Source organism: Prionailurus viverrinus, chromosome B1 (assembly GCF_022837055.1).
Source record: "Prionailurus viverrinus isolate Anna chromosome B1, UM_Priviv_1.0, whole genome shotgun sequence".
Taxonomy (NCBI): Eukaryota; Metazoa; Chordata; class Mammalia; order Carnivora; family Felidae; genus Prionailurus; species Prionailurus viverrinus.
The window spans coordinates 164,581,386-164,651,117 of NC_062564.1; the positions used below are offsets into that span (position 1 = coordinate 164,581,386).

Below are 69,732 nucleotides of genomic sequence, written 5' to 3' on the forward strand. Positions count from 1 at the left end.
CAAAGAGACATTGGCATTGGAGACTCCTGTCTGAAATGAGAAGGGACGGCACGCCCTGAAAGCACTTTTGTGAAGAAAGGGAAAGGCCAAACCTCCATGAGTCGAGGACGTAAGTGGTTGTTATGGACTGAATGCTTGTGTCCTGCCCAAATTCATATATTGAAACCATAACCCCAAATAGGAAGGTATTAGGAGGTAGGGCCTCTGGGAGATGAATGGATCCTATGAATGGAATTAGTGTCCTTACAAAAAGAGACCACAGGGGCACCTGGGTGGCTCAGTCCTTTAAGCATCGGACTCTTGATTTTGACTGGGGAGGTGATCTCCCAGTTTCATGAGTTTGAGCCTCGCATTGGGATCCGAGCTGAACAGTGTGGAGGCTGCTTAGGACTCTCTCTCTCTGTCTCTCTCTCTCTGCCCCTCCCCCACTTGTGCTCTCTCTGTCTTTCTCAAAACACATAAATTAAAACTTTAAAAATTACGTTAGGAGCACCTGGGTGGCTCAGTTGGTTAAGTGTCCCGACTTCGGCTCAGGTCTTGACATCACGGTTTATGGGTTCAAGCCCCACTTTGGGCTCTGTGCTGACAGCGCAGAGCCTGGAGCCTGCTTCAGATTCTCTCTCTGTCTCTCTCTCTCTGCCCCTCCCCTGCTCACACTTTCTCTCTCTGTCTCAAAAATGAACATTAAAAAAAATAAATTAAAATAATAATAGTAGTAGTAATAGTAAGTATGTTAAAAGAGACCCAGAGAGCTCCCTCACCCCTCTATGTGAGGTTACAGTGAGAAGAACATGGCCATCCATGAACCAGGAAAGTGGCCCCACCAAACACGGAATCTTCTGACATCTTGATCTTGGACATCTGTGAGAAATGAATGTTTGTTATTTAAGTGATAACACCTATTATATCATTATAATTATTCTTTAAAAAAATTTTTTTAATGTTTACTTATTTTTGAGAGGGAGACAGACAGACAGACTGCAAGCAGGGAAGGGGCAGAGAGGGAGACACAGAATCCGAAGCAGGCTCCAGGCTCTGAGCCGTCCACATAGAGCCCGACGCGGGGCTCGAACCCACGAACCACGAGATCACGACCCGAGTCGAGGTCGGATGCTTAGCCAACAGAGCCAGCCAGGTGCCCCACATTATAATTATTCTTAAAATGATTCCCTGGGTAAACAAGTGGGAAACACTGGATTACTAAAAAAAAATAAATAGATTTCTTTACTGGGAAACTCCTCAGAGCTTTTACTCACTAATATGCATTGCAGCTTTCTGAGAGAGGGATATGGTTTACACCGTTTCTCAATAATTATCTGACCATGGAACACCTCGCTGAGAATCATGTCATGGGGCTTGTGTTCCATGGAATACACTTTGGACAGTATTATTCCGGCAACATCCTGAAGCAGTACTGGAGAAATGGAACTTCGTTGAGAGTTCACACCTCCCTGGCAGAACTTAAGAAGTGGAGTAAGGAGAGAAAGGCTGGATTATGCAGCACCCCCAACCCAGGAAGATAAAAAGAGGTCCGCCTCACCCAGAGGAGTCTCCCACACCTGGGGTCAAGAGAAGACAGACATTTGGATGTCAGTTACACCCTGGGGCAGGGGTGGACTCCATACTTGCCTTCAACAGCTAATGGTGTTTGGGCGTTCTTCCCTTGGAATATTTGAAATACTGAGTCAATGAAGAGGATTCTAAATATTTTCGTAGGGCTAAGACTGTAAATTCAGCTACAAAACTGGAAACTCTTCAAACCTATTTCTCCACGATGTGGGTGTTTGGGATTGTTAAAAATGCTTTCCCGGTAAATTATGCACTGCTTATCCACAGAAGTAAACAGCAGCCCGAAGCCCTTGGCCCATGACTTGTATGAACATTTCTCCTCAAATGTCCCTGCATGTCTGCAGCCCAGTGCAGCACGCCGTGTGTCCCGTATTTACTCCCAGGGCAGCCGCCACTCTTATTTCCGCCTGCAAAGGTTATGAGTCATGTGTGGGTGTCTTGGGGCTTCGTAAATTGTGGTAAATTGAGTCAAATTTTCTTTTTCCGATGTAATTGAGCAACAAAAATCACTGCTCCTGATAACAAAAAATTAGAGCCTGTTGACACGCTCACAGGGCATGTGACAGATTTATAGGTCCCTTTCCCAAGATCTTCCATATTTTCGGGTCCGTGTTTCTCCAGCGCAGATTTGGTTGCCAACCTGAGTGCCTCTTGCATTCCTTGGTCTCTCTGGATGAAAAGCATGGGCTCTGGTCAAGTTAACTTTCCGATTCAAACCTCCAAGGAAACGAAAGAAAATGTGCCAGTGATATGGTCAACGAAATCTGGGAAAAGATCCTAAGGGGCATGGATAAGGAGTGACCACAAAGGGGTGGGTAAGAAGAAAACATCCATTATCTTGAGTTTGATAGATTGTCTTGGGGGGGGGGGGGCAGGAAATGGTTCCAATTATTCTTCTCCCTGTATCCATGCCCTTTGCGATGGGATTGCATTGCCATATTGCAGCACCTGCCATCAAAGGGTGCAGTCCGTTTCCCCAGGCCTTGGATCTGGGCTGGCCTTGTAACTTGCTCCGGCCAGTAGCACATAGAAGAAACGTCGGTGTGCAAGTCCTTGCATACTTCCCTTCACTTTGACCCTGACTTCACCATGTGTACAAGCCTGAGTTGGCCTGCTGGAGGATGAGAAAACACGTGGCCTGTGGTCAGTCAGCCCAGTTGTACCGGCTGTGACCCAGCTGGTACCTGTGGTACTTGGTTCAAGGGCCCCTTGTGACCAAGTCTAGCCAAGAGGAGCTTATTCATCTGGGGCTGACTGTACATGCATGAGCGAGCCCCGCTGAGCTCAGCCAGCCCTGGCCCAAATCATCAGAACCTCCCGGCTACCCCATCAACTTGTGAGCAGTCGAGTTAGTTACGCGGACTTCAACCACTAAGGTTTGGAGTGACTTGGTATGCGGCAGTAATTCACCGGTGCAAGCGTAATTAGCATAGTCTCTTCATCGTCAGAAATCATAAACCATCTTAACATTTTCTTCCACATGATCGCACATCCTACCCCCAGTCTCTGCCATTATTAACATTTTGCGTTAGTGTGCTATCTTGTTACAGTCAATGAGCTAATATAGGTAGATTGTCATCCGCTAAAGTCCATTGTCACATGACGGTTCACTGTGGTGCACATTCTACCTGTTTGACAAATGTATGATGTTAGGCATCTACCAACGCAGTGTCATACTGAATGGTTTCACTGCCCTAAAAATCCCTTTGACTCTACCTATTTGTCCCTCCTTCCCTCCTCCTGAACCCCCGGAAACCACTCACCTTTTTGCCATCTCCATAGTTTTGTCTTTTCCAGCATGTCATGTAGTTGGAATCGTAAGCATGCATCCTTTTCCAATTGGCTTATTTTAACATTTTCTGTGTGTCTCGTACCGTGCTACTTTTTCTAAATTAACTCATTTAACACTGCAGGGTGCTGTTTTTTTGCTGATTGTATAGCTGAAAGAACGGCACTCATACACACTAAGTTAATTGGTCCAAGGACACACAGCTAATAAGCGCTAGAGTCTGAGAAACTCAGGCGTGAAGAGTAAGAATGCTGAACTACCACAGGAAAGGTTGCAAGTGGCGACCCAGAGGACGCATTCAGCCTACAGCTTTGCTTCATTTGGGGCTCACCTACTGTTGTATTTTTGTTTTATTTTTTTTAATGTTTATTTATTTTGAGACAGGGAAAGAGAGCAAGGGGAGAGGCAGAGAGAGAGGGAGAGAGAATCCCAAGTGGGTTCTTGAGTGCCACTCAGGTCTCCATCTCACGAACTATGAGATCGTGGCCTTGGGTGGAAATCAAGAGCCAGATACTTAACCAGCTGAGCCACTGGGGTACCAGAAAATTTTAGCTTTTCTTTTAAAAATTGTAGGGTGTGGCAATTGTAGGCCTGCCTTCTCGCACAGCAAGTGTGTTAGACGGTTGTGTTAGTCACAGAGCAACTGGGCTGCTGTAATGATATACCATCGACTGGGTGGTTTAAACAACAGACTACTTCTCACATTCTAAAGGCTGGAAGTCTGAGATCAAGGTGCCAGCGGGCTTAGTTCTTAGTGAGAACTCTCTTCCCGGCTTGCAGATGGCAGCCACCTTCTCCCAGTGTCCTCACATGGGAGAACAAGGGACCTTTGATCTCCTTCCACCTCTTATAAGGACACCACCGAGCACACCGTGGGGATGTCACTGTCCTGTCCTTACCTAATCCTCATCACCTTCTAAAAGCCCCAACTCCAAATATCATCACATTGGAGGTTAAAGCTTCAACATATGAATGAGGGGGTGGGGCACAGTTAGTGAATAACAGCAATAATTGGCTAAAACTAAATAGCAGCTGCTTCGTTAGGGCATGAAATTGTACTTCTCTAGAGTATTCACCTCTCCCTATTGTATTGGACCTTGTCGTATTTGCTTATTTACATTATCGGTCGGACCCCACTACTATTTAAGTTTTCACTCTACTCTCCCCAAGAGATACTATTGACCCTGGCTGGGAATCTTGCAGGGTCTTGGGCCTTGGAATAAAATGGTAAGTAAGATATCTTGTTGCGTCAGGACAGAGCTGAACACCTGGGAAGTCCTGAGGTAGAGTATGAAGAATTTTAAGCAGATATGTTGGACTTCATTAATATAAAAAACTAGGGGCGCCTGAATGGTTCCGTTGGTTAAGCATCCGTCTGACTTGATTTCACCTCAGGTCATGATTCCAGGGTTGTGTGATTGAGCCCCACATGAGGCTCCACCCTGAGCATGAAGTCCACTTGAGATTCTCTCTCTCTCTCTCTCTCTCTCCCCCTCTGCCCCTCTCCCCTGCTCATACTCTCTCTCTGTAAAATAAAAAAAAAAATCTTAAGAAAAATAAAAAACAAAATTTAAAACTTCTGCTCTGCAAAAGACCCATCAAGAGAATGAGAAGACAAGCCAGCCACAGACTAAGAGAAAACATTTGCAAAAGATACATCTGATAAAGGACTACTATCCAAAATATACAACTAACCTCTTACCACTCAACAAGAAGAAAACAAGCCACCTGATTTTTAAAATGGGGCAAAGGTCTTAACAGACACCTCACCAAAGAAAACATATAGGTGGCAAATAAGCACACAAAAAGATGTTCCTCATCACATCGTCAGAGAAAACGCAAATTAAAACAACAATGGGATACCACCTATCAGCCAAAGTCCAGTCCTCAAGGTGAATGGATAAACTATAGTACATACAGGCATGGAATATTATTCAGTGCTAAAAAGAAATGAGCCATCAAGCCATGAAAAGCCATGGAAGCCATTGGCCTTTTGGAAGCCATCGGACTTTTACTGAGCTTTACTTTTAAAATAAATGCATATTACTAAGTGAAAGAAGCCAATATGAAAAGGCTTCACCTGCCGTATGATTCGAACCATATGACATTCTGAAAAAGACAACACAGTGGAGACAATAAAAAGACCAATATTGGCCAAGGGTAGGAGATGGAGAGATGAATGGGCAGAGCACAGAAGAGTTTTAGGGCAATGAAAATACACTGTATGACATTATAATGATGGATATAGGTCATTACACATTTGTCCAAACCTACAGAATGTACAACACCAAGAATGAACCCTAAGGAAAAGTATGGACTTCAGGTGATTGTGGTGTTTCATTATAGCTTCATCCTTGGTATATATATATATATATATACCATTCTGGTGACTGATGTTGATAATGGGGAAGATACAGGAAATCAGAGCCAGAGATGACAGTGAATTGCAGAATCTTGGGTAGATATTGAACTTTATTTGAGGTCTTTCTTTGGAGGCCTAGGCCAGTGTCACCAAGATCATAAGGGTCCAGGAGACCCCAGATGATATCCAAACCTTTGTGTTTAATCAAGAATTTCCCGCTGAAATCTCCCATCTGGTTCCATTTGCCTGCCCCAGGCAAATGCAAACCACAGGTATTTGACCCTAAATGAGGGACAGGGTGTCCAGACAGCATGAATGTGTAAGCCATGGTGTGTGTATTTTCCCAGCAGTCTCTGCAATTAGAGAACTTCATGATTCAAGATTTGCATAAGTAGTTTTATGACAGAAAAAGGAATCTGTCTGAGGTTTCCCAATGAGGTATAAATAACAACAATCTTTAACTTGCATTGAACTTTTACTGAGCTTTACTTTTAAAATTATATCTTTGGAGTACAAGACATTGTGTCATCTTGACCTGGTGGAAATTTTTTTAGTTGTTTTTATTTTTAATGTTTATTTATTTTTGAGAGAGAGAGTGTGTGTGTGTGGCAGTGAGCAGGGGAGGGGCTGAGTGAGAGGGAGACACAGAATTCAAAGCAGGCTCCAAGCTCTGGGTTGTTAGCACAGAGCCCAACGTGGGGTTCGAACCCACAAACTGTGAGATAATAACCTGAGCCAAATTCAGATGCTTAACTGACTGAGCCACCCAAGCGCCCCAGACCTGGTGGAAATTTTTATCTCCAGCTCTTGACACTATGTCAAGAAACATTTTAATTAGAATGATGGCAATATCGATGAATTTTCATAAATCATTTTTCAGAGCAAATACAATTAAGCCACCATATTAGTTAGGAATTATATTCAGTTGTGAGTAAACTGAGACCTGAAAAAAAAAAGTATATTGATCACATGAGACTTTATTCTCCCATGTAAAAGAAGTCTGGAGATAGGTTCTCCAGCACAATATTGTGACTCCATGAAGTCATCAAGATCCCTGCCTCTCCCACTGTCCTACTCCCCCGTCCTCAGCCTGTGACTTCCATCTTTAAGGACCCATTCCAGAGAAGGCTGCTGGAAATCCTACAGTGACAGGAAGAAAAAAGGAAGAGGAAGGTCTAGTTACCTCCTCTTAATGAGTCTTTTCAGAAATCCCACCCACCAGCTCTGCTTACACATCATTGGGCAGATCACAGACACAGGGCTACACTAGCAGCAAGGAAAACTGGGAAATGTAGTTTTTCAGCAGAGTACCTCACTCAGACTTCCCCTGAGAAAGTGGGGAAAACGGGTATGGAAGGCCACATTTAATATAACCACAGCAGTTTAATTTTTTGATTAACTTTCTATTCTGTGCAATTCAAAACTTCTATTTTTTTTCCATTATTCATTTTACTAAAATTATTCAATTTTATTTAATTTTCACCCCTATCATTTTCCTCAAAGGTAACCGCTATTAAACATTTCTTGTGTATCCTTCCACAAAAAGCTAAATGGATATGATATTTATTTCTTAGCTAATCTGGGAGAAAATAGAGACTAATTTGGTAAAAGAGAACATGAGCAAAGTGAAGAGAAGACTGCAGGAGAGACCCGCGGAAGGAGTTTGACACAAGGAAGCCCAAGCAGACAGGAAGAGTGAGTAAAAGAAAAGCATGCTCCGTCAGCCCAGAAGGATTACAAGGTGAGGCAGGTGAGACCGTGGTTGGGGAGACAGAAGGTCAGAAATGTGCCCATCCCCCTCCTTCCAATGGGAGAGAAGGCATAGTAGGTAAGTCAGGAGGACCTCTTGTTTTGCAGGCCATTTAGACCTAACTAGAGACTGCTCTGTAAGGCAACCCAACACCTCTGATGGCCCCAGAGACAACATGTAGAATGCTCAGGCAGAGGGGGGATTCGCTTTGCCATTCTGAGCTACCCTTGTTTTCTGTGTTTCATGAATGCTAGGTTGACCAGCTGGTCTGCCATCATGCCCACCTTCTTGGGGGAAACAGATACACCCACTGCCCCTACTACAGGCTAGACAACCTGGGCCAAGAACGAGATGGACCCATGAGAAGGACTCCCCAAAAGATGATAGGGATGAGGGAAGACAGGGAAGATCCTCTAGACCCTGACCTATCTGAGAAAGACTAGGCTACATATGTAGAACCCACAAACATCAGCAGAGATGCCAGCAGAACATTAAAGGACAGGGCTAGGCCATACCTCAGGGTTAGACATAAGCCACACATGCCAAAAGTCTAGCACAAGATCACAAGATTCCTTTCCTACAAGACCATATGTTTGTGGAAGCTTATCTCCCATACACTTGGGTGCCATCTTGGAGAACAGTAGAGGAAAGAAGGGAGAGATCTGAAATACCAGGAGGCTATTCCCTGAGACACCGGATTGAACATGCATCACTTTAAATCGTGGAATCAGACCAAGTTTTAAATTGGATTGGGCCAGATCAACTCCCATTCCCCAAAGGAATTAGAGATAAGAGGAGTTCCTGAGGCAGAACTTACCAGTTATATTCAACTACATAAACTTTCTTTGCATGTCAGATTAAGGAGAGGCCATGGATGACTTCACCATAACTTTAAAATTCTTTCATAATCTGAGGGTCAACATGCTCTGCTTCCTTCCATAACTGTTGGCTTGTGTGAGTCTCACTTGAGGTAGGTCTGGAGACATTGTTACCTCCATTGACAAATAATGAAAGACAAAGGATATGGGTCATCAAATAGGAAGTAGCAGGACTGGAGGAAAGGACCCAATGTCTCCAGCTGCTTCTCTTTCCACTGGGCAAATGAATGTGAGGCTCCAGCTTTGCCACCAAAGACAGGGAAAAAAACAACAACATTTTTTCAGGGACAATGGACAAATCATGGGCACTGCTCTCTAGATATACTGAAGTTCCTCACTCCAGATGAGGAGTACGAATTTGGACAGAGAAGGTCGCACACACCAAGGCCTGGGAGAAACAACCAGCTGCCCTCTGTCTCAGTGTTCTATTCTCCCCAGGCATCCACAAACTCTGTTAAAGCTCCAGACCCTGTTCCTCACTTCATGTTGTGCCAAGAACAATTTATTTGCAGCTTCCCCAGCTCTCGTGAGACCTCACTGTACCTCTGTTGATCTGATCTAATTAAAATCAAATCTTGAAAAAGCTCACACACAGGGCTTGACTTATAATAGCGTTCATTGTTCTATAACGGGCTTGACTTATAATAACGTTCATGCTAATTTACTGGAAAACCATCCATAAGCCCCACTGAACCCACTGATTGAAGACTCAACCATATGATCATCCAAAAATCCATCTCTCACTTCCTACACTAGTTATATAGCCAGGTTCAGGTTCACAGGAAGCTCCAAGATCCATGCAACTTTTCCAGGGCCCAAAGATTTGAGCTGTGTTTCCTTTAAGAGGCACTGGAAATCTAGCATTGAAATGATGTTTCTAAATCACATTCTCTCACTCTGTGGGTTCCAGCTGCTCAGGTTTCATGAGGATGACTTCTCAGGGCCTTCGGATCTTATTTCACATCAAGCTAAGTCTGGTCTTGATTAAAGTTGCAGCAAGGAAAGCATATGGCCATCAGACATGCAGAGGCTGCGTAATAAGCCCCTGCAGGTTCATACTGGAGAAGGTAAGAGCCCATAAACCGTCCGCCGTGCACTGAGGTTGGGCTTCCAATGAAACACGAGCTTGCACATTCCCTGTGTTTATATATTTGAGTTAATTGAGTTCTTAATTATTAAAAGTGATTCCAGCCAGGCAAGGGATTTCGTGAACCAGGTATTAAAATAACACATCATTGAGGCAAATGTTCTCCAAGGTTCCCTTAACACAGTAAGTTTGGAGACTCTTTGCTGTCATATATTTTAACAGGAAAGGAGGGGTGGAGCTGAGACCATTCGAATTTCACTAAGCTTTTGCATCTGCAGAGTGGAAGGGATAATGCCTTTAGCTTTTGAATTCTGTTAGGACCAGACAAAACACTTCCATTTGCTGCAAGAACCGGCTATACAAAGAGGAAAATGGAGTTTGTCTTCCCATCATCAAAGCTCCAGGCCAGATCAGACCAGACCAGAAATTACACTGGTCACTTCTTTTTTTAATTTATTTTTTATTTTTTTTAATCTTTATTTTTGAGAGAGAGAGAGAGAGCATGAGCGGGAGAGGGGCAGAGATTGAGGGAGACACAGAATCCGAAGCAGGCTCCAGGCTCTGAGCTGTCAGCACAGAGCCCGACGCGGGACTCGAATCCACGAACCGCGAGATCATGACCCAAGCCAAAGTGGGACACTTAACTGACTGAGCCGAAGCGGGACGCTTAACCGACTGAGCCAGCCAGGCGCCCCACACACTGGTCACTTCTATAGACATAGCATGGGGTGAATTTTTGCAGAGAGATCTCATTACAGAAGGAATAGGTACATGGGTTTTGTCCTTAATGCTGAGGAGCTCTTTAGGCGGTAGGGGAAAAGATTTCCAGGTAAAGTTCCTATGCATCATAAATGTTTCGCTTTTTTATTATAATAGCGGAGAATATTTCAAACTAGAAGGATAGTATTGCAGCAGGGAACTCCTGTTTTTAAGATGTCTGCTTCCTTTCCTGTTAAAACAACGTGCTATTCAGTCCTCTTTCCTATGCATAATTTATAACCACTACTTTTCAAAAATGTTAATTCTTTCTAAAGACACAGCAGTGATGTGTTTTCACCACAGCCCAGAGGAGAACCAGGTTTGACCTGGTAACCCGTATGCTCTACAGCGGGTTTTCCTTGGCTAACAGTGTCCTACCCTCACTGGAGGCTTTTCACAAGTAAAATCCCAGGATTCCTAGAAGTGTCCACAATGACACATGCCTGGGGACCGAAGGCCAGAAAACTGAAAGCCTGGGAACCAGGGAAAGGAGCCCCATCTCTCTGGGAGGAAGGAATAGGGCTGGAGGGAGACATGCAGAGAGGTGAGATGCCCAGCATCTTCAGCAAGAGAAAGCTTAACTTTTACAGCTGCACGTCTGATGTTCCATGGAAATTTGGGTTCTCCACACACTTAGCACCTGCTCTACATTGCTTCAAATTTAGTTCTCATATAAGCATCCCATTTTAGCCATCAAAAAAGAGTCTCAGGGTGCCTGTAGCTCAGTGGGTTAAGCATCCAGCTCTTGATTTGGGCTCAGGTCATGACCTCACGGTTTGGGAGTTCGAGCCCCGCCTCGGGCTTTGCGCCGACAGTGAGGAGCCTGCTTGGGATTCTCTCTCTCATCTTCTCTCTCTGCCCCTCCTCCCGTGCACGCACATGCTCTGTCCCTCTCAAAAGAAATGATCTTTTTCGTTTAATGCACAATTCCAGGGAACGCTGTTCTCACTATAGTCTAATCGGGGCCCCTCAGTGCGACTGCCAGTCCATAAGCTGTTGATCATAGGTCCACCATGAAATAAAGAGCTTGCATCAGAATTTAATCAACTGTGTCCCTAAGCACACTAGTTAAGGCAATTTTTTTTTTTTAATCGCAAGACTTTGTCAATGAAGGAATCAGCGCGTTGATTTACATTCTGCTCCAAGTTCTTTGAAGAGGGACACTTGAAGTAGCAGCGATCCGAATGAGGGGCTCCTTCGGATTGTGAGAAGCAGAATCTGTAGCACCGAATATGGACCGTCTGTCTTCACCTCTCCTGCCTTCCTGAGAGACGCGTCTCCACCAGCAAAACTAGCAGAAAGATCTCTTCAACCTCCCCTTTAATCCTCACCCCCTTTTCCTTACATCTTCAACACCTGAAAGATTTCCTTTCCCTTTTCTGGATTGGCCATGAGATAAAGGCTCTATGACACTGTTCGTGTTAAGAGAGAAAAGTTGGGGTGCCTGGGTGGCTCAGTCGGTTGAGTGTCCGACTTCGGCTCAGGTCATGTTCTCGTAGTGTGTGAGTTCGAGCCCCGCATCGGGCTGACTGCTCAGAGCCTGGAGCCTGCTTCAGATTCTGTGTCTCCTGCGCTCTCTCTGCCCCTTCTTTGCTCATGCTCTGTCTCTGTCTCAAAAATAAATAAAAACATTAAAAAAAATTTTTTTTAAAGAGAAAGGTACCTTCCCCAGGAGGACTTCTGCAATCCTGATAGTCCCACACAATATCTATTTGTTAAAATTAAATACAAATAACGTGGATGCTCTACCACACCCAGGAAGAGTTTCCTTTCTCCCTCAGCCACCCAGTGACACTATCTTATGACTGTTGTATCTCTGAGGATGCCAGAAAAACTGGGGACTGAGGCCCTTTCCCAAAAGTCTCAATCCCCTTAAGAGGTGGGTTAAAGCCTCAGTGCAAAGGGGGCAGTAGGAAGTGTTTCGTAAATTTTTGCTTGGAGACTATTTTAACTTAAACTTAGGTGTGTGGTCGTTGGCAGGAGGGACATTTAACTATCAATTCACTGACTGTAAAGACATAAATTTAAAGATCGATGTTTCTGAAAAATTATCTTGTTAAAAAGTAACATAGAAAAAATATAGTTCAATCAGGCTTAGAGGAGCCAAAATGGAAATCTTCACTTTTTTTTAAACTTTTTATTTTAATGTTTATTTATTTTTGAGAGACAGGGAGACAGAGCATGAGCAGGGGAGGTGCAGAGAGAGAGGGAAGCACAGAATGGAAGCAGGCTCCAGGCTTTGAGCTGTCAGCACAGAGCCCAATGTGGGGCTCAAACCCATGAACCGTGAGATCACGACCTGAGCCGAAGTTGGGACGCTTAACCAACTGAGCCACCCTGGTGCCTGGAAATCTTCATTTTTGACAGGAAACATTTCTGCTTCTGAGAGGTGATTTTAAAGAAAAGAAAATAGTTATTAATGTTATAAATTTTTCTTGCTTTTGTACAGAATTGTGGCTTTCTCAAACATCCTGGCAATATTATCCCTGACATTTCTTAAAAGTGTTTCTTAGCCATATTATTCCATCTTAGTTTTATTTTAGTGAAAACTAAAATATTTTCTTGGAATAACCGTAAGAGTTTCTGAAACTGAGCTCCATACCCAAGACCTGGGGATTTGGAACCTTGGGAAATGCTAATAATTTGAAAAATCTTGGAAATCTTAGAAGATTATTAAAAAAGCCATCAAGTTCTCCTCTTCCCAGTTTAAGGGCAAAGACCTTTGTTCAAAACATTTATTAATAAACTGAATTATGTCTCAGTAAGAACTCTAAGTTGACAAGATGATGGTGTTAGATTGCATAAGAGGATTTTAAAATTAACACACACAAAAATTTTGTTCTGTCAGAGGAATTGCTTCCCAAGACTTGGGTATTAAATGCAAAATCCTTTATTAAGTATAATGATATAGTTATTTAACACTCACATTTTCTATCACACCCTATATTTAATGCCTGGCCATCCTCCATTAATTTAAGTTATTCTCCAAATTTGTGGAGAGCAGTAAAACTAGTAATTAAGTTATATATTTTATCTAAGGAATTTGCCAGGTCAGGTCTCATCTCACTTCTTAAGCAACATTGCCATCTCGTGGCTAAATCCATAACATTTCCCAGGGAAAAACACCAAGCCTAAATAAACCAAAGAGACCCAGAAAGCACCAAAGCCTAGAATTGATTTATGTCCCCAGAATTTCCTCCAACAGTGGATCAACTTGGTTAGGAAGGGAGAAATCATCTCAAGAAATTCTACAACTTTAGTGTCCAATAATCAATGTTGTTTTGTCTTACATTACCACCTTTGGCTACTCAACGAAGAAAAGCTGAAATCAGACAATAAAAACATTAAGAAAAAAATCTATCGTTTCCACCAAAGCATCTCTATTAGAACTATTAGCCCATGCGTTTCAAATCCTGGCACATTCAAACTGGGGTTACATTTGGCCCCTCTGTATCCGTATATCTTTTCTGGAGCTAATTTAGACCTTGCTTTTCAACTTAGACCCTGCCTCGATGAGAGATTCCATCGGGCTCTAAAAGGAAAAGAAGAAAACATGCTTTAGTTTTCATGAATGCAAGCTGAAACAGGTTTACTCCCAATCTTCTTTTGGGGTCATTTGGTACCTTGCAAAGTGAACAGAAAGAGCCAAATTTCTCTCCTCTAGTCAATGTTTGGGAAAATCCCGGAGGAGGTAGGCCACCTGTGAGGTCTAACACTTAGATGTCAGTTTCACTCCATTTTAGATTTTTCACTAGAGACTCATATGAACAATCATAAAGATGTTCCTAAGTCTGAATCATCCAGGTGACTAGCTCCATTTGGCAGACAACCATGACTAGGCAAACTATGGCCGATGGGGACTCATTATTCTAACCATGACTCTCTCAGTTAAACACAGAGAACATGGATCTACGGGGTTGAAGGGAGTAACTTATGAGTTTAGGAAGAAATACATATTCTGACAGGTCAGCAAAGAAGCTATCCAAACAGGAAACACAAGGGAGGACGATTTAACCTGTAGGGAAGAAAAATAAAATTGCTATTGTTTTGCATCCTTTTCTTTTATTGAAAATCTAATTGTATAGCCCACAATTGACCATATTTTATATGTATATATGCAGATAAAGAATGAATGTGCTAGGGGCGGCTGGTTGGCTCAGTCGTTTAAGTGTCCTACTTCAGCTCAGGTCATGATCTCACAGTTCGTGGGTTCGAGCCCTGCATCAGGGCTCTGTGATGACAGCTCAGAGCCTGGAGCCTGTTTCAGATTCTGTGTCCCCCCACCCCTTGCTCCTCCCCTGTTCCCACTCTGTCTCTCTCTGTGTCTCAAAAATAAACATTAAAAAATTTTTTTAAAGAATGACTGTGCTAAATTTCCATAATTACCTATTACTAGAATATAACAAATAACGTAAAATTCTCAGAGGCTTTTAAATTAATACATTATTTTCCATTTAAAAAGTTAAGGGCAGCATAATATATGCAATAAATTATTTCTGCAATATTTTGCTTATGGATCATTAAAGCCAGATATAGACTACTTGTCTGCTGATATTAGAAATACAGATGCCCCTGATATTCTGATTCAGTACGATTGGAGTGGAGCCCAATAATCTGTCTCCTGATGAACATGCCCAGTGGTTTTCTTCATCGAACAAATTTGGCAAATACTAGTCAACATTTTTATTGAAGTGACCTAAGACACAAGTATGTCCACAGCTCAGGCTTATGGGAAGTTTAAGTATAATTTTAAGAACTGTCATCCCAAATATTCAAAATTTTAGAAAATAATTACTTGACATTTTCATAGAATTAATGCATTATATGAATGCATTATATGCATCTTTATTTGGAATGTTTAAGTATAATTTTAAGAACTGTCATCCCAAATATTCAAAATTTGAGAAAATAATTACTTGACATTTTCATAGAATTAATTATATGAATGCATTATATGCATCTTTATTTGGAATGCTGTTCAGTGTTTTAATTTTGAAGAATATTCATTTGTCTCTTTCACTGATTCATAATGGCATTAAAGTTTAACTGCCTGTTTTTAAGAAGCGTAAATGAATGTGCATTAGGGATGTTAGCTAGGAAAACTGAAACCCTGAAAAAGAGTGAAAGTAAGAGAGAATAAGAGACAAAACACAAATGAAGAAGCAAAGGTCTAACGTGGTCAGGGTTTAAGGAAAACCACAAATGCTAGAAAAACCACCCTGATATAGATGTTGGGTTCAAGGGAATTCTATTTTAGGATGCAATTCATAGAAGGGTGAAGAAAATAAGACTAAGGGAAAGGAGCAACAGAGGTATAATGGACAGAGATTTTCATTTCAGGCCTCTTATTTGGGAACTAATTTTTTGGGGGGAAAGTCATAACAGGTGATAAAACCAAGATTCTTCCTCTTACTGTAAAAGTTGATAAAGCCTAACCCCCAATGGTCAGTGGCATCTGTAATTCAAAAAGAATAAATAGGTCCTAAGGAGGCATTTCCTGAAATGGGTCTTGTAGAACAATACCTTTATAAGAGCTCCATGAGGGGCGCCTGGGTGGCTCAGTCAGTTGAGCATCTGACTTCGGCTAAGGTCATGATCTTGCGGTCCGTGAGTTCGAGCCCCACGTTGGGCTCTGTGCTGACAGCTCAGAGCCTGGAGCCAGTTTCGGATTCTGTGTCTCCCTCTCTCTGACCCTCCCCCACTCATGCTCTGTCTCTCTCTGTCAATAATAAATAAACACTGAAAAGAAAAAATTATAAGAGCTCCATGAAAGAAAGGTCCCATGGTGAAATAAATGTGGAGAGTGCTGCACGTGACATTCTCCCTGAAGTGTCCCACAAGCAGCAGAGAACGAAGGGCTCTTCAGGGTCTGGCAGAAAAGATTTGTTCAACTCACTTTTAACTCATTTTTCCAAACTGATAGGGCCACAGGATATTTTTTTTCACCCCACATCTTATTAGTATCCCACAGACTCAGTGCAAAGAGGGTGCGTTCCACTTGACAAAACCTGGATTTGAACTCTTCTCCAACATTTACTGGGATTAGGTTACTTAATGACCTAGGGCCTTAGCTTCTCCATCTGTAAAATAGGCTTAATAACACCAAGTGCTTAGCACAACGTCTGGCTAATAGTAAATGTCAGATGAAGTATTGTTATTAGTATTCCAGAGGATTTTCTGGGAAAACAAAGGCCTCCTTTAGCTCTCTGTCGAATTATTGATATAAAGTATAAATATTAAATTACGCCATCACTCTTAAAACATCTGGAAAAAAATTATTTTTCCAATCAAAGAAAACCAGAAAGTTTTTTTTTTTTTTTTAATTTTTCCTCCCCTCCCCTCTTTTTATTTTCAGCCAGGCGATTTCAAATCAAACCAAGAAAAGTCAGAGGTCAGTGATATCACATCAAGGCAAGTGATTTGTAGCAAAAGGCTATAGTATGGATACAAATGGGTCTTAGATCAAAGGTAACCATTGTCTTAGTCCGTTTACGATGCAATAACAAAAATACCACATGGTGGGTACCTTACAAAACAAACACGTATTTCTTGCAGTTCTGGAGGCTGGCAAGTCCATGATTAAAGTGCCAGCAGATTTGGTCCCCAGTGAGGACCCACTTCATCCTTCATCGATAGCCATGTTCTTGCTGTGTCCTTACATGGCAGAAGGGGTGAGGGAACTCTCTGGGATCTCTTTATAAGGGCACCAATCCTATTCATGACGGCTTCATCCAAATGACCTATCACCTCCCAAAGGCCCCACCTCCAAATACCATCATTTTGGGGATTAGGTTTCAACATATGATCTTGGGGGGGGATACAAATATCCAGTCTGTAGCAACCATTTCTAAGATGAAGCTGCCTTTGGAAAGACAGAACCCTCACTGGCCAGTAAGACTCACACCAAATACAGCAGTAGAGTAGGTGAAACCTGGTTTCCATGCCTTCGACCACCCCATACAAAGGGAAAACCCCTCTCATTCCATAACCTGCCAATACCAGTCACAGACTCAGTGCCCTCGTCATCCCTTGTCTCTCCCTCTATCCACATGACTGTCAAGAAAGAATCAAACACCTCATTTGTGCTCTTGGGTTACTGCTCCCAGTCACTGGCATTCTAGCCTCCTTCAAGGACCTAAGTCTGAGGAAAGCTCTAAAATGTAAATGTCAAGAATGTGCCAAGAAAGTGCAAGTGAGTAGAGAGGCCTTCCTGAGAGGGTTCTGGAAATGACTTCTGTGGAAAATAGATTCTTCAATCTTGACAATGTATCTTGTCTGGTTCTCATTCATGCTTCCTTTCTAAGCATGAGTACAAAGTCCTTTATGCCCTACTTGCCACATGATGTAAGCTGCACATGTATTTTCTCAGAGCATTCTCCTCATATGTTACATTATGCTGGGGAAACCTCCCTTAATGAACTATCAGTGGGTACCAAGTCTAGGCTTCTAGGTGACAGTGCCATGGAAGACTGATGCAACCCACCATCACCACAATGGACTCAAGATGACCTCCCCAAAAGACTGATGCAACCCACCATCACCACAGTGGACTCAAGATGACCTCCCAAAGAAGACTGATGCAACCCACCATCACCACAGTGGACTCAAGATGACCTCCCAAAGAAGACTGATGCAACCCACTATCATCACAATGGATTTAAGATTATTTCCCAAAGAAAACTGATGCAACCCACCATCACCATCATGGACTTAAGATTATCTCCCAAGCAAAAGATCATTACCAGTCACTGCCCATCTTTGAGAGGGACCACAGACCCATCCCATAGGTACATGCTGCCAACGAGGGCTGAGCACATTCTCTTCACAACCAAACGTCTGGTTCACCATTGTATTCTCAGGGCCTAACACAGTGCCTGGAACATCATTTAACCAACATCAGCAAAGTCTTCTTAAATGAATGATGTTTCCATTCTCGCTTCAACTTGTGACTCACCCAGCTGAGCCAATCCTAAACTGTGTTATTCTGAGGACATAGCTCCGAAACTTGTTCCCTTGTCTAAAAAGATGGAACTCAGTAGAAGGGAAATGTAATGCTCCAGCCCCAGTATTCCAAGGGCAGATATCAATTGCTAAAGGTTCTGATTCATCAAATGACACTCAAGATCTTCTGATAACTGTCCAATTACTAAAGATCTCTTCTAAAATATATTTCACATCACATTTCAATACATTAGTTTGTTTGCGTCACTACAAGTTTGGCTTATACTCTACTGAAATAAAGCTATAACACACCTATGTGTCATATTCTTTTGTTTCCCACCCAATAGAAAATTAAGTTAGCTGCCCAATTTTGATATACTAATTGCCAGTGGTACTATGGAAAGTGTAATATTCATGCTGGCACCCAGTGGGCAACGTTTCAAGCATAAAATGTCCCGTTACATTTCATTTTGAAGTAAGAAAATTAGTTCCTGCTTTATTTTCAAGGCCCCTGTTCACTCACTGTATTAAAACCAACACACTTCACTGCTTTGGTATTTCAATGGCAAACCCCGAATGTCACTTACCCATATGGTTCCTGGGCTCACATTTCAATGACCTAATGCAGTTTGTAATACTAGTTTTCTTAAAAGCTCCATAATGTTTTGCCCTTAATTATAGGTATGATATTATCCAAAGTCATACCACTAAGAAATCTCTTACTCAACTCAAACTTTATAGAACACTGTTGGCCGCAATCTAGCTCATGAAGGACGTGGGGTGCCTAGAAATGAATTAGACTGGTCTGCAAATTGCCCTGTTGCTTAGGAATATAGCAGGTGGAACACACGGCTGTGGTCATGGGAAGTGTTAGAATTAACTCATAAGTGTTAGAGTAACTCATAAGATGAGTTTGAGTTATTCCCCCTCCCCACACTCATTTTATTATTAATGATCCTGGGAATCATAGGTTTAGTAGATATTTGTTGAAAGATTGAGTACTTTACCTGTGAATGACATAACTAAGTTACACCAAGTTATATCCTCTTATGCAGTTCACCACTTTTCTCCTACTTCCTTGCAATAACTTTCTTATATATGGGCATTTGCCCTCCCAATTAACGTATTTGAATTCTTCAATGGATACGCTGTGCTGATCTCATTTTCTTCTCTGTCTTCCATCAGTATCTGCTCTCTGTGACAAGAAAATCACCAAAGAGTGCAACTGCACACTACATTGAACTCCACAAGGGCCAGAACCCTGTCCGCCACTCTGTCCCTAGTAATAGGTACTGAATATTCATGAGTGTGAGTGAAAAAACCAATAAACGAAAGAACTAATGTAATAGCCATGGCAGAACAAAACAAGACAGGATAGAATGTTATTCTGAAAGAAAAGGCATTGGAAGAAGGCAGCATGGCGTATCGGGGCACAGCTTCCTTACCTGTAAGTTGAACACATGACTAAATTTGCTGGAGGGGCAAATCAAGTAAGTGCAAGCTCCATTAAAATGGCCAAGCACTACTCAGAGACAGAATCTTGAATATGATGACACGGGATTGTGAATCGTATTAACTAAAACTGGCAATTAAGCTACAACGTAAAATTGCAGCTTTCACAGGGTCAACCCCAGAGCAGGAGCGGAGTCCATTATCTACTAAATGAATCTGTGACCCTGGTTCCGACCTTACGGAATGGAGATGGGCAAAGGATATCGCTGAACATGGGGATCTGGAAAGAAAGCATTTACAGATACAGAAGCACTCTTTTTCTTGATTTTATTATTTAGATGCTAAACCAATAGTATAGACATGGACATTTACCAGTTACAAAGTAAGAGCTTTTCACATTTCAAAGTTACTAAGGTTAAGGTGAATGCCCAGATGAGAGTATAGGTCGGCCTCCTCTGGCTTTGTAGATCCTTCCCCAAAGTTATTCCTGACTCTTCACTACTACTCCCTGTGTGGTTACAGTTCACATCAGAGACTTGAGAGATGACAAGTGGCCAGACAGGGTACAGAGCAAATCAACTAAGCTACATGTGAACATTTTGCAAATCAGCGTACGCGTTCCCCCATTCAACACCTAAAAATGCATTCTCATTACTTAGTGAGATTTTAGAAATGATCTTTAACACACAACACAAAGTAATAGTTGCATGGTTTCAATGTAACCAACTTTTCCAGGAATGCACTTACTATGTGGATCAAGGTATAACTAAGTTTCTCGTCTAAAACTTTACCAAGAGTTGTCCACCATTTTAGAATATCATATCCAACACTGCTGTGGTGTGAGCACACACTGACCTAGAATTTGTAGCTCATGACTCTACACAGGTGTAGGCATCTGATGACTTATCTTCTAGAATGGCAATGCAAATGCCTGTTTACTGAAATACTTATCATTAAAAACTGCTTTCCCTTTGTTCTGCTTTGTATTAGTTAGGACACTACACTCATTGTTTAAAAGTCTGTATGCATTTGGATCATAACGACTTTGAATTTTATCTCAGAATGATCAGAATATTTGTCATAAAGGGGCACTGAATCTAGGAGGGTTGAGAACCATTGATCTCTTCAACCTCCTCACTCTACAATCAAACTGAGGCTCAGAGAGGTGAAGTAACTTGCTCAAGGTCACAAAGGCAAACTGATAACCAAGTCAGAACTGGAGCTACCTGGATACCAACTTCTCCTTGCCTCAATGTGATGACTACATAAAAATACACAGAGGGAGAAAAATTAACCTCACAGTTCTGAATGAGTGGGTGATCTTTGGACCCAAGAGACAGAGGTAGAGAAGGTCTCTCCCATCATCTCTAGCTACCAGCAAAAGGGACAAGATGCTTCAGAGAAGGTTTTTTTGCTTTGTTTCTGTTGGTTTTGGTTTTTGTTTTGTTTTGGTTTTTTTCACCTAAAAAGCATTAGGTGCCGGTTTAGGCACTGGATTTATGCAGAGACTGAGCTGTGGCCAATTCAGAGTTTCTCTCTAAAAGGCACACAGTAAAAGCAGTCATTTGTGAAGCCCGTGTTTAAGGCCACAGGCAAGTGGGGCAGCAGGGAGAAGCAGAAAGAACATCACTTATCTTGGGAAAGCTACATTCCAGTAGTACATTGAACTCGAATTTTTCAACAGTCCTTCACAGGGAGGAAAGCGAGGTATGTTCGCTCCATTCAAAGTCAATAAATGGTACCCCTAGTTTTAAGCCTTGAGTTTAGGCATGTTTAGTCAGATGCAGTTCCTAGGGGGTCTGAATTTGCAACCAACCAGGTGGAGTAGGTAGAACACACGTCCCAGCGAGCTTCTGTACTGAACATGTACGTTAAACTGTATAAAGCATTCCCGCGAGATAAACATGAGGTCATTGCCACTTATCTCAAAACTGGCTTCTGGCCCAATCATTGCTCCACATTTATGAAGCAAGAACATTCTCTCATTGATGCTGGCACCCAGCTAACCCAAACCGGGTATCCTCATAGCAGGAAGCAAGAATAGCAGGAGAAGCATAGAGAAGCAAGCCGGGGAACTCTATTCTCCGAAATCATCACCATCTACATGTAGCCTGGAGCCGCTGCTACCTACTCCAAGTTCCCCAGCCTGCGATGAGGGCTATCTTCCAAACAAAAGGTCATTAGAACACCCAGTAGTGTTTTCGATTCAAAGCTATACCAGCCACTATAATATTTACGATCTGTTTATAAGCTAAACTGATTCTGTCAGCTCAGGTCAGGCTCAGCGTTTGTATAGTTGCTGCAAAAGAGCCTAGCATTTGAGAAGGCAATCCCTAAACCTCTGCGATGGCCTTTGCTTCAAATGAATATGATCCTAAACACCTATGCAATGGTTTTTATCAAATGAATGGAATTTGTGTCTATAAAATAATTATGCAATATATCGGAAAGTTACAAACACGCTAAGCCGAAACACTTAACTCTCTGTGTGGAGTGATACACAGAATTGCCTTTTCACATTATCTTAAGTGAGTTCTGAGGCAGACACAGGAGACAGAGGCACGGGGGAAGTTGGCTGTTGCAGACGTCCTGTGGCAAGGTAACATGTCTGGTGGTTTTAAAACCCTAGGGAGAAAAACAAACAGTTCGTGATTATGGACACTTTCTCAGAATATCTCTTGGAAGGATCTAAATGAAACTGGGGTGGTCAATCTGGGGTTACATCAATAAAACCTCTCGATTGGGAGTTCCTTCTGTGTCACCCATGGGACCTGCTCGGGCACCATCAACGAGAGGGCCCAGAAATGAAAAGGACGAAGTGGGGGGGTTCAAAGATGTTCCCTAGGAGGCAAAACATTCATTTTGCAGCACAACGCTGAGTACCAAAAAGAGCATTGAAAAGCACAAAACTTGTGCCATCTAAACCATCCCACTTACTCGGCAATCCACATCTTATTGGAGAAGGACTCCGGCTTCGAGATACCTGGAAAATACAAAGAGTAATGTTAATTACACGGTAGACAGAGCTCAAAGAATGAATCTTTTTCACAATTTTCTTCCTAAAACCAGCTAGGTAGTTGTTCTGAGGTACTTTAGAACGATGATGTCACCCCTAAGGTTGAGCAATGCGATTCCTCTTATATTTCCTGAAGTAACAGGCACTTGATTTGGCTTAAACTGTGTCACTGATTGAAATCTGGGCTCAGTTGCCTAGTCTGTTTGTTTGTTGTTTTAATGGCTGTGGAAGACTGGGAGATTGGATGCTCAGTGGCCATGGAATGGCCATGCTGAATTCAGCGCTTTCCAGAAAATAATAGTTAGTGGCATTATAATTAATTAAAATTAAAATGACAGAATACTCTCTGACAGATCTTTATATGAATCGTGTCATGTGTCCAAAACCCTGCCCCATTAAGGAAGGTCCCTGGGGAGCCAGAAAAGAATCATTTTTCCAAAACTCACCTTTGCTTTCACTAAGCAAAAGCCAACACCTCTACCTACAAACCTGTTATGGCTCAGAGATAACAGACTACAAGCAACATTCTTGTTCTGAACTTTCACAAACTTTAGATAAATAAACACTAACAAAGATGACAGCTGTTCTGGACGCATCAAGACCTCGAATAAGCCAAAAACTAGACCACTCTAAACATTTGTATTATATTTTGCAGGTGTATCCAGTCATTGTAAGGAGAGGAGGGTGCAGAGACAGAAAGGGGGCAGCAGTTCCACCGTTAAGAATATATTTTAGGGGCTCCTGAGTGGCTCAGTCGGTTAAGCCTCTGACTTCAGCTCAGGTCGTGATCTCACAGTTTGTGGGTTCAAACCCCGCGTTGGGCTCTGGGCTGACAGCTCGGAGCCTGGAGCCTGCTTCGGATTCTGTGTCTCCCTCTCTCTCTGGCCCTCCCCAGGTCATGCTCTGTCTGTCTCTCTCTCTCTCTCAAAAATAATAAAAGCATTTTTAAAAATTAAAAAAGAAAAGAATATCTTTTAGGGATGCCTAGCTGGCGTAGTCAGTAGAGCATGCAACTCTTGATCTCAGGGTCGTGAGTTCAAGCACCACATTGGGCATGGAGCCTATTTAAAAAAATAAAAGAAGAAGAATATATTTTATTCTCATCTAAAGTTTAATTACTTGCTTCTCCTTGGGCACAAAGCAGGAAAGAGAAAGAAGGTGTATGAAACATGTAAAAGGGCTTTATTAGAGGGACATTGCCCACCAATAAGTCTTCTAGTGAGAATCCAGAGGAAAACTCTGCCATGGCTATAAGCACTATAGGTGTCTAATATTGCCTTCTTGGATAAGCCATGCCCTCTTAGAATAAGGGGATTGTGATTCTTCCAGGATAAAACTCTCAAGATTTCCTTTTCATTTATCAGTCCACTAAATGCACTATCCTTTTGCTTTTACCTACTATAAATACTTACTCATGAATATGGATAAGTAAGTGATATTAAAATCTCCAAAAGCAGAAGATCTGTATCAGATACATGCCTTTTCCATTCTCAGGCCATTTCCCTTTTCTGGATATCTCTCCTCAATGTCCCAGCGCATTAAAATTCCAACCATTTTAACCAGTCAGATCCCCATGATCCCCTTCCTCACTATCAAGGACAGAAAGCCTTCCTACCTTCTCTCATGGCTCTAGTCCTTCATGCCTCTTGCATGGCCTGTGGCATAAACCACACTCAGTCACTCTGTTCAAATCATATCGATCTTCCTATATTGAAACCCATTCAGGGGCGCCTGGGTGGCGCAGTCGGTTGAGCGTCCGACTTCAGCCAGGTCACGATCTTGCGGTCCGTGAGTTCGAGCCCCGCGTCGGGCTCTGGGCTGATGGCTCAGAGCCTGGAGCCTGTTTCCGATTCTGTGTCTCCTTCTCTCTCTGCCCCTCCCCTGTTCATGCTCTGTCTCTCTCTGTCCCAAAAATAAATAAACGTTGAAACCCATTCAGGGAAGAGACCGTGTTTTCATCATTTTTGTGTCCCCCTCCAAATCTAGCATCCATCAGAAACAGAGGAGTATTTGATAAAGAGCATGCTGAAGTAACAGATGCTCACTAAACTCAGAAAAGTAGATCTTATTAATGGAGTGGGATGGCAGTTATTTTGGGTTTTGTGTTACGGAGGGAGTTGTGGAAGCTTATAGCTAGAGATGCATTGCTAGAGATTTCAGAGAAGTGGAGTTCTGCCAGAGCTGGTTCTCCTTCTCCACCACTCTCCCTAAAACAAGACTGAACAAATACTTAAAGAATTTCTATTTGAAGAAACAGCAAATTGTTAGCCTATCTGGTGTTCACATGACGTGGTCCAGCCCTATAGTCAAAAGGCATTGACTTAATATTATTTGTTGAATAAGTTAACAGTGATACATCACAACAATGTTTTTCGTTTTCAGAAATGTTTTTGCTGTTATTTTTTTTAAAAATTTTTCTAATGTTTATTTATTTTTAAGAGAGAGAGAAACAAAGTGTGAGCAGGAGAGGGTCAGAGAGAGAGGGAGACACAGAATCTGTAGTGGGCTCCAGGCTCTAAGCTATCAGTACAGAGCTCGATGCGGGGCTTGAACTCACAGTGAGATCAGACCTGAGCCCAAGTCAGACGCTCAACCGACTGAGCCACCCAGGCACCCCTGCTGTTTTTTTTTTTTAACATTTATTTATTTTTGAGACAGAGAGAGACACAGCATGAACGGGGGAGGGGCAGAGAGAGAGGGAGACACAGAATCGGAAGCAGGCTCCAGGCTCTGAGCCATCAGCCCAGAGCCTGACGCGGGGCTCGAACTCGCGGACCGCGAGATCGTGACCTCAGCCGAAGTCGGACGCTTAACCGACTGAGCCACCCAGGCGCCCCTGTTTTCTTAAAAAGAGGTACTAGTAATCCCCCCAAGAACTAATACTCAAGGAGACTAATGTTATTCTTCCTACTTTGAAGTTTGGTGGAAAATTAATACCTGCAGTGCCCTTCATACAGTTTTGAAATCTAGACCATTTGAGCAATTTCTCCAAACTCATGCAATCTGTTTAAGAGAAATCAAGGACCTGTGCCCAGATCACTCCCATCTTCTGTTCAGAAGACTTTATCTATTAGCTCACTTTCATTCCAAAGCAAAAATAAAACTATGAAATAAGTGAAGACTCTTATTCTTTGAAGTAATTAAGAAAAAAACTGCCTCTACTTCCTTCTTTCTAGAATGATAAACGCCTTAGCCCAAGGTAGCATAAAAATTAGTTTGGGATTATCGCAACGAGTTTTCTTTCTACCTATAGGCATACAATCACCTCTGGCATCGGTGACTTTTGAGGAAAAAAAAGTGTCAACCATTAAGATGCTTTGTGTAAAAATGGTTAGATACGCACCGTGCTTAAACCAATATGGCTACGGGGGCAGATGGGACTTAAACTCCTGCTTCGACATCGACTTACAGGTCGCACTGAATTCCACTAAAAACAGAAATAGTCAATAGTTTGTGAAAACTTACATGGCCTAAAACGAATGTCTACCCCACAGAATGAGAGGTTCTGCTGTTATGATTACACTTGCCCATTACTGGGCAGCAATCAGCATGGGATACACTCTTCATTCCTTACAGCTACCCAATATTTGACAATAACTTGAGAGTATTTCTCAGATAAATTCCATTACAATGAACTTCGCAATATTCAAATTCTTGGTGCTAGAATTTTGTTTTGATGAGTAAATTGTTAGACCTGCATTCAAGCTTGCAAGTGTTGGGAGAATGTAAACCCCACGTGGGCAAGGATTTGGGCCTCTTTTGTTCACTGCTGAATCCCCAGCACCTGAACACCGTGCTTGGGTCATAAATAACTATTGAAAAAATAAATATTGTTGAATGAGATGAATTCATGAATGAGGGAGGAAGGTATGGAAGGAATGAACCACCACTGCTGCCCATCTATTAACTAAATCCTTTTCCTTTATTCCAAGCCCTTCCTTTTAGGATCTTCATATTTTGTTTTAGGAGTTTAAGCTGGGAAGGGAAGGAAGTTGAAATGCCTGTTTGATGTAGAATACACGAATAGCGGCTATTTCCTCTCCCTCCTTTTCTAAGGAGGAATCTCCAGTTGGAATCACTGGGGAGAATCTCCAGTTGGAATTTATTAACAAACGGTGATTGTTGTAGGAGCAACGAACACGTTCTGTGAGGTCGTTCATCACAGACCTGTGTGGTTGTTGTCAGATCAACACCCCCCCCCCCATTTCATAGCACAAAATATTTTGTTGAGATACCATTCACTATAGTAGAATGTTTAAGCTGCAAACACCCTTAAGTTCTCTTAAAATATTCCACTCTTGTTCGCCAATGTATGTGTGAAAAGCTGCTATGAAGCCCTTCCCTATTCTCTTGTTCAAAGAGAACAGGAACTGAGACCACCCTGACGGTGGCTTTGCACTGGACTGAGGAGCTTCTCTTCACAATCCACTTAACTCTCTCTAGGAAGGGCAGGGTTAAAACTCCACATGGGAACTATACAGAATACCCAAGCCCCTGTGGCCACCCAACACTCACCACAACACACACTCACACACTTGCACACCTACTACTCCATTTTGAAGGCTGCCCAATTATTTACCATGTTAAAGACATCTTACAACCAATGTATATAGGAAGCAACCCTCCAAAACCGATTGCCTGCTCTCTCCCCATCTCCTCTGCCTTCTTGTTTCCATCCCTCCCCCTTCCCTACACATCATACCAAGGAGAGAAAACAGAGTACATTCGTCATTTCCCAAAATGGATCTCTGTCAGTGTAACTTTGGCCAACTGTTTCCTGAAAGTTCATTGATCACTTCCAAATGCTTAGAATGAGAGAGGGCCTCCAATAAGATGAGCTCAAAGAGCTTTGCCCCTATAATAGCATAATATTTCTAAGGAGGAGGCAAATAGGATGAGTTCCATCTTATAAAGAAAGCAACAAAGAAATTGCTGCCAGAAAATTATGAGGAATCATGGAAGAAACAAAGAAAAGTATCTCTTCTTTCCTAGCCAGTCCCTTTCCTCTCCTTTGTATGAAACCTTATCAAGCAACTCTTTATGAACTTCTTCTATAGAATCTCTGGGTTTATAAATGTTCTCGAACTTGTGAATCAAACACTTGGGATGAATTGTCACTATGCAAGGCCACCGTACAAAGGCCCCTCTCTTGGTGACAGCTTCTCCCTTCATAATGACACAGTCATTCTCCATGAGAGCAGGCCACACGTGATAGAAGACCAAGGGAGCAGTGAAATCGGAGTCATAGCTGCGACGGTACCTGTTTTAAACACACAAAAGAACAAGAAAGAGAAGTTAAGCAATGATGTAGCATCACTGGAGAAATGAACATTGGTGTAAATTTTTGTTTGTTATCACGCTTAGTCGAGGTAAATATGGATACCGATTCTGTTATTGAAGAGATGGTTGCGGGCTTTCAGAATAGGAACCGGTGATAACAAGCACCCAACCATGGACTCACATAGAACAAGTCATGTCAGACTGAACTTATTCCTTCCCTTCTCAGGATTGTAAGAGCTACAGTACAGGAAAACGCTAGAGATGGAGACCATCTGAAATCCGGTAGGCATCCTACAACATTTCTCATGGTGTCTTCGTGGGCAAAATAAGAGAAATATAGGTGGATGATTGACTTAAGGAGGTGAATTACAAAGTGGTCCATATCCAAAGTAAGATAATTAATGAGTCAATGAGAACTTGAATGAAGGTGCTCTCTCTCAATCCCTTGATAAATAACATGTTCCATCAATGATTGCACGAAGTATAGAAAAATCACTCAAAGGTTAAGGACGGGTAGGAAAGAAGAAACAAATGACAGTATAAAAAATTAGCTCAACAGGCAGGAACAATAAGCTGAATCCAATAAGATACCATGTAATGTGGATACGTATGAGGTCCTGAATTGACCCTAAGAAGTGTATCATTGCACAGATAGGAGAAACGAAAGACTTAACCACAGTACAAGTAAAAATAACATGTTTCTGGGGGGGCGCCTGGGTGGCTCAGTCAGTTAAGCGTCTGGCTCTTGGTTTCAGCTCAGCTCACGATCTCGCAGTTTCATGAGTTCGAGCCCCACCTCTGCTCAGCTCAATGTTGTAGGATCTCCATCTCTAGAATTTTCCTGTACTGTAACTCTTACAATCCTGAGAAGGGAAGGAATAAGTTCAGTCGGACATGACTTGTTCTATGTGAGTCCATGGTCGGGTGCTTGTTATCACCGGTTCCTATTCTGAAAGCCCGCAACCATCTCTTCAATAACAGAATCGGTATCCATAATTTACCTTGACTAAGCGTAATAAAAAATAAAAATGTACACCAATGTTCTGCGCTGGCACTATGAAGTCTCTTGGGATTTCTCTCTCTCCCTCTCTCTGCCCTTCTCCCACTCGTACTGTCTCTGTCTCTCTCAAAATAAATAAACTTAAAAAAAAAAACAGAAAAGAAAAAAAAATGAGTACAAATTAGCGGAATTAATAGAGAATAAGGGTACTGGTCCCTCCAGGCTGCTGAGCTCAAAACAGGGGACTACTTTCAGTGTGGACACTCGACAAGGAATATTCAGAAGAGCATGGAGCATAGGCCAAAGACACCCATCTATTTGTCAAGAAGTCTCAAACCCCCTTTATATGGAAAAGCCCAAAGCCATGAGGCCAGAAGAAGGAAGACTTGAGCAATTGCTTTCGAATATGTGAAAGATTGCCAGGGTTTAAAAAAGAAAAAAAAAAAAAAAAAAAGATTACACTTGTTCTCTGAAGTACGTGAAGTAGAACCAAATCCTCAGGCATTGTTAGGAACTCCAGTTCTAGCTTTAGAGCTTTCCAGAGGTATCAGCGTGCCCCAAGGGGCAACATGTTCCCTCTGATGAAAAGCATAGAAGCCGGAGGCCCGCAAGGTCTGTGAAGTGTGCAGATTACACAAAGTAAAGTGGATGAATATTTCTGCATGGTTCAACGCATTCTCCAAAGGAGAAAAGAAGAAAGAAAGAGGGATGACGATAATATGTTCCGTAAGGAAATCAAAAAGGTCAACTACAGTGTGACGTCCTAATTCCAGCTCTTCCAAGAGTGGACACGAGTTGGGAGCAATGATCTGAAAGAAACTAGAAACAGGGCGATGGCAGGAAAATATGGCAAGCGAGAAGGTGATTGGAAACGCCATCACTGTGATTTGGAGAGGCAAAGGAAAGGTATGCAGTCTCTGTCGTTAACAAGCTTGTAGGGATATTGGGCCACCACCACCCTATGACTCTACGGGCTGAACAAAGACCCAAGAGCTAACATTTCCTGTGTGCTGACTACAGACGAAGCAGTGTCCTAAGTACTTTATCTGAATGAGCTCAACTAACCTTCTCCAGCCCTAGGAAACAGGTATTATTACTTCTCCCATTTGACAGAGAGGGCACTAAGGAACAGAAAAATTAAGTACCATGCCCCGGATTATATAGCTAATTGGTGGTAGAACTGGGATTTGAACCCAGGCAGCTTGATGTCAGAGCCTCAGACCTCAAGCCTCAGAGTGTTCTTAACCAGGAGCTTGGCCTCCTCCCAATAGTCCCCAGCCATATCACTGGATCCCAGAAAATTTCAGTAAAATGTTTTAAGTTCATTTAATTTCTTCTGATTTATAAAAAATACTTATCATGTGGAAGTTGATAGAAATCTAATGGTCCCGGGGCGCCTGGGTGGCTCTGTCGGTTAAGCATCCGACTTCGGCTCAGGTCATGATCTCACAGTTCATGAGTTCAAGCCCCACGTCAGGCTCTCTGCTGACAGCTCAGAGCCCGGAGCCTGCTTTGGATTCTGTGTCTTCCTCTCTCTCTGCTTCTCCCCTACTCACACTTTGTCTCTCTCTCAAAAATAAATGAACATTAAAAAAAAAAAAAAGAAATCTAATGGTCCCAGAAAGTCTACAGTAGTCATTCTCAAATGCTAGTGTGCATAAGGAACACATATAGGTGTTTGTTAAATGTCAGATTCCTGAGCCCCATCCCAGACGTACTGCATAAAATACCATGAAGTATAATCCAGGAATCTGCCTTTTTAACAAGATCTGAGTAATTCTGACACGAGTGACCCATAGGCCATACTTTGAGAAACGTGGCCTAAATAATTCAGTAGAAACAAATAAAAAGTAATACACACTTGTATTTATAGAGCACCCTTTTTAAAAGTGTTCCAGACAGGCTTCGGGTACTCATTAGTTCTGCCCAAGACCAATACCTTCAATGGAAATCATAATATCACCTCTGAATCATGTTTGACTGAGAAAGAAAATAAACCCCAGGAGAAGGCTCTGCCCTGTAGTACGGAGAAGTATACAGCAGGACCTGGAAGTCAGGTCACATCTGTTGAGTTCCCCACCCAGAGTTCTTTGCCCTAAATTGTTTCCAGGAAATACAGATTGATTTTTTTTTTTAAATCCCTTAGCTTCTGTTTCTTATGTCTCTTACTTGCAATCATTAAAAATTTCTCCATCAGCCCCAAATGCAATATCTAGGGGTGGGTCTAAAGTCTGCATTGCAAAAGCAATGCAACATATCTCCTGGATGAAGTCACTGAGGAGGCAAAAGTCAACTTCAGGAGGAAATGAAATCTTGGGATTGACATTCATGGCTCGGATCACGTCCTGAAAAACAAAGAGATGGCATTGCCTTGTTACCAACCTGTGACAAGAAGCTCCATCATCCGAAAGAGGTTATGACTGGTGGGGGGTGGGAAAGAGCTCGTAAACTACAAAAGCTGTACATGTGTTAAAGGAGAAAGGCTCACTGCTAGAGACGGAGGAAAGATGATGCAGAGGACCTACAAAAGGGCCAAGAGAATCCCCTCCCTCCCCCCCCCCCAAAAAAAAGAAAACACCCTTTGAGGCTTTTATTTATTATTTCCTTATGTTTCTATTCTGGGTAGGTAGAAGATGTGCTAACTTGCTCATAATCTGTAATAACAGCAATAACAATAGCTTGCCCTTATTGAGTGTTTACCATGTGTCAAGTCTTGTGCTAAGCAAATTACTTGCTTTTTTTCATCTAATCCTCTCAAGAACTCTATGAGGGTGATGACCATTGTTGCTATAGAGACTGGAAAACTGAAGCACAAAGAGGTTTTTAAGTAAACGTGCAAGGTCACATGGCCAGCAAGTGGCAGAACTAGGAGTGCAAATCTACACCTGTCTTCCCCAAGGCCATGGCTCTTAAGCACCATGGTATTCTATTCCCAATCTTAAGGGCTCGTCTAAAGAAGAGAACTATAAAGGTCAGACTATTTTTCCCCCGTAAAATGTCTAAGAAACCGCCAAGCATGCCGGGTTCTACAAAGTAAATCGGACGCTATTCTGTTACATAAAAGCAGTACTAAGCCCTGGATGGATTGCTGAGTTATTAGTATTCCATGTAAAGAGCAGCAACAGAAAACCAGTCCCACTAAGAGATCCACCACTTACGTTAACACTGCTTTGGGAATCATAGAGATCCAGATGACAAATGATATAATCCGAGACGGCATCCTCAAAGTTACTGCACCCTGCGTAAGATGGTGTCAGCGATTTCCTCACACGGATCTTGAAGTGTCTGAATGCCATTTTAGCGACGTGGAACGCCTCCTGCACATGAAAAATGCAGCAGATTTATTAGATAGAAGAAGGGAAGTACGGAGGCCCAAGGTAAGGAATAAAGAATACCCACCAAAGATTCAACAGCAAATGGGTCCTCCGATAACTAAACACAGTTGATCAAAACTGATTTTAATCTGGGAGAAAACACAGACCTCAGTTTTGAAAAGTACACAAATACATATATGACTATGCACCTTCACTAATTCCCAGACAGGTGATCACTGTTCCGGGAATCCTGAGTGCAGGAGGCAGGACAGTGCAGAGGTTTAAGGAAAGAGATGGCCTGCAGTTGCATAAACACTTAAAAAGTGCCGATGGAGTCTATGATCCCACAGCAATATCATATTAACTGGTCAAGAAATGAAATTACCAATCTAGTGTTTACATCATACACAGACACATATCAAGTGTCTGTGGCATGTTTCCTGGCATACGTTAATTCAACAAATATTTATTAAATGCATGTTATGTAGTAGGCACTGGGAAAATTCAGTTATTCGTGAAACATCCTAGAACCCTAACTTCTTAATGAAATAAGCCAGGGCTGGCAAACGTTTTTCTGTAAAGAGCCAGAGAGTAAATATTTCAGACTCTCCCTAAAATACATACAATGTCTTGTCCCTTTTTTTGTTTTTTTGGTAACTGTTAAAAAATGTAAAACCATTCTTGTATTCTTAGCTGTCTAGTGGGATTTTTCTTAGAAATAGGGGCCTGGACAAGATCTGGGCCACAGGTCATAGTTTGCTGACCTCTGAAATAAATTAATGCAGAATAAAGTTCAGTGGACCCTGATAATGCTGCTGTCCCACCAGCGTTTTGTTTTGTTTTTAAATATTGACTGTTCTCAGGGCGCCTGGGTGGCGCAGTTGGTTAAGCGTCCGACTTCAGCCAGGTCACGATCTCGCGGTCCGTGAGTTCGAGCCCCGAGTCAGGCTCTGGGCTGATGGCTCAGAGCCTGGAGCCTGTTTCCGATTCTGTGTTTCCCTCTCTCTCTGCCCCTCCCCCGTTCATGCTCTGTCTCTCTCTGTCCCAAAAATAAATAAAACGTTGAAAAAAAAATTTTTTTAATTTATAAATAAATAAATAAATAAATATTGACTGTTCTCATTTGTCAGAATGGACTCCTACTGGACTCATTTCTCCTAACGGACTCTTAGAACGAATACGTTTGCTTTGGGAATTAAGGATTATATACGAGCACTCTGAATCCGCCGTACTCAAGTAGCTGCTACTCCAGCAGGTTCAGTAACTACTCTCAGTTAAGTAAACAGAAGAGTTAGCACAAGCACAGTCTTCTGATTTTTCTGAGAACAAAAGATCAACCACGTGATAGCCATCAACGGTAACATCTCGCCACTGGTGCACGTAGGCACACATTGGAAATTTCAGTGCAAATCAGCATAGCATATACTCATTTGAGATAATCCTGTACTTATGGATATTTCTTCAACAAATATCTGGTCGATAGAAATATCAGTATATCTAAATAGTTCGTGATTGTGAAAAACTATGCATCCCCAATATCTGCCAAGGAAGAAAGGAAGGCAGGAAGCCAGCCAGCCAGCAAATGGACATGCCGCCCTCCTCCCGCGACCCCAGGATCAACCAGCCCTCCTAGGCCGTCGTGTTCACAGCTGTCTCCCCGCTGCGCCCCAGGGCCTCTGCGCGCAGCCGCCGCAGCGTCACCTACCACGGTGGCGATGTAGATGATCCGCTGCACCGTCTCAGCTTTGTCGATGCAGCGTCGAAGCAAGCACTGTGCATCCAGGCGGGCCTGGGAATAGGCGTCGCTGAACCGGGACAGGAGGGCAGCCTTGCGCGCCACGCTGGACGCTTTGGCACGGTTCGGCGACGGGCTCCTGACCTTGGCCACTGCGGTGGAGGGGCTGGCGGGGCGGCTGCGGCTGCGGCTGCGGCTGCGCGGGGCAGGGCTGGGAGTGCGGCTCCGGACCGACCTGTGCACAAGCAAGAAGCAGCCAGAGAAGCAGTCTGATGCACGCCTCCCTCGGTCCTGCCGCAGGCGCTGCAAGATACCGGGAGGCCCGCGCCCTGCTGCGGGGCCCGGGAGAGCCGCTGTCTCGGCGACCTCTCCGCAAGGCGTCAAATACGCGCTCAGACGCTCTGTATCTGCGTGGTGAGCTCGCACCTCATGTTATCCTTTCAGCAGCCCCGGGAGGTCAACATCGATTGTGGGCCATTTTGCAGCCGAGGAACTCGAGGCTCCGAAAAGTTAATAGGGTCCCAAAGTAAAGTAACACCGCTAGCGAGAGCCGGAGTTAAAGAGATCAGCTTGTCAGTGTTTCTTACCCCAACCTTGGGGCACTAGCATATCCGCAGAGGCCTTATGGTATAAAACGGGATGAACACTGAACAGAGAGAAAGATCTGAATTCTCTCTGGATAGCAGTGGGACCGTTTGCACTCATCTCGTCTCTCCAAAGCCTAAAGTTTTCACCTACAGCATGTTCGCCCTATTTCTGGCCGGGAGTGGGGGGCTGAAAGAGGCGGTGAGCTAAAACAGGGGGACGTACTTGGTGAATGGTAGAGCCCTGTTATCAGTGACACGTATTGCTATCAAGTATAAATTGTCAAAGGAAAGGGGCCCCCAGAGAGGGAAGTGTTACAGAAGAAACCGTGAAGCAAACAATACAAAGCCCTCTCTGAAGGTGGAGAAGGAAGCTGTTGCTTCCTTCTGTCAATGGCAGTCTGTCTGACGATTTCCATGGTGCAAGAAATATTCCCATGGTGGCCAGTTTCAAGCTGTTAACGTGACATCACCCCGAACTGGGAGTTATTAGGCAGAAATGCACAGAATCAGTTCCTGGGGGCCAGTACAAGCTGGTGCCACCACAACATAACAGAGTGACTCTCAAAACTGGAGAACTAAGGTGGCATTTAGGGGAATGGGGACCAGGTGTGGGAGTGGCTTTGCTAGCCTGAGTCAGGCCACTCCGTGGGGCTGAGGGAGGTCGCAGGTGTTAAAAAGAACAACCAGGGGCACCTGGGTGGCTCAGTGGGTCAAGCATCTGACTTCGGTTCAGGTCATAATTGCATGGTTTATGAGTTCGAGCCCTACATTGGACTTTCTACTGTCAGTGCAGAGCCTGCTTGGGATTCTCTTTCTCTCTCTCTCTCTCTCTCTCTCTCTCTCTCTCTCTCTCTCTCCCCTCTCCCTCAAAATAAATTAATAAACTTAAAAAAAAAAAAAAAGAACAAGGAAAAATGCTCTAAGACAAACATCCTGCTTTGTCCTCAGTTAACTCTGAATGACGGGTCTTAGCATTCTGTCCGTCAGTAGAAACGGATGTCACAAGAACACTTACCTACATGCTCCATGAAACAGAGTGAGATACAGCAAGTAAAGTAACAGGTCATCATCCCAGAGAGAGGACTCCCAGGCCTCAGAGAACAGGACCCTCATATCAGGGAACATTCTTTCAGCCAGGGCACCACCCATACATTACAGGCCCACCCAAATTGGCTTTCAAGCCAAAGAACTTTCCCCTCACATATCTCTCAGTTTCATTCCTTGGGCTTCAACGTCAGCCCCAAATTAACTGGTGCTCGAGCTCTGGCAATCCAGGAGGCATTTCCTCTCTCTGGAAGGGCGCAGTTCGAGCACACAATCCCTTCACAATTCAAAGTTTCCCAGATTGGAGGGGTTTGGGTTCAGGCTGTCATTCCATGTTTTTTCCCAGCCACCCTTGGACCGCTACCAAAAGGAGCTTAAATGAAAAGATCTATAAGAATTTGTCCGACCTTCCTTGGAGTACAGATTTTTCAGCGGACAAAACCGCTATCTCGTCCTTCAGAGTCTGGAGCTGTTTCTCATAATCGGATATCACTTCGGTCCGGTGTTCTGTGCTCCTCTTGTCCAGGACCCGCTGCTCCAACTTCCTCTGCTCTGAGGTCCTGGGCTCCGAGCTTCTGGAGTCCACACTCCAGTGCTCTGGGCTTCTGTGTTCTAAGTTTTTGTGGCGGCTTTCCTCCTGGGCCTGAAGAGATTTAAGCCTGCAAACAAAAATCAAGGTGGAGGGGCACGTGGGTGGCTCGGTCGGTTAAGCGTCCGACTTCAGCTCAGGTCATGATCTCACAATTCTCACAGTTCGCAGGTTCGAGCCCCCACAATAGGCTCTGTGCTGACAGCTCAGAGCCTGGAACCTGCTTCAGATTCTGTGTCTCTCTCCCTCTCTACCACTTCCCTGCTCGCACTGTGTCTCTCAAAAATAAATAAATGTTAAAAAAAATTTTTTAAATAAAAAAAATAAAGGAGGAAAGAAAAGAGAGGGAGGCAGGGATGAGGAAAGGTAATAATCACTGGCATACCTAATGACCGAGGCTGCTCTGCTTAGTATGCCCGTTACCGCATTGCACAACTCCGATGGAAATACACAGGCACAAACACAAATCAGAAAAGAGCAGAATTGCCAGGGTCAGAATGCCACCCCCCTCTGCCACTTGCATGAAAAGAGATTCCTGAAAAAAGAATATGCACACGGATCCTCCAACAAAAGCAGAGTGCACCTATAGTCCTCCTGTTCTACATTTGGCTGGTCCCACACAGAACTCTGGAAGCACTTGACCTCCCAAACCTAGGGCCAGAAGCTGGTCTTATCTTCATTAGCTCTTTGACTCTCTGAACAGATGGCATATGGGGGGGGGGGGGCGGATAACAATAGAGATTGAACAAGACCCACAATACTAGGTGGAACAGTGAACTTGTAAAAATAATGTATTCTAGAGACAAAGCTTCAGAAATACAATTGGCATTCTTATAAAGATAAAAATAGGTGTGACTAGGGGCGCCTGGGTGGCGCAGTCGGTTAAGCGTCCGACTTCAGCCAGGTCACGATCTCGGGGTCCGTGAGTTCGAGCCCCGCGTCGGGCTCTGGGCTGATGGCTCAGAGCCTGGAGCCTGTTTCCAATTCTGTGTCTCCCTCTCTCTCTGCCCCTCGCCCGTTCATGCTCTGTCTCTCTCTGTCCCCAAAATAAATAAACGTTGAAAAAAAAATTTTTTTTAATAAAAAAAAAAAAATAGGTGTGACTAAAACAGTAGCAAAGCCACACAAAGACTATGTGCTGTGATGAAAAGGACAGTGATAGAAGGTGAAAAGGCAAAGGCTAAGATTAAGAGGGAGGCAAACCGTAAGAGACTCTTAAATACAGAGAACAAGGTGAGAGTTACTGGAGGGCAGGGGAGTAGGGGGATGGGCTAAATGCGTGATGGGCATTAAAGAGGGAATTTTCAGGAAGAGCACTGGGCGGCATATATAAGAGATCAATCACTGGGTTCTACTCCTGAAGCCAAGACTACACTGTAAACAAATAATTGAAAAAATAAAAAATAATGCCAGAAAAACGAGAGAGGTACACAGAGAAGCTAGAAATGTAATAGCAGAATTAAAAGCTGCGCTGGCAACAGTAAAGAACAGAATCGCTGCTACTGGAAATCACTGAGTTATATGATCACAGAATTTGAGAAGGTCTTTCAAATAGGAAATAAGAGATGAAAACCAAGGCAAGAGGGGAGATAGAAGTGGAAAATTGACCACTACTCCCAGCTATAGTGTGGAGGTGTTCCTGAAGAAATCAGAACAATGGAACATGTTTGAAGGCAACAGAAAGGTATTTGTGTGTGTGTGTGTGTGTGTGTGTGTGTGTGTGTGTGTGTGTGTGTTTTAATACAACTCCCACTTCCTTTCTGGGGGGGGAAATCAAAAATGATATCAAGGAAGCTATATCACCTTACACCTGTCAGAATGGCTAGAATCAAAAAGACAAGACAGAACAAGTGTTGACAAGGATGTGTGGAAAAAGGAAGCCTTGTGCATTATCGGTGAGAATGTAAACTGGTGCAGCCAGTGTGGAAAACAATATGAAGATTCCTCAAAAAATTAAAACTTGAAATACCTTATGATCTAGTAAATTCCACTACAGGGTATTTGCCCAAAGAAAACTAAACATTAATTTGAAAAGATACAAGTAACCCTATGTTTATTGCAGCATTATGTACAATAGCCAAGATATGGAAGCAACCAAAGTATCCACTGATAGATGAATGCATAAAGATGTGGCATATATATATATATACACACACACACATATATATGTATATATATGTGTATATGTGTATATATGTATATATATATGTATATATATGTATATATGTATATATGTGTATATATATATATATACACACACATATATATATATAATGGAATATTACTACTCAGCCACAAAAAAAGAACTAGATCTTGCCATTTGTGACAACATGGATGGGCCTAGAGAGTATCATTCTAAGTGAAATAAGACAGAGAAAGACAAATACCAGAAGATTTAACTTATATGTGGAATTTTAAAACAAACAAATGAGTAACAAACAAAAAACAGTAACAGGCTGTAAATACAGAGAACACACTGGTGGTTGTCAAAGGGGAGAAGGGTGGGGCAATGAGCAAAGGGCAAAATACAACTACCCTACGACCCAGCAATTGCACTACTAGGTATTTATCCAAGGGATAAAAGTGTGCTGTTTGGAAGGGGCACATGCACCCCCATGTTTATAGCAGCACTATCGACAATAGCCAAAGTATGGAAAGAGCCCAAATGTCCATCGATGGATGAATGGATAAAGAAGATGTGGTATATATATATATATATATATATATATATATATATATATACAATGGAATATTACTCAGCAATCAAAAAGAATGAAATCTTGCCATTTGCAGCTACGTGGATGGAACTAGAGTATATTATGCTAAGTAAAATCAGTCAGAGAAAGACAAGTATCATATGACTTCACTCATGTGGAATTTAAGAGACAAAACAGATGAACATAAGGGAAGGGAAGCAAAAATAATATAAAAACAGGGAGGGGGACAAAACAGAAGAAACTCTTAAATACAGAGAACAAACTGAGGGTTGCTGGAGGAGTTGAGGGTGGGGGGCGTGGGCTAAATGGGCAAGGGGCTTTAAGGAAGACACTTGTTGGGATGAGCACTGGGTATTATACGTAGGGGATGAATCACTGGGTTCGACTCCTGAAATCATTATTGCACTATGTGCTAATTAACTGGGATGTAAATTTGAAAAACTAAATTTAAAAAAGAAAAATGTTCTATAGTAGATAGGTAATGTTTTTGTGGTAAGCGAAAGTATATAAAACATTAATAAAAATATTGCTGCCTTTTCTTTGTGAATAGCTTCTTTCATATTGTAACGAAGCACCGAAAAGCTAAATTCAATGATCAATCAGAGGCTGCCGTAATCCTGTCTTTTTTTTTTTCCCTTACTGCTTTCTTAGCTGATTTATTTCCTCCTCTGCAGCCAGAAGGGATATGGCCGATCTGTTCTTGGTTTCTTCAAGAGTCTTTTCAGTTTCAGCCAGACTGTAAGAGAAATCAGTATAACTAAAGACAGATTTTCTAAAATCGGCAGACTTTCTGAATCAAGATATAGGTTCTCCTGGGAATTTTTGGCATATGATATAAATTGAACATAAACAAGATCAAATTGTGAGACATCTGCATTCAATCAGATGCTATTGCAAATATTATGCACAAACATGCTAGTATTCTTTTGAATGTCAGACACAAAGACATTACAGAGCGACTACCACTAAAAGACTAGGTAATAATTATTAACATTAGACTGTAAAGGACAAAGAAAGTTGGTCACCTCCTCCTTCTCACCCTCCTGATTCATCTGCTCTAATTACACCAAACCCTCAGGCTGTGTCTCCCCATAAGATCTCCATTTCCTGCAATAGACTCATGCTAATTTGCAATATACGAATACCATTTTCTGCAGTGTGCTCATTACTTTGCACCGTAGAGTTGCATTTGACTTAATTGTCCCTGACTTCCTAAATATGAAGAAAACGTTATTTGCCCACCTACAAAGAAAGTCTTCCACAATCACACTTAACTACCGAGCATTCCATGTCATCCTGCCTCTGACTCGCGCCACGTATTGAGCACGAGTTTCCTGAGTTTTCAACATAGCTAGGTCACTGTTAGTTTCAAGGACTCTCTCCATTGTAGGCAAATCATAATAAATCATATTACGTCTTTAGGTCTATCTAAAATTAAAAAAGAAATGGGAGTATGCGGATGACATTGGATGGAGACCAGTGGTTCTCAATTAAGTTGCCCTAGTCCAGAGAGAGATCATAGGTTGGCAAAGGTCTCTTGACTTCTCTGACCCTACTTCCCTGTAATATCCAGGCTCTTTCTTCATAGTCGTCCTGGGGCTAAGAGAGTGAAATTGCTATCTACACTCACACCTGTCTTCTTCCTTCCCTTTAGATGGAGGAAGAAGGGTCCAACACTGGGATTCTCCCCTAGACAGTGAAGCAAATTGAGAAATAATGAGCTAGTGGGATTGCTACCAAGTCCCCACAGATCCCAGCCAATCAGGCAATAACAGGAGGTAGTGTGATTACCCAACATTCCTTTGGGTCTCCTCCTCCTACTCCTCTCCTAACAAGGACCCACTCATCCTATGAACGCCCATGCAAATGCCACCCTTGACTCTCTCAAGCGAAGTGTGTCTCCTTTTCTGCTGAGACCTCCAACGCTTGGTTTACACAGTCTCATTACAAACATACCATGAACCACCTAAGGGCAAGAACTTTTTTTATTCACCTTTTTATCCCCAGCACCTAAAACAATGCCTGTAACAGAGTAGATATTTTTCAAGATGAAAAATGAATGAATGAGCAAAATGTCTAAAATCTTTAAAAAAAAAAAAAGCCAAAGTAGCAATAACTTCACAATAAGGCTACTGGAGATTGAAAGGAAATTGCTGTGATTTCATTCACAGGTGAATATGTTACAGTTTTTTTTTAAGTATACGTGGAGAAAAAAGTGAAAATTTTTGTCCAAAGAAGATGGCAGAAAATTAAAAGAAGCAAAAATACCAAGAAAGGAAGGAGAATATGAAAAAGGAATAAAGTAGTGATTTTTTTTCTCTTAAGACACAGCACACAGGTGTGAACACCTGTATGTGTACATACAAGCAAGTATACATGGTAATTTGGCAGCTTGAATGATATACAGAGAGAAGAAAGGGAGATACATTCATGAGCCAAGCATTACTTTAAGCAAGTTAACATATTTTTTTTTAATTGGGGATTTATTCACTCATTGAGAACGTACCACGTGGCAGGCATGATGTTGGGTGATGGAGATACAGCAAGAATAGCAGATAGCAAATATCAGAAGAGCAAATACAAGACAGCACCCCTTTGGACCTTCCAGCCAAGTGGATCATAAACGTGCAAAGAAATGTTTTAACGTTCCAAATGGTGGTAAGTGCTAGTCTCAGATCATTGTGAAAGAGAACTACAGAGGGGGAAACGAAGACCTTTTGATATACATGGTCACAGACAGACTCTGAGAAAAATCTCCTTTCAGCTGAGACCTGAAAGATAAAGAATGAGCTATGCAAAGAACCAAAGGAAGGCTTCCATGTTTATGAAGGAACGCAGGCAAAGGCTTCAGGGTGAGGAGTAGACAACAGACTAGCGGAGGAGACCTTGGCAGGAGGTGAGGGTGGAGAGAGAGGTAGGGCCCCCTCCTCTCTCTCTCTCTTTCTCCTTCTCTCTCTCTCTCTTTCTCTCTCTCTCTCTCTCTCTCACACACACACACACACACACACACACACACACTAGTTATTTGCACATGTCTACATTTTACAAGAGCCATTATTTTCCCTTTAAACTTAAAAATTAAGAACAATTCTTCTTGGAAAAAAGATAACTTGCATTCCTCTTACTCGTCTTGAACCTGGTTGAGTTGATTACGAGTTGAATTCAGCTCAGAGTCTAATTGCTGCACGTCCCGATCTCGATCTTTATGTCTCTCCTTATCAAACGTGTCCTGGAATGATACACAAATCAAAATAGGCTTGAATACAGGAAACAGCATGATGGGTTGCAACACATTATTCTGAGCCAAAGAAATCAAGCAGCAAAGAACACGCGTGGATAGGTCCATTTATATGCAGTCCTACTGCAGGCAAAATTAATTTAGAATGATAAAAATCATGGGGCGCCTGGGTGGCTCAGTCAGTTGGGTGTCCGGCTTCAGCTCAGGTCATGATCTCACAGTTCGTGGGTCCGAGCCCCACATCGGGCTCTGTGCTGACACCTCAGAGCCTGGAGCCTGCTTTGGATTCTGTGTCTCCCTCTCTCTCTCTGCCCCTCCCCTGCTTGTGCTGTGTCTCTCAAAAATAAATAAATGTTAAAAAAAAATTTTAGAATGATAAAAATCAGAAGAGTGGTTGCCATGGGGGAGGAGGGAGATGACTGGGAAGTGACACAGGGAATGCTCCGGAGAGATGGAAATGTTTTATAAATTAATAGGGTGTGGGTTACATGGATATATGCACTTAGCAAGCTATGGATTTCATTGCAGGTAAACTATACCACCATTTTTTATTACACTTCAATTTTTTAAAAAGACATTGAAATATCATCCCATATCTATACTCAGAATAACACCCACGGGGTAAAAATCTAAGTGGCACCGGAAAATCCTCAGGGGTGAAAAATTTGCTTAATAACAACTGACGTCTATGGAGTACGTACCCTATGTGAGTGGTTGCTGCATGTTTATCACATGGAATTTTCAAAATGGCCCTAGCGGGTCAGCAAAAGCATTGTCCCCATTCAGCAAATGAGGAAACTAAGACATGGAAGGTTAGATAACCCACCCACGACCATAGAAGAGCAACCAGAATTCTACCCGGTGACCTCCAGGCAGGAAACTTTCCACCACGGCCTCTTAAGGCTGCCAAGAAAAGTCTGCTCTAAATGCTTTCATTTTAGAAAAGAACTTATGTAAATGCATATAAATATTTAAAATCACGGGGCGCCTGGGTGGCTCAGTCGGTTAAGCGGCCGACTTCGGCTCAGGTCATGATCTCATAGTCTGTGAGTTCGAGCCCCGCGTCGGGCTCTGTGCTAACAGCTCAGAGCCTGGAGCTTGTTTCAGATTCTGTGTCTCCCTCTCTCTGACCCTCCCCCGTTCATGCTCTGTCTCTCTCTGTCTCAAAAATAAATAAACGTTAAAAAATTTAAAAAAAAATAAAAATAAATAAAATCAGGTTGACTAATATTTAATGATGCCAATACCTTAAACGAGTTATGTATTCTCTTTCCAGTGTGGGGCTTCAACGGTTCCAAAGCTGACACTTTTCCCACAGAAATCACCAGCATCAATCGCCAATTATGATGCCCTTTGTCAGCCTCTGAGAACTAAGTTTTCTTTTCATGTTGGAAGTTTTCCATCAGTGTTATTTCACTCTTTCAGAACAGGGAGCTTTCCCCATCTGGTGGTCTCTTCCTCCTTCTGAGGCCCCATGGTACCCCAACTGTCGGTGTGACTACTTTGTCATCCAAAAGTTCCTATTTAATGCCTAGTGTGGGCAATGTCCTACATGTAGGACATCACCAGTCCCTTTTTACAGCTGAGGAAGCAGAGGCTCATTCATTTGTCTGCTGTCACCCCACTGGTAAGTAGGCAACGCTGAGATATGAATGCAGGTCTGTTTGAAGAGACACCTCAACCCGTTACGCCGCACAAGACTATAAACAGAAGCTCACCTTTGGTACCTGTGTCCTAATCCCCTAACTAGAGCTGAGTCCCCCACTGGGTAAAAGCTGTATCTTCTACATGTCTGAGTTCCCAGAGCCTGACCTGGGTGCTGAAAGTCAAGGGTGATCCTTTAGCGTGCCTACCTGTAGAGAGGGGACCTTGCTGTCAACAGTGTTTCCCAGGGAAGCAGCAGTAAAGGAAGCCTCCAGCCAAGGCAAAAGGCGCGATTTGATTATTTCCACACCATCATTGTGTCCTCCTAAAAGAGTCCACAAATCAGGTCAGCGAGAGAAGTTTAGCCACACAGGGAGAGAGTACAGAGAAGAGAAACAAAAGAAGGGAGATGGGGAAGCACAGGCCATTCTCACCTTCTTGGGCAGCCGTGGTGAGGATCCTGAAGAGTTGTCCTTGCACTTTGGAAATTTGTTCAATGAACTCAAGGCAACGATTGAGATTTTGATCACATGTGTTTGTCTACAAAGCCAAAACAGAAGATCAGTGCAATTCCTTCCTCTTCCGGGACCCACCGCAGGTAGACAGGGGCTACCCTGACTTTACGCAGGGGCTGCCTCGCTCTGGTGGGCTCCCATGTGCAGAGACCACCATGTGTTGACCAAAACCTGTCTCTCTTTCCTCCTGGGCGCACAGCTAGATGGCTTTCCCCAGCTTCCCTAGCAGTCTGTGCAGCCGCGTAACTGAGTTCCGGTCAAGGGGACAGGAAGTGATTTGTGCCACTTCGAGGTGTGACCCAGAAGAGATGGCAAAAGAGATGGCCCAGGCCATATGGCACATGCAGACTAGTAGGGGAGGGAAGAGTGTAGACAGTTACACACAGTGGAATAGTAAGTCTCGCCAGACCGGTGAGCCCCAGGTCTACTCCAGAGCCCATGGTCTTGGAAAATCGGGGAAGACTTCTGAGAGGAAGTGAAATCTAGGACAGGAGACGTTGGGCAGACTTGGAGAAAAGGGCAGTTCCAGTGGTTGTGAAACAACAGAACATGAAGAAGCCAAGAGGTGGGCCTTTAACTATTATTCTGCTGTTTTCATCTCCTTGGTGGGTTTTTACCATTTCCTCGCGAGACAAACCTCTCATTGATTCTAACACTAAAGGAAGGAACACAGCTACACGCAACAAACAAATCACGTGGGTGTAAAGAGGCATAGATTTATGTGTTATCTCCAGCCACGGTAAGGCTCGAGCAGTGGGTCCCTCCTGGGCGCCACAAATCCCAAGACGGGAAGCAGGGTGTGAAGACGATTAGAAACCAGAACAAAGGGGCGCCTGGGTGGCTCAGTCAGTTAAGCGGCCCACTTCGGCTCAGGTCATGACCTCACAGTTTGTGGGTTTCGAGCCCCGCGTCGGGCTCTGTGCTGACAGCTCGGAACCTGGAGCCTGCTTTGGATTCTGTGTCTCCCTCCCTCTCTGCCCCTCCCCTGCTCATGCGCGCTCTCTCTCTCTCTCTCTCTCTCTAAAAATGAATACATATTAAAAAAAAAAAAAAAACTAGAACAAAGAGGAAAAGTTTAGATAACCTGCAGGCAAAAGGCTACAGGTCAAATGCATACGTGTGGTCAACAAGAGAAGTGGTTCAGACGGGCAGTAAGCTCCTTGTGGACAGAGGCTGTGCTGGCCTGGTCACTTATGGCACTCCCAGCCCTGCGTTCTATGGTCTCTATGGTCAAACCCAGTAAGTACTGGAGGGACAAATGACAAGAAGACTCACGCCCTCTGTGTTTATTGCATACCTCCCACGCACCGGGCAGGGTCAATGCTTTGCATACATAAGCTCGGTTAACCCCCTCAACACTACACTGTGAGGTAGGAGTACCACTGTTAGCATCCCCGTTTTCAGATGAGAAAACTGACATGCAGAGGGGCTAAATAACTTGTCCGAGGTTACCCAGCCAGGAAAATGGCAGACCTGAGACTGGAGCCCAGGCAGCCTGTTGCAGAGCCCATGCTCTTAAGATCATGAGAAGTGCCGGGAGCAGGGGGAGGACAGGCTGATGTGACACGAATGAATGAGAAGGGCCAGCAGGAAAGGCCTCCCTGAGGGGGAGACACAGAGCCAAGTCTGGCCGCAGATTCCTGACGGAAGGCTGTGCCACGCTGTGGAAACGGCAGGGGCAAAGGCCCCGTGGCAGAGGCAGGAACAACTTAAGCCACCTTGGGAACCAAAAGTAAGCGCGTGTGGCAGAAACACCGAAGGTGAGAGGGGTTGGCAGGACAGACCCTAGAGGGCCAGGGAGGAGTTTGGATGGCATGGACTCACTGCAACCTGGGTGCCGCCTCTGGTTTACATCCATGCCCAGTGGATAGCACCCGGGGACAAGTTCTGTTGTGGCGCCTATTTCGGATGCAGCCGTTTGTTTCTGTCTCATCCTTCTATCCCCTTCTCCTAAAGAGACTAGGAGCTCTTTTATTTTTTTTTTTTAATTTTTTTTTCAACGCTTTTATTTATTTTTGGGACAGAGAGAGACAGAGCATGAACGGGGGAGGGGCAGAGAGAGAGGGAGACACAGAATTGGAAACAGGTTCCAGGCTCTGAGCCATCAGCCCAGAGCCTGACGTGGGGCTCGAACTCCCGGACCGCGAGATCGTGACCTGGCTGAAGTCGGGCACTTAACCGACTGCGCCACCCAGGCGCCCCGAGACTAGGAGCTCTTTTAAAAAATTACTTGGTCTTTTGCCTGTTTGTATCAGTTGCCGCTAGCATGCATAACAAATGGAAGGGCCCCAAAATATTTGACAAATGAATGAATGAAGGAATGAATAACTTAACGGCGTAAATATTGACATAATCAGAACACTTGGAACCTACAGCTGAACAGCTGTGTCCGTCCCTCCCTTGTTGAACCAGCCGCTCCTTGACCTTGCTGTTTCATTCCTGCACTCATCACAGTGAACCTGTTGCTTGCGAACAGCCTTTCGCCCTCTGGCTGGGTCATGCCATTTGCTAAGTGGACAGAGAATGGGGCCCGGGGGTCCAGCAGACCTGAGCGATTTTCTCTGCTCTGTCACCTGCCACCATGCTGTGCGATCCTGCACAGGTTAGTTAATCTGTCTGAGTCCGTTTCCTCTCCAGGAAAATGGGGATGACACCTTGCAGAGTGTGTTAGGAGAATTAAATCCCAATAATGCCTCTCTAGCGTCTCAGAGACAGAAGGCACTCAACAATCTGTACCGATGAGGTAGAGTGTGGTTCTGAAGGGAGCAATGGTAGAGGATAAGGTAAGCCTCATTTCAAATATAGTTTTACACTTACTCACTGTATTCTCTTAGAAAAGATATTTTAAATAGGAACCCCTGTTTACTCATACTGAGGAGGTGGCCGATCTCCCGAGCTAACTTAGGTGCATAATAATTCAAAGTATTGCTGTAGTATTATTACCATATGCTCCTATGCCTTGCCCAGTGCCCGGTACAAAGGAGGTGCCCAGAGGAATGTTTCTTAAGGGGGTTTGTTCACACAGCTTAAATAACAGAAGAGAATACACGGTGGGAGACAGCTTCCGATCCCAAGACCTCTCACAACATGCCGCAGCTTCTAACACAAAGCACCACGCCAGACACGATAGAGTCACGTTATTCTAACAATCACTCCCGCAAAATGAATAGAGCAAAGATATGAACTAATTGTGCTGTCTCCTAATTCCAAAGCTCATCCCTTCCTAAATCATTGAGTTCCTATCATTCATAAGGCGTTGGGCTGCTGGCTCAGGAAACAAAGCTACCTTGAAAAAATTAAAAGTTGCCTGCTGTCGATGACAGCACCAGCTGGGGACACGAGATGGAAAATGGGAGACGCCCAGAGAGGACTAATGGTCACCTTAGAGTGTGCCAAGTGCTCTAGGGGGATGGTGAGCTGTAGAAGGAGCAAAGCTCACCCTAGTGAGCAGGGAGGGGTAAGAAATCAAGATATTTCAAAAGGAGGAACGGCAGGTACCAAGACAAGGAGCAGCAAGGTAGCAAAGTGGAGTACAGGGTCCGGAGACCAGATAATGATAAACTTTATACGCCCCACGAAGGGCTGTGGGCTCTAGCCCATCACTGAAAGATTGAAGGGGTGGGTTGAGGAGGGAGGTGACATGGTCCCATTTATTCTGCGTTTTACGAAAATCACTCTGGCGGAAGCAGACAGCTCTGATGGGAAACAGATAGGTGGGAACAGAAGGGTGGGAAACAGGTGCCAGAGGGATTTTCAGACAGTGTAGGGGACCCGCAGGACCTTCAGAAAGAGCTGTCTAGTAATAGTACCCAACAATTATTGAGCGCTTACTTTGTGCCAGCCAAGCCCTGTGCAAAGTGCTCTAAATACAGTTTCATTTAATCCTCAAAGCAACCCTACAAAATGGATACCATCTGTGATCCCAAATCCACCAAGGAGAAAAAAAAAAAAAAAACGAGATCTTAAGTAATTTGGAGAAAAGGTGGTTGAGCTGGAAATTAAGCCCGTTCCTGCAGCCTTTGACACAGAGCCAAGCTCGCATCCGTGGCACTGTATCAAGAGCAGCAGGAAAGGCATCTGGATCTCAGCCGAGCAGTGGGGGTCGGAGGTGCGTCTCTGGAAGCCTTCAACAGACGGAGAGAGTGGAAGGAGAAGGTATGTGAGAGTGGAACTCACATACCGTGAGTTCGGTCAAGGGCAGAGTTCTCTGGACAGCATGCATCTCCTGGGTCAGTGAGTCTACTCCCTGCAGGCACAGATATTTCCGTAACAAAGTTTGCTTGAGGCGTGCCCTAACTTACCCTAGATTTTCCCACCCGTGTAAGAAATGACGGGAACTTGAATAAGGGCAGTGGTAGCAAGAGGGGAAAATATGGGGCATATTCGGTGGATATTTAAAGGTAGAATCCTGGGAGTGTGATGAACCCATTTGGGAGGCATGATGGAGAAAGGGGCCCCAAGTTTCTGACTTGGACCACAGCGGAGAATGCGGTGCCATTGCCCAACCAGAGGACCCAAGTGGGAGAAGCAGCAAGGCTGGAGAGGGGAAAACTAGTCCTGCTGGGTTCGTGTTGGGTTGGAGGATGCAGAGTGTCCACAGGGTCCTGGTTGGAAAGCTGGTGGTTGGTTACTCAGGTCGGGAGCTCCGCAGAAAGCCGCAAGCTAGAGATAGATTTGGGGGTCACCGGCATCTGGGAAGTAGCTAAAGCCATAGAATTTGGTGCATCAATTGCTGCAGAGAAATCAAGGAGATAAGGACGGGGAAAAAGAAGTAGGACTCGGCCATCCAGTGGCCTCTGGTGACCATGATGAGAGCAGTGACAGCAGAATGGCGTGGGGATATTTGCTGCATTTCCAGATTGCACGGGGTTGAGGGACAAATGGGAGCAGAGAAGAAGCAAAGACAATGAGGACACGTGACTCTTTCAAGAAGTTCCCAGGTGCAGAAGGAGGCCAGCAGGACAGTGGCTTTGCTCCGATCCCTTCAAGGTCCTTGCTCTCTGATACTATCAAGCCTAAATGTTGCCTGATTTCCCAAATCCTTCATAACATGCCTCCGCGTGACTTGTTGAGCCTTACTCCCCTGCGCTTCCCTCCAGCAACTCTCTCCACCCCAGCCTCGCCTTTGCACACGTGACGCATGTGCGAGAACCACCACCCACCCTTTCCCGTCCTTACACGCCTTTTACCGAGCAGCCTTGACTTGTTAACATTTCTCCTTGTAACAGCCTGATCACCCACGCCTTTACCAGTGGTTCTCTCCCGCCTTTGGTTCTACTCCTGACCTTGAAGCACCTCCACAACGTGAAAAAGAAAAAGCTTTCCATCACTGCGTTAATAAAATATATCGTTGCATATCTTTAATCAACTTTCAAACTGAAGTTCGAAGAGCACAAAATATACTGATTTCCATTCTAAGAAACCTCAGTCTCAGGGCGCCTGCGCAGCTCAGTTGGTTAAGCATCCAACTTCGGCTCAGGTCATGATAGCGTGGTTCATGAGTTCAAACCCCACATCGGGGTCTGTGCTGACAGTGCAGGGCCTGCTTGGGATTCTGTCTTCCTCTTCCTCTGCCCCTCCCCTAATCGCGCTCACTCTCTCTCTCTCTCAAAATAAAGTTTAAAAAGAAAAAATAAACCTCAGTCTCACACACACAAAATACACTTCATATATATTAGGTGAGAATTAACAGTACAAAGGATTCATCACAACATTCCTTTAAAACATGAATAGGGGCACTTGTACCCCAATGTTTATAGCAGCACTTTCAACAGTAGCCAAATTATGGAAAGAGCCTAAATGTCCATCAACTGATGAGTGGATAAAGTTGTGGTTTATCTATACGATGGAGTACTACCTGGCAATGAGAAAGAATGACATACGGCCTTTTGTAGCAACGTGGATGGAACTGGAGAGTGTTATGCTAAGTGAAATAAGCCATACAGAGAAAGAAAGGTACCATATGTTTTCACTCTTATGTGGATCCTGAGAAACTTAACAGAAGACCGTGGGGGAGGGGAAGGAAAAAAAAAAAAAAGGCTGGTGGAGGGGGAGCCAAAACATAAGAGACTCTTAAAAACTGAGAACAAACTGAGGGTTGATGGGGGGTGGGAGGGAGGGGAAAGTGGGTGATGGTCATTGAGGAGGGCACCTGTTGGGATGAGCACCGGGTGTTGTATGGAAACCAATTTGACAATAAATTTCATATTTAAAAAAAAAAACATGAATCCTATTGCAACATTACATTATTTACCTGACTTTATTTTTTAAACTTTTATTTAAAAAAAAAAAAGAAAGAATTTTAAGGGGAGCCTGGCTGGCTCAGTTGGTTAAGTGTCGGCTCAGGTCATGATCTCACAGTTCGTGGGTTTGAGCCCTGAGTCGGGATCTGTGCTGACAGCTCAGAGCCTGGAGCCTGCTTCAGATTTTGTGTCTCCCTCTCTCTCTGCTCCTCCCCCACTTGCCCTCTCTCTCTCTCTCTCTCTCTCTCTCTCTCTCAAAAATAAATAAACATTAAGAAAACTAATTTTACATACAAGAATGCCATTCCAAACCTGCCAGTTAGAGAATTAGTAGATGAGCAAGGAAAAAAAACGATGACAGTAAGCATGTAGAGACTAGCCTGAGGGATAACATTATGTAGCTGCTTGCAGCCAGTCATGGAAATTCACACATGGGAAACAAAAGCCTTAATTTCTACCTCCTTTTTTCCTTCTGTCCAGCACATGTATATGAGAGGGGAGGGGCACAGAAGGATGGCAGGAAATGGGCACTGCAAGTGAGTGAAATTTCATTATTACACCTTCCCTCCCCCTGGAGGAGATAAGAGAATGAACTTGGCAAGCAAAAGACCTAGTTTCAAATCCAAGTTCAACCCTTTCTACTGCAGTGACCTCAAGCAGGTTAGCTGCCCTCCTGAGGTTTGGTTTCCTCATCTGTAAAATGTAGAAAATAAAACCTGCTATTTCATAAGTTCTTATAAAGTTTAAAGGCAATAACGCATGAAGAGTGCTTTGAAAGCTTTCAAGTCTTTGAAAACCTTGATGATGCGGGTTATAACAGGCTACAACTAGTCCTCCAGGGAAGTGGCTGTCCCGTACTCGGGCAGGCTTTCAAATAGCTCTGTTTCCAAAATCAACCTTCAATGTTACAGCATGGCTGACTTTGCCACAACGCACCAGCTCCACAACAATGTTTTAAAACCAGAATACTGAATTTCGGGTATAAGAGGAGTAGGCTTATTTATACCCCAACAATTTAGCAAAAGCTTCTATTTAGACCTCACCACTGGGATTTTAGTGTCTTGACTTGCGGTTAATATGTCTATTGGATTTCTTTCATTATTATCCTTAAATATTAAACAGTGATGATGTTGCCATTAACAAGTTTGTCCAAGATGAAAATAAGAAAGGACTGTCAACAGCCCCCTGTTAAAAATAAAATAATCTGGCCCTCTGTTGAAATAATCTGCCTCAATCACTTGTCAAGTTCTTTCACAACCACGGATTCATCATGAGTTGCTGTGGCAGAAACCGTGGCCCCAAATAAATATTCCACCTGCTCTCCATTTGTCAGGCTCCTTTACAATGAGGTTGGAGCCACATAACAATTCTTCTGGTCAAGGGAAGATGAGTGAAAGAGGTGTGTATAATTTAAGTGCTCTCTCTCTTTCTCCCTACAGATCTTTGAGGTCCCTCGATGTGATGGCTGCTCCGCCAGATGGAGGGCACCTGACACGGAGCCAATGGTGGAAAAGAGTTGCCATCATATTATGCAGAAAACTTCTTTTACCGAAGTTCAGACACTAAGATTTGGGGTTTTATTCATCATTGCAGCATAGGAGGGAAGAGATAAAGGGAAAGAAATGTTTTCTATAAATTTACTAATTAGGTAGAATCCCCAAGAATGTAGAAGTATGTTCACTACAGGGAAGGGCAAAGGCAGCCAGGGAGTCTGTTTGGTGACACCACAGTAACCACAACAACCTTTTGTACTGAGAATCAGGGATATTTTGGCATGGAGACAACATCTACTTCAACCACAAAGATTATCTGAAAACCGAGGAGATGCCTCTTTGAGATCTCCTTTTTGTTTTTGTTTTTTATTTGAGAGAGAGAGAGAGAGAGAGAGAGAGAGAGAGAGAGAGCGCTGTGGAGAGGGGCAGAGGGAGAGAGAGAGGATCTTAAGCAGGCTCCACGCTCAGCACAGAGCCCAATGGTGCTTGACACAGGGCTCAGTCCCATGACCCTGGGATCATGACCTGAGCCAGAAATCAAGAGTTGGACGCTCAACTGACTGAGCCACCCAGGCACCCTTGCAATCTCCTTTTTATGTACTGGTAGTTGATATGCTGTTTTTGCTTAAGAGGGCAGATTTCTATAACACAAGAAAGTAATGCAAGAGGGAGCATTATCAGCTCTCCCTATTATCCCCATTCACATATCAAATAATCAAAAGTTCCCAGAATGTAATGTCTTGGTGTCTATTAATTTACTTCAAGAAATGGAATCTTGTCCTATCATAGGGATGGGGTTATCAAGGGTGTAGTAAGAACTTACCATTTGCCCCCTATAATTACATACGGTACATTTTAAAAAGTAATAAATCTCGGAGCATCTGACCAAAGGAACTCCCTAGTTCACAAGACTCTGCGTGGAAAGAAAAGCACCTAAGGAGGAGGAAAGTTTCAGCCCAGAGCTGACCTTCTCCAGGTACTGCTGACATTGGACAGAGGTTAATTTCTCATCTTAATATCTCTATAGAGTCATTAATAATCAGAACCCAGTTCTGCATAGGTGGGTGTTTGACCCTTTCACAAAGTTGACCAAGAGGACCATGCAGATGTTGCATGATCAATTGTGGGCATTTGGGGCCACATACTCTTACTTGAATCTGCAGAACCATTCTCAGAGTCGGACCTTGTTTACTGAATGTGCCAGCATAGTTTACAAGGGGCTGATTCTTGCCTAAAATATTGCCCAGCTCTGTCCGTCCTCCCTAGAATTTCTAATTTCCCCAGCATGCTGCAGCTAGAGCAACCTTGCCAAACAATCCAAACATGTGTCTTCACCGCATGGTGCTTTTAGTTTCCCTCCATTGCCCCCAGGGTAAAGTCCAAACTCCTTAACACACCGTCCAAGACCTCTACCCTCTGGCCGCAACCACCCCACGTCCCCAGCGTCATCTCACTTCCATTCCTTGCCGTGAACTATTCACAGTCCCCCTACATAGGCCGGCTTCTTCATGCCTCCCTGCTTTTTGCACAAGCTGCGTCCTCTACCCCTCATCCTCCGCTCCAACTGGAACCTCATCATTAAGATGCAACTGACATTTCTATTCCTAGCATTCAGCACAGATAGACATATCATAAACTTTGAAAAAATATTTTGTTGAATAAACTAATCGATAAAAGTACACCACCAAAGCTGTAAATACAGTGTCTAGGCCAAAGGTTCACAGATAGCAGAAACTAAATAACCATTTGTTGAGTGAATTCTTAAGCTCTTAATAACTAGCTCAGGTCTTGGTTCAACAAGAAGGGATTATCGATGGCTCTCACCAACATTCTCAATAGCCACAAAGGAGGAAAAAACAATCCTGAGAGTTACATGTTTGCACCAAGCTGTCCTTGAACGGCCGATGGAACCCAAGTTTTAAAGACCAAGCAATACAATAATCAGCTTCTCTTTGATAACTGAAAGAAAGTGAATTGGCAATGTTTGCTGTTGTTTTTATTATGTTTCTCTAGTGGGGTTTTGAAAACTATTCCTTCTTGAAATTTTTTTCAATAAATAAATTTTAAATAAATAAAGTTTTTAAAAAAATCAAGCAAACAGTGGTTTTGCCAAGGCCCCAGAAGATTGCTGGATGTTGTAAGTTTAAAAACCAGTCAACAGGGGCGCCTGGGTAGTTCAGTAGGTTAAGCTGCCGACTTAGGCTCAGATCATGATCTCAGGGTTCGTGAGTTCAAGCCCGACGTTCTGTGTCCCCCTCTCTCTCTGCCCTTGACCCACTTGTGCTCTCTCTCTCTGTCTCTCAAAAATAAATAAACATTAAAACAATTACAAAAAAAAAAACAGCCAACAAATAAAAACCAAAGGCTTTGGGGCAGAAAATTACATTTTTAAAGAATTTACTGTGTCTGGCAATATACTTAGGACAGAGTGAGAAGATAGCGGTGATGGACAGATTAAGGGAGAAGGGATAGGAATCCATATGAAGGAAATTAGATGAGGGAAAGCTAGAAGAAAACCTAGCCAGGATCCAACTGTTAATCCAAATACTAGCTAGTTTGAAGAAAAATAAAATGATCTGCATTGTGTTTTAGAACTCATCTGCTCAAATCATTCATCTTGTTCACTGAATAATAACAGTTTCCCAAAGGGTAACTTGGATCACATCCCTAATTCTAGACTAGTATTTATGGCCTTTTATTTTGCTTGAGTTAATTAGAACTAAATCAATGTGGTCACAGTCAGCAAAATCAACTTTCCACAGCAAACATAATTTAAAACTTTTAGTGAACAAACCTCTACCACCAACATTTTAACAAATATAGCTTTGCTACAATGAATACTCTTCACCTTAAGGTTTCAAGACAAAAGTCCTTGGAACTAGTAAAACAAACTTTCAGCCTTGCAGGAAAGCTCTTAGCAGTTGACCCAAACCCACACTGCAGGTGACAAGACACCGAATAAGTCTAGATGTAACCTAAATTTTAGTAAAGTAGTATATAGACATTTTCTTATCCTCTCTCTTTAGTGATACACAAGCAAGGAAAAACTGTTAAAAAACACTTGCACCCTCTGAATTATGCCCCTAATTGGAAATCATGTCTTTTGCCCTCAACGCAGTTTTAATAAAGGCTGAATTAAAGATATCTGGGGATCACTTTCAACTCTACACTGGATACGAGGTTTCAAGAAGAGAAATGAGTCCAAGAACCCAGGTGTCTGGGAGAATGGTGGTGGCATTCAGTCAGTCACTATTTATGAAGCAACTGCTGGGAGCCATGCATTATTCTAAGTGCTGACAATACAGTGATGAGCAGAAAAGGGAGAAATCTCTGCCCTCTGGAGCTTACATTTTAGTGGGAAGAGGGGGGAGAAAAGATTGACAATAACATAAAAGAACAAGTAAAAATTAGATGTAGCTATTACAGAAGAAATAAAGCAGAGAAGGCACACAGCGAGTACCAGGAACAGGGCTAGGAGACTGAAATTGTAAAGAGGGTGGTCTCTTCTAAGAAGGTGACATTTAAGCAAAGACTTGAAGGGGGAGATAAGGTGAAGACATTATTCTCGTACTGAAATATACTTTCCAGGCAGAAGGGAACAGTGAGTACGAAACGCCCTGAAGCAGGAGCCTGGCTGGCAGGCTCTAGACTCTTCTGTCCAATCGGGTAGCCACTAGCCATATGTGACTATTTGGAATTAAACTAAACTTAAATGAAATTTAAAATTCAGTTCCTCGGTTTCTACTTGCCACAATTCAAGTACGAAAATAGGCCACCATATTGGACAGTGCCTGTATAGAACGTGTCCATAACCGGGGCGCCTGGGTGGCGCAGTCGGTTAAGCATCCGACTTCAGCCAGGTCACGATCTTGCGGTCCGGGAGTTCGAGCCCCGCGTTGGGCTCTGGGCTGATGGCTCAGAGCCTGGAGCCTGGTTCCGATTCTGTGTCTCCCTCTCTCTCTGCCCCTCCCCCGTTCATGCTCTGTCTCTCTCTGTCCCAAAAATAAATAAACGTTGAAAAAAAAAATTAAAAAAAAAAAAAGAACATGTCCATAATAGAAAGTTCTATTGGACAGCTTTACTCTAGAGCAACAAGACCAGTATTGTTGGAGTAGATTAAGGGAGCAACAGATGAGGTCAGAGTCTAAAGGAGCACAGTTGTGTAGGGTTTCGATGGCCATTGCAGGAATTTTGGGTCTTATTCTGAGTAGGCCAGAAAGTCTGGGGGTTTTATCAGAGAAGTAACTTGATCTGACTTGACATTTAGAAGAATCACCTTGAGATAGTGTTGTAATAATCTAGATGAACGATGATGGAAGGTAGACAAGGGTGGTTCCAGCAGAGGTGGTAAAAGGGTTCTGTGAGAATTTCAAAGTAGATGCCAACCAATTAAGCTGGTGAAAAGTTTGGGGGTATGACATGATGAAGACCGTGAAGTCAGGAAAGAGGCCACTGTTCGGGCCATGGGCAAGACTAAGGTAGGTTTTAGATTGATTTGATTTTGAGATGACAATAGCACAACTGAAAATACAGACATGAGGTTCATGGCCATATGTGTAAGAGAGAAGCAATAATGGAGGCCCAAGAGAAGATTCCTAAAGTCTTGACGAACTGCCAGAGGAGGGAAGTGGGTAAGGCAAGGAGAGAAATTATTAGAGCCTTAGAAGAATGGCGGTGTCCTCAGTCAAATGCAACAGAGACACTGGAGAGCCAGAGAGAAACGATCGCCTGGGGAAATGGCCGCAGATTTTTTGGAAAGGCATTGGGTCTCGAAGAGTGCGGTCTTTACAAAGGTGGAGGGAGGGACTTGGCACAGGGGAGAGATTCTAACTGAAATGCTTTCGGTGACAACAGACAAGTGGGATGGACCGCTGTTACTGAGAAAGTTAAGTGTGATAAACGTTGGCATTTCTCAGTTACTTCTGAGCAGTTTCTAAAACAATCACTTAATTCGACGCAGACAAACGCTAGTGTTACCTTTGTTAAACACTTAACATTTATTTAATGTTAAACATAAACATTTATTTAAGCCACAGGGTAATAACAAGAGAAAAAGAAAAAGAAAAAAAGAAAGAAAATGCTGTAAGATGTAATAAGAGTAAATTTTAATTTTCCTGCAATTTTGATGGGGAGAAAATAGTCACAGAGCTCGTTCTTTAGAAGTGGGTAAAGGTGGTAAACACTGAACCCTAGTAAGGGGGCAAGGGGGAAGTTGTTGCTGTTCTTTGAGCTCCCGTCCACCATAGGAGCCCTGGTCAAAGGGTGAATGGGATAGCCCAGAGACTCACACAGCATCTAGCTGAATTTCCTGGTGGGACTTCAGAAACAAACCAATTTAAATTGTTTAAAAATTGAGATTGGGACGTCTGGGTGGCTCAGTCAGTTGAGCGGCCTTCCTCATCTGTGGTCATGATTCCCAGATTCGTGGGTTCGGGCCCACGTCCGGCTCTGTGTTGACAGCTCAGAGCCTGGAGCTGCTTCGGATTCTGTGTTTCCCTCTCTCTCTCTCCCCCTCCCTTGCTCATGCTTTGTCCCTCTGAAAAAGAATTCTACATATCATCTGGTTGAGTCTCTTCTATGTAACAGATGAGATACTGAGGCCCAGAGAGGTGAAATAAATTACCCCAGGTCGTTCAGCTAGTTCTATCTAGAGCCAGACCTAGAACTCGAGTGGGGTGGGGATGGGGGCTGATTCCGGGTCCACGAGTGCCCAGCTCTGTCTGCCTCACCGCTGCACTCGCCACACTAGTGGGACTGTCCTATTTAAGACAGACGGATCAAATCCACCAAGTGCAACGCTGAGTTGTACTTAATGTGCGGGGATGGTTAACGCTAACCACAGTGGGGGTAAGGCTTAATGAGACTTGAAGAGCGCTTATGGGTTCGACGACAGAATATTTGCTTCCTACAAATGCCTTGGCAACAGGCCTCCGGACATCTGCCTTGGTGTCGAAACTGTGCCCTACCTGCCATGCAGATCAGTACACAAACGAAACCAGCAACGTTGACAAGTGTCCATTTCACTGACTTCTGGCTAACAACTCCTGGGAGTATTTTTATAAAAAAAAATACATTGTGATACAACCCCTGAGTATCCTCCGGGACTTGCGGAAAGGCAGGACAAGGGGTGTAGTAAAAAACTAATTCGAGTTGGGGGTAGGGAGGTGGATTGCTGGTGGAGGGGATGGAAAGGAAAGTGAGTGGTAGGCTGGGGCAGATCTCTGGCGGACCGCGGATCTTTCCCGTCGCTAGGGCCGCCAGCGTCCTTGGTTACCGCTGGGCGGAATGAGCGCTCCGGGAGGGGACTCCAGAGTGCGCTCCGCAGGCCATGCCAGCCCTGCGCCGCCTGGCGCCGCCGGGAGAAAAGGACACCAGCAGACCGGTGCCTTTCCTTCCTTCCCGCGATCCGGGTCCGAGACTGGGTCACGGTTAGGAATCACAACCTCCTGGCCATTGCTAAGCGGCCTCCCCCAGCCAGCCCTAAGAAACCCCGGCCGAAGGTTCTGCAAAGGAATCAAAGCCTCCCGGGGCTCTCCCACCCCGACTCACGTTGTAGTCCCTCAGCCAGGACTCTAGCTTGTCGTGCATCGATTGTAAAGTTTCGCTCGAGACCAGTTTTCTCAGATTTTCTGCCATCGCTCCCTTTTTCACTCGGCCCTGTTTTGGGAGATGGAGACGTGGAGGGGACGAGGCGGTGGCCTCCGCACGACCGCGGGTGATGTGGCCGGAAGGGTGTTATTTTCCTGAGGGGCTCAGAGCGCGGCTGGTTCTTCCATCCTCCCCCTCGGGTCGGACCGGGCAGGGTTCGGGAAGCCGGGGGGGAGGTGCCCGAGGCCACAGCCGCCGCGCCTTATCCGCTGCCCTGCGGTGTCCTGGTTCCCGGGCGGCTGCCCGGAGCCGCAGGCATAAATACCTGGGCGATTATTAAACAAACTTTGACGTGGGCGGGCAGCTGCTAGGGACGCGCGCCCCGAGCGCCTTGGCAACGCCAGCCTCTACGAGCTGCAGGGACAACAGCTCCCACCCAGGGCCCACCCAGCCGCCCTCCCGGCAGCTCCTGGGTCCTGGCACCCGCCCTGGAGCAGCTCCTGCTCCTGCTGCTGCTGCTACTACTGCTAGCCGAGGGCGAGACCACCCGAGGCCCCTGAGACTCTGGGTGGGCTCTGGGGCTGGAGAGGCTAAGACTACAGAGTCCTCCGTCCCTCGATGGACTAAGACGCACCCGCAGGGTGGGCTGGAGGTAACCGGAGGCCTCTTACTTAGGAAGGCAAAGGTTGTTTGTCCATTGACATTGTGGTTTAGGCAAGCACCCGTTTCACCCCTTCCTTTATTTAACTTCTCAGACCTTCAGTGGTTCCTTTGTAACACTTAGGATTCGGTGGGTCAAGTCGGCAGATCTCAAGCTCCAAGATGTTCACCAACTAAAGTTCATCCCTCGAGTTTAGGAAAGATTTGGTAATATTTTTAGAATCGTCGAGCACTCCAAAGTTTCATTTAATTCTCCTTCTCTAACTGAAACTTTGTGAAAAATCAGACCAATTTGGCACTAGGTCAAAAGGGTGTGTTGGCCACAAGGATAGTTTCAACTACTTCAGAAATAAAACCATTTCAACCATCCTTAGGGCACTTTAGAAACCCTGCTTTTAGGGGCGCCTGGGTGGCTCAGTCGGTTGAGCGTCCAACTTCAGCTCAGGTCACGATCTCGCAATCTCGCGGTCCGTGAGTTCGAGCCCCACGTCGGGCTCTGGGCTGATGGCTCGGAGCCTGGAGCCTGCTTCCGATTCTGTGTCTCCCTCTCTCTCTGCCCCTCCCCCGTTCATGCTCTGTCTCTCTCTGTCTCAAAAATAAAATAAATGTTAAAAAAAAAAAAAAAAGAAACCCTTCTTTTATATGCATCAAATGATGAGCTGAGTGTAAACCATCCTTTTCTAGTCATTACAACAGCAGGGGTGGAGCCGGGCCTCAGCTAGCTAGTTTGGTTCAGTTCTCTTTCTGCAGGTACTTGAAAATACATGAACATTGCTCATGTCCCAGGACAGTAATACTCAGAATTTTACCACCTCTTTTTTTCTTATGTCTCTTAGTTCCAGTAGTTTTACTGTCCTCCAATAAAAATGAGAGGCTCGTAAAATAAATAAATAAACAAATAAATAAATAAATAAAATTGAGAGGCTCGTTTCCGGAGCCTGTGTTCCTACTATTTTCTGTACCCAACAAAATCAGAACTATAAAAGTTCTCATCACAAGGAAAAAATTGTGACTATGCATAGCGATGGATTTTAACTAGATTTATTGTGTGGGTCATTTCAGAATATATGCAAATATTGAATCATTATGTTGTACCCCCGAAACTAGTAGAATGCTATATGTCCTTTATTTCTCAGTAAAAACAAAAGAAAAAATAAGGGCTCTAAGGGTACGTAACATACTTTATCATAGTAGATTATTAATTACTAAAGTAAAAGAAAAACAAACCCACTAAATATTCATTAGAAACTTTCTTCCTTTAAAAAAATAAAAAGAAGGAGGAAGAGAATGGAGAAAAATCCCACAAATTTCTTAATTTGGAGCCAATAACTGCATGTTTCAGTAGGCAGTGGGAATCTTTGAACAGTCCTGTTTACTTATTCATAAAAAACAATTTGGAATATTTACTTATGTCAGATTAGGGGTTAAATTCTCTTCCTTGTTGTGGGCTCTTTAACTGCTACTCCTTGGTTACATTATCTACAAACAAGGGATAATAGTTCTTAATCCACAGGATTATTAAGAGACCAAAATGATTTGTATGAAGTGTTTAATAGTGTTTGGCATATAAAATAGTAAGTGCTTCATAAAAGTATGATCATTATTACTACAATGTAGATCACAGTATTATATTTAATAAAGAAAACTAGGTTGGAAACAATAGGGTAATTGTTGGGCAAATCCTTCAATGAAACGTTGCACAATAGAAATCTTATTACTGAAGAGGGGTGCCTGGGGGCTCCAACAGTTAGGCCTGGGACTTTTGGTTTCAGCTCAGGCCATGACCTCATGTTTCATGAGTTCAAGCCCTGCATTGGGCTCTGCACTGACAGCATGAAACCTATTTGGGATTCTCTCTCTGCCCCTCACCTGCTTGTGCTCTCTCTCTCTCAAAATAAACATTAAAAAGAAAAAGAAATCTTGTTAATGAAGAACATCTAGTATCCGGGAATTCTCACTATATAAAGTGAAAAAAGCAGGTCACGGAATTATATATATTATATATGTGTTATATTATACAATAAGCACCCAAAGCATTATTGTAGATTATTTTAATTTGCTCCTTTGTACTTTTCTGGTTTTCTGAACTTCTACCATTAACACTAATTACTTCTGTGAAAACTCATTCAGAAGCAAAGTTACCCGAGAATTTTGCCACCTTCAGAAAAATGTTAGCCAAAATATCAATATTTAAGCTGATTCAAAACAGAATGCTTTTTGACCAAATATCCAAATGACTGATTTAGTAGTCTTATAGGGTGTTCAGATAGAATGGATCTTTGAAATCTGTTTAGAATTTACTACCTGATATTATTTATCTCTCCATATGCTCTAGCCCTACAGGTTGATTCAAGACCCTTAAGGCGTGCAGTCATTTCGTGTACCTCTTGGTTTCCCCAGAACTCTGGAGCATGTGCTTATGCGTAGTAGGAACTTCATGTTTTTCGATAACAAAGCTGCATAGTCATCAATGACCCAAAACAGAGGAAATGTGTTATGTATTTATTCATTATTTACTCCCCACTACATCTAAACGAGGATCTGAGGGGCGCCTGGATGGCGCAGTCGGTTAAGCGTCCGACTTCAGCCAGGTCACGATCTCGCGGTCTGGGAGTTCGAGCCCCGCGTCGGGCTCTGGGCTGATGGCTCAGAGCCTGGAGCCTGTTTCCAATTCTGTGTCTCCCTCTCTCTCTGCCCCTCCCCCGTTCATGCTCTGTCTCTCTCTGTCCCAAAAATAAATAAACGTTGAAAAAAAAAAATTATAAAAAAAAAAAATTTAAAAAATAAAAGAGGATCTGAGATAACTTACAGTAAAAGACTTATAGAAATATTTTTTTAGTGGAAAAAGCAAACATGCCCCCAATGTAAACCTGTGTACTAAGATCGAGCTTCATTTAACATTTAATCTGTACCTCGTGGAAGCCAACTCGGAAAGGAAAATGACTTTTATGATTATTATTATTTGAGTTTAAAAGTACACACACATACCACTTCTTTGAATGGAAACACCTGTGCCTGGTACCGATTCCACAATAATGCTTATCCTTTTTCAAAGAGCCTAGAGCAATACAGATGATGGTGTCTCTGATACCTCCCCCACTTTTTCTAGAAAATACAGAAGCAGTCTTGATATGATTGTTTCTTGCAGTCACCTTTCTTTGATCAATGCCAAGGGGGTAATGCTAGAACACCTGTCATCAAAGAGAGGGCCGAGCAATTGACATCCCGTTTCTTAGCTCTCCGGTGACGTTACTTGATACAAACTTGGAACTTCCATACCAGAATAAGAACAAGTGGATATCCTCATAAGTGCCCTTAATAATGATCCCCTCCAGAGAGCTTTTGATGGGTGCTGGCTAGCAATCTAAGAGAGAACTAGAGCCTGGAGTGCAAACAGTCTGTGTTGCTAATGAAAGAAGGCTCCATATGCTTCAGATTACAACTATGCAGACAATTAGGTTGAAATTCTATTTTTAAACCCTACTTTTTTATACATGGAAGAACTATCAGATTAGTCAAAGCTCTATTTAGACGATACTTTGATGCTCTAATTTTGTCTCAATTTGATTATTTTAGGATATTATCGACTAGGCGATTATTTGGAAAGAAAAAGGAAACTCAAGTTTTTCTTTTGTCGTACACTATCCGGTACTTTGAAGAAGTTGAAAGAACAATAAACTTGGATCATAATGGACATTCTTGCTTTATGTCACCCTCTGCCAAGTGGTCAGGTTTCTTGTGACTTTACATAAGTCTTTTTTTTTTTTAATGTTTTTGTTTATTTTTGAGACAGAGAGAGACAGAGCATGACTGTCTCTTAAAATCTGCTCAGCTGATTGATGCAGGTAAAATTCAGAGTGGACAAAATGAAGGACTTTTAGAAAGCCTGTTCCATCCAGACATCCAGGGGAGGGGCAGAGAGAGAGGGGAGACACAGAATCCGAAGCAGGCTCCAGGCTCCGAGCTGTCAGCACAGAGCCCAACACAGGACTCGAACCCACCAACCACAAGGTCATGACCTGAGCCGAAGTCAGACGCTTAACCGACTGAGCCACCCAGGCACCCCATTGACTTTACATAAGTCTTTAATCACTCTGAGCCCCATTTTTTCCCCATCTACATACTGAAAAACGTGGACTAGATCAGCTTTAAGATCTGTTGCAGTTCTGACATCCTTTAGCACTGGTTGTTCTGTTTGTTTCTTTTAATACACTGGTTAGGTTCAGACTGAGCAAATCTCACCCTTTATTCCAATTTTTGGTTCACAAATTCAGTTTGGGTCAGGCCTTGATTCAGAGAACATTTAGTCAGTCACCAAAAGTGGAGCATTTTTCTTGAGTACAGTTTATTCTGCAGGCTTGCTGGAATAACTAATATACCTAACCTCCAGGAAATAGACAAGGGGGTTCTCTATAGTTGCACTTTCAATAAATTTAAACCCAACTGAAAGTGACAAATTCTTCCAAACTCCCCACCACCACCCCCAGTCTCTCAGAGCTCATCCAGCTCTTCTTCATGCTTTCTTTCTTTTACTTGTGGACATGTTAATATTGTTGCAATTATCACACTGTTCTAAACTTGCTTGTCTGCCTCCTGGATAAGCTTGTGAGCTTTTCTTTTTTTTTTTTTTTTTTTTTTTTTTTGGGAGAGAGAGAGAGAGACAGAGCATGAGTAGGGCAGGGGCAGAGAGAGAGACACACAGAATCTGAAGCAGACTCCAGGCTCTGAGCTGGCTGATGCACAGAGCTGGATGCGTGGCTCGAACCCATGGGCCGCGAGATCATGACCCGAACCGAAGTCTGATGTTCAACCATTGAGTTTGTGAGCTTCTTGAAGAAATGGGACAGAGGCTTGTTTAGCTTTTCCTCAGCACATTAACAGACACATTCTAGGCCCTCTGTAAAAGTCTGTTGAGCTGACTTGTTAATAAAAAGTGAAAGAAAGAAAAAGAAAGAAAAGAGAAAAAAGAAAGAGAGGGAGAAAGAAAGGGAGAGAGAGAAAAAAACAGAGAGAGAAAGAAAGAGAGGGAGGGAGGAGATGATTGGCTGCTTTTTACCTGATGTCATAATCCTGTTGAGACAAAAGAAAGCAAATTTAATAGCCAGTTGGTTGTTTTTATGGCATCATAATTCTACCACCCAGCCAGGAGCCATTGGTTCTAGAGAAGTGTCAAGTAACAAATGTCTGGATGGAACAGGCTTTCTGAAAGTCCTTCATTTTGTCCACTCTGAATTTTACCTGCATCGATCAGCTGAGCAGATTTTAAATTTGGGGTTTTAAGAAGCCAACAAGATTAACTGAGCCATTCAGTGTAGTGAGGGGCGTATATGTAGTTCCATGCCACACTAAATATAAATATATGCAATAAACTACAAGGATATACAGTGGGATCCTCATCATAATTTCCAGTTCTTCCTCACTGAGGACGGTTGTGCACCCTTAGTGTGCCTAAAAGAATACTCTTTTCTGCTCTGGCCTGGTTGCTTTCACAGGCGCCCCTGCTCCCCTTCTGTGCTCTGTGCTCTTCTTGGCCTACAGCTGTCTGTATTAGGACCTCGCTTCTCTCTCTTTTTTTTTTTAATGTTTATTATTATTTTTGAGAGAGAGAGAGAGAGAGAGAGAGAGAGAAAGGGACAGAGCACGATTGGGGGAGGGGCAGAGAGCCAGGGACACACAGAATCTGAAGCAGGCTCCAGGCTCTGAGCTGTCAGCACAGAGCCCAATGCGGGACTGGAACCCGTGAACCGTGAGGTCACGACCTGAACCGAAGTTGGACTCTTAACCAGTTGAGCCACCCGGGCGCCCCAAGGACCTCGCTTCTTTAGGTTGGGACCTATTACCACATGAAGAAAGTCTTTTAAACTTTTCTCACCCACTTGCAAGAAATTTCCTTTATTTTTTTTTTTTTTAATTTTTTTTCTTCAACGTTTATTTATTTTTGGGACAGAGAGAGACAGAGCATGAACGGGGGAGGGGCAGAGAGAGAGGGAGACACAGAATCGGAAACAGGCTCCAGGCTCTGAGCCATCAGCCCAGAGCCTGACGCGGTGCTCGAACTCCCGGACCGCGAGATCATGACCTGGCTGAAGTCGGACGCTTAACCGACTGCGCCACCCAGGCGCCCTGAGGAGAATTTTAATATATCACAACTGTATCACCTTAGCACCTAAATAACTCAGAGCATTTGTAGCAAATACAGATTAGGAGGGGGGGGGGCGGGGAAAGGGGCACCTGGGTGGCTCCCTCGGTTCAGCGGCTGACTCTTGATTTTGGCTCAGGTCATGACCTCACGGGTTCATGGGCTCGCGCCCCGCATCGAGCTCTCTGCTGTTAGCGCAGAGCCCGCTTAGGATCCTCTGTCTCCATCTCTGCCTGTCCCGCACACATACTCTCTCTCAAAAATAAATAAACATTAAAAATTAAAAAAAAAAAAAAAAAAGAAGGGAGGGAAAGCTGATTTGGTGTGATTTTCGAGAGCCACAATATACCCCTCATATCTAACCCAGGTTTCCATTATTATAATGGAATATTGAGGCATCCTTGCTTTCAACCTTTTCAGCTCTGCCAGCTAAATGCCATGGCAAATACTTGGCTCTGTGAAAATGGCCATTGAAGGGGTGTACTTTGGATACGTGAAGCTGTTGCAAATGTGCATTATGGGTATGGTCTACACTGTAAGATGTCCTTAAGCATCACAAGAGAGGATCTGGGACAGCACGAAGGCAGTCCCTAAAATGAAGAATGTGGAAATAGGTTTTTTTCCATCACATTTGATCAGAATTTACTGAATTTCTCATGCAACCAAACATCTGCCTTAATTATAAGGTAGGATTAGACGCGGTTCCTGCTCCTAAGCATCTCACAATCTTTTCAGAAGACGGATACGCAACCATAGGTCAATGTGACACGTTACAATAATATATAAAATACTCTGTGGAAATACTGACTCTTCCCTTACTTCCTCCTCCAGCCCCTAAAGAAAGGCTCAGAGGAAGTTATGGAAGAGAGTAACATTTAGAGCCAGCTCTGGAAGGATGGAGAGAAGTTCACCGAGAAGAGAAGATGGAACAGAATGGACAGTAGCAAAGAGGCATGAAATTGCCTGGAGAGGCAGGGAATGATGAATGCTCGTCCAGCGTGACTATAGGGTATTCAGGGAATCAGAGACAGGACTGGAAAGACAGTCCTGGATTCAGCTGTGGTAAGTCCTGTATATGAGGCTAAAGAAATTGATCATTATTTTGTAGGCAATGGGGAAGCAGCAAACAGCTGTAAACAGAAAAATTATATGTTTGAGTCTCTTTTTTATATCATGTTGGAGCTCCTAGAAGTGAAGTTTGGGGCCGTGCTGGACCCAGAAAAATGCTTAGGAGACACAGATTTGAGGGTTAATGACGTTCTTCTCTGGAGTAATGCATAGTGAGCATCAGCATGAACATACGTCAAAGACACTTAGATGCTAGTAATATTTTTTACCCAGTAGGACAAATTAATCTCATATTCACTCATCAGAGTTATTAAGTACATATCGCATACTTGGTTCCCAGTGTGTTCAAGATTTGGAGCACAAAAGTGGTAACCCATTGCCCCTGCTTTGTAATGAATTTATAATCTACTTGGGAGTGAACCATACATGCATGAAAAGTAAAATAACACAAAACAGTGTATTATTAAGTATCAAGGGGGCATCATAGCAAATCGGTGCCATAACAATTACAAAGAGAAAGCAATAATGATTAGCTGTAATTTTCAGGAGGAAGTGGGACTGAGGCTGGTCTTTTAAAGAGGGTTAGAATTTAGGGAGGTATGCATTCATAAATAAGACAGATGGGCAACTAAAGAAATTCCCTTGTACAGGGATAAATGTGATCACAGAGGCCTGCTGAGGATCACACAGAGGGTCACAAAAATCAGAGTTTTGTAATGAGGAGAAAGATTAAAAAGGGCTTCCCAGAAGAGGTATCCCTTAAGCTGAGTTTTGGTGGACAAGTAGGAGAATAGCTAGATAAAATAGGGAAATATCCACATATGCAAAAGCATAGAGATATTAAGAACTTGATGCATTCAGGCAAATAGATGGGAACTGCAAATACCGCACAAGGCTGGAGTGAGGATGAGTTTGTGGAAGAGGCGGGAAATGAGGCTAAAAAAAAGGTAGACGGGGACCAGGAAGTACGAAACCTTATGTGCTAATAAAAGGAATTTAATTTTCATTGTGAAAGTTATTGGAGGATTTTAAAGTTTGGGATGAAGAGTGTCATGATTTTAGAAAGATCAGGGGCACCTTGGTGGCTCAATCGGTTCAGTGTCCTACTCTTGATTTGGGCTCAGGTCATGATCCCAGGGCCATGGGATCAAGCCACACATTGGCTCCACACTGAGCATGAGCTTGCCTAAAATTCTCTCTCTCTCTCTCTCTCTCTCTCTCTCTCTCCTGCCCCTCTTCCCAACTTGCACGCTCTAGAAAGAGAAAGAAAGAAAGAAAGAAAGAAAGAAAGAAAGAAAGAAAGAAAGAAGAAAGGAAAGGAAAGAAGGAATGAAAAGGAAGGAAGGAGGGAAGGAAGGAAAGAAGGAAGAAGGAAGGGGAAAGGAAGGAAGGAAGGAAAAAGGAAGGAGGGAAGGAAGGAATGGGAAAGGAAAGGAAAGGAAAGGAAAGGAAAGGAAAGGAAAGGAAAGGAATGGAGGAAGGAAGGAAGGAAGGAAGGAAGGAAGGAAGGAAGGAAGGAAGGAAGATCACACTACAAATAGTGTAGAATGACTTTGAAGGTTTCTGACCAGATGCCAGTGCCTTTCACTAAGGAATACGCAAAGAGCAGATCGAGGGGAAAGATTTTCAGTTCAGTTTTTGGATGTGTTGAAGGGCCACTGTAACAAGTTACCACAAATTTGATGGCTTCAAACAATAGAACCTTATCTCCTCACCGTTCTGAAGGCTAGAATTCAGAAAATCAGCAGGGTTGGTTCCTTCTGAAAGAATCTGTTCCATGGCCTCTCTCCTAGCTTCTGGTGACAAGTCTTGGCATGACCTGCCTTGTAGAAACATTACCCCTCCAATTTCTGCCTCTGTCTTCACATCATCTTCTCCTCTGTGTCTTTGTCCTCTCCTCTTCTTTTAAGGACACCAGTCATGAGACTTAAAGCACAACCTAAATCCAGGGTGATCCTTGAATTAATTATATCTGTAAAGATCCTATTTCCAAATAACATCACAATTGCAGGTACTGGGGATTAAGACTTGGATATTTTTGGGGGCGCCTGGGTGGCTCAGTCGGTTAAGCGGCCAACTTTCAGCTCAGGTCATGATCTCGCAGTCCGGGAGTTCGAGCCCCACGTCGGGCTCTGTGCTGGCAGCTCAGAGCCTGAAGCCTGTTTCAGATTCTGTGTCTCCCTCTCTCTGACCCTCCCCTGTTCATGCTCTGTCTCTCCCTGTCTCAAAAATAAATAAAATGTTTGGGGCGCCTGGGTGGCGCAGTCGGTTAAGCGTCCGACTTCAGCCAGGTCACGATCTCGCGGTCCGGGAGTTCGAGCCCCGTGTCAGGCTCTGGGCTGATGGCTCAGAGCCTGGAGCCTGTTTCCGATTCTGCGTTTCCCTCTCTCTCTGCCCCTCCCCCGTTCATGCTCTGTCTCTCTCTGTCCCAAAAATAAATAAACGTTGAAAAAAAAATTAAAAATAAAATAAAATAAATAAAATGTTTAAAAAAAAAAAAGACTTGGATATCTTTGTATTCAACCCATTATAAAGTGAATGCAGGGATAACTGTCTTCATAATCTGACCAGAACTCTAGCCTCGGTTTGCACGCCCACAGGCAAAAGGAAATGCAGAATTAAAGACTGTGTTCTGTGGCAGAAAGAGCAAAGACTGTAGGTCAGATAGACCTAAGTTCAATCCAGGCTCTGTATCAGTTGAAAACTTGGTAGGCTTTTAACCTCTAGGAGTCTTGAGTTCTTCATTTGTAAAATGGGGATAATATGACCTAAACATGAGATTGTCAGGGTAATTAGAGAGACATTCCCAGGTATGTGTAGACTCTACATGTTATTTACAAAACAAGACCAAAAAAGGCTTGAAGATAACACATTTGGGAATGACCCACATTAACAATGGGGTCATGTGAGTATACTGGATCTCTTTGAAGACTATAGCAATTGACATCAAGAAGAATTGTGAAGTGTCCTGTCAGCTGGAGATCAGCAATAAGGACTCCAAGAAAAGGTGATTTTTCAGAGAGTCAGGGGGCATTTGGCATCAAGAAAATTAGTTGTCGGTATTTCATCACCTAAGTGGAAGAGAAGTTGGCAAAATAAAGGCAGGGCTTCTGGTCTTAGAAAGTGGGGTGTCAGGCAGATTTCTAAAACATTTACGAAGTTTCTTCGCTATACTGGGCATTGCAAGTAAAAGGATATGTAAGACATGAACCTTCCAGATAAAGCTCCCCATCTTTCAGGTGACATCAGACAGGTAAACAAGATAAAATACAATGC

The 69,732-nt window shown here is 43.5% G+C and overlaps 1 protein-coding gene across 4 annotated transcripts; it reads right to left on the minus strand.

Moving 5' to 3' along the window:
• Window positions 1-22,063: 22,063 nt before the first annotated feature.
• SPATA18 (spermatogenesis associated 18) lies at window positions 22,064-58,905 on the minus strand. Of its 4 annotated transcripts, none has more exons than XR_007151881.1 (13): window positions 58,551-58,905; window positions 44,186-44,291; window positions 43,961-44,076; window positions 41,995-42,098; window positions 39,510-39,605; window positions 35,971-36,222; window positions 33,903-34,167; window positions 32,042-32,200; window positions 31,053-31,228; window positions 27,690-27,863; window positions 25,947-26,030; window positions 22,525-22,570; window positions 22,064-22,212 (listed from the first exon to the last, which is right to left on the minus strand). XR_007151881.1 is itself a non-coding variant. In XM_047857674.1 (13 exons), exons 1-13 carry the CDS (start codon window positions 58,635-58,637, stop codon window positions 22,205-22,207), a joined length of 1,623 nt encoding a protein of 540 aa, XP_047713630.1. In that variant the 5' UTR covers window positions 58,638-58,904; the 3' UTR covers window positions 22,064-22,204. The 4 variants fall into 4 exon arrangements, 3 of the variants coding, with proteins under 3 accessions (XP_047713630.1, XP_047713631.1, XP_047713632.1); XM_047857674.1 differs by having other exon boundaries at window positions 27,740-27,863; window positions 58,551-58,904; XM_047857675.1 differs by lacking the exon at window positions 39,510-39,605 and having other exon boundaries at window positions 27,740-27,863; window positions 58,551-58,904.
• Between the last annotated feature and the right edge of the window lie 10,827 nt (window positions 58,906-69,732).

Excerpts from the sequence above, each read along its gene's own strand:
- SPATA18 (XM_047857674.1), bottom strand. The coding sequence starts at position 58,637 with ATGGCAGAAAATCTGAGAAAACTGGTCTCGAGCGAAACTTTACAATCG. Across the intron at positions 36,223-39,509 it reads ATAAATCAGCTAAGAAAGCA|GCTTAAATCTCTTCAGGCCC; the intron begins GTAAGGGAAAAA and ends TTTTGTTTGCAG. Across the intron at positions 34,168-35,970 it reads AAATCTGTACTCCAAGGAAG|GTCGGTCCGGAGCCGCACTC; the intron begins GTCGGACAAATT and ends GCTTGTGCACAG.